This window comes from Centroberyx gerrardi, chromosome 5, assembly GCF_048128805.1.
Source record: "Centroberyx gerrardi isolate f3 chromosome 5, fCenGer3.hap1.cur.20231027, whole genome shotgun sequence".
Taxonomy (NCBI): domain Eukaryota; kingdom Metazoa; phylum Chordata; class Actinopteri; order Beryciformes; family Berycidae; genus Centroberyx; species Centroberyx gerrardi.
In genome coordinates this window covers 11,501,043-11,573,131 of record NC_136001.1, presented here as the reverse complement: position 1 = coordinate 11,573,131, position 72,089 = coordinate 11,501,043, and the positions used below count along the sequence as shown (strand labels likewise).

General features: G+C 41.5%; 2 protein-coding genes across 3 annotated transcripts in view; one reads left to right on the top strand and one right to left on the bottom strand.

Moving 5' to 3' along the window:
- The window catches only part of phc2b (polyhomeotic homolog 2b (Drosophila)), a 33,788-nt gene extending 23,584 nt beyond the window's left edge, over positions 1 to 10,204 (bottom strand). Inside the window, exon 1 of the mRNA XM_071903937.2 lies at positions 10,089 to 10,204. The gene's annotated coding sequence lies outside the window, so the exon portion shown is untranslated. The remainder of the gene's footprint in view (positions 1 to 10,088) is intronic.
- Positions 10,205 to 41,724: 31,520 nt separating this feature from the next.
- slc2a1b (solute carrier family 2 member 1b) lies at positions 41,725 to 63,453 on the top strand. 2 transcript variants are annotated; one of them, XR_013504855.1, is made up of 11 exons: positions 41,725 to 42,084; positions 52,544 to 52,639; positions 56,885 to 57,045; positions 57,381 to 57,621; positions 57,919 to 58,081; positions 58,565 to 58,752; positions 58,986 to 59,090; positions 59,380 to 59,481; positions 59,630 to 59,833; positions 60,190 to 61,886; positions 61,943 to 63,453. XR_013504855.1 is itself a non-coding variant. In XM_078283372.1 (10 exons), the coding sequence occupies exons 1-10, from the start codon at positions 42,070 to 42,072 to the stop codon at positions 60,388 to 60,390; spliced, it is 1,476 nt and encodes a 491-aa protein (XP_078139498.1). In that variant the 5' UTR covers positions 41,725 to 42,069; the 3' UTR covers positions 60,391 to 63,453. The 2 variants fall into 2 exon arrangements, 1 of the variants encoding a protein (XP_078139498.1); XM_078283372.1 differs by having other exon boundaries at positions 60,190 to 63,453.
- The last annotated feature ends 8,636 nt before the right edge of the window (positions 63,454 to 72,089 follow it).

The window sequence follows — 72,089 nt, the reverse complement described above, 5'->3', positions numbered from 1 at the left end:
CATTTTTGTCTGTGTGTATGCAAGCTCCTCCATTAGTCTAAGTTAGTTTGCCTAACTTTTCTGTAACCAAAATGCAATTTAGGCTCAACACTCAAAAACTCTTTTCACAAATTCACAGAATAATTCAAAGTCATTTGCATTTCTGAATGAGATTATGATCATGAGGAGTGGAATGTTAGATTTTTTTGTCATGAAGAAAAACATATTTTGGAATATCACTACAGCATATCTGACAATATCATTGATTGGACAGCCTCTGTTAACAATGTTACTTTGGGCACATAGACTTTTAGGCATGGCTGACAAATGTATTTAAACTCTCAACTAAAACTCTGAAGCATATGGTTTCAAGATGGACTGACAAGAATGATGTTCATCATGAAAAAGTTCAGCTAAGAAAAGAAAACCTGAGTAATGCCTTAATATTTCACACGGTTATTAAATGTTGATGGAATGTTAGTGGATTAGGCTAGTTGTATTCACATTGCCAATGAATCGACATATCAATAGTTTGAAATATAGGCTTAGGACCTGTCTGCATTGTCATTTGCATAATGCTGTGCTATGTTGCCATTTAGATTCTGTTGCCAAATTCAGTTGTTTCTTTGCTTCTCATCTTTATTTTTGTCATTTATTTGCTTTTGAGATAAGATATTTTTAGAAGCTCTGGGTTATTTTTCTCCTCTCTCAAACTAGTAATTTGTTTTTAAACAATTCCCTTCTGTGTTTTATCACTGTACAAATAAACTGAGCTAAACTGAAATTGAAGGAATTCAGCACAAATTTACTGAGGGGACCAAACAGTTTGAACACTGGAAAGACACGTCCCACTGCCCCGCTTATATCACACCTATGCTATTCCTAGATGGATATCGCTGATTTGGAGAAGTTTTATTTCTTCAGCCCTCTGCTCCTTCCTACAGCATTCTAACTGACAGACACCAATCTGTATTAGAAGGACATGAGCATCAGCTGGAAAATGAATGATTCTATTGAAGTCTGTTTTCACACTGAAATTCATACCAGAAATGTTAAATCTAATTTTAGGAGGCCGTTTAAATAAACTATCCCTGCAGTGTTCTAAGATTACAACCATAAAGTTAGTTTCTGAAACACTATCCAATGTGTGTGCAGTACTTCTGCAAAAACTAAAAGTGGAGGTGAGGCAGAGGTGGTGAGGCTGGTTTGAAAAGCACAAAAAATGCAATTTAGAAAGCTAATGAAATCCAGTGATTTTGGCGAAAAAGGCCAAGTAGCTGCCTAACATCAGTCTCTACCCTAAATTATCTTGAATCCTGGGCCGTTTCACTTAAACAAGCACACATTCATTTGGTGAAAGTTATAGGGAATAGGGAAGGGGGGGCAGAGGTTGTTTCAAATCTGTGGCCCAAAAATTTTTTAACCCCAGGCCAAAGACCGCCCCATCTTTTTCAATGTAGGCGTAATTACTGCTCAAACTCCACTGATATAGGGCTAGCCTACAAGCCTAATCTCCTTCTTAACAGCAGTTAGTTAAACTCTATGGTTCTGTGGCTCATACAAAAGTAGCATACTGGGTCACAACCAAAAGTATGTGACACAAGAATATCTAATCTACTCTAGACAGCCTTCCTCTTCTGAATTCATTTCTCCATGTCAGTCATCAGCATGAAGGTGAAGAGAGAGGATGATTTAAAAGCCATTTTAAAAGGGATGGTCCCCTGGTACCCCGATATCCATTAGCACAGGAGGAAAAGGTTCAGAGCTCACCAGGCAGATGAGATGGAGGGCCCCAGACAGCATGACAGGTGATGCTACGAAGCTGAGAGGATGGGAGGGGAGAAGGGAAGGAGGGGATCTATAGACAAGAGGTGGAGGTAGATGGGGAAAGATGAAGTGTTTGCTAAAAGGGTATAAAGAAAGTAAAGAAATTGTTTGATAAAGCCGAGGTCTAGCACAAGAAGAGGAGATTCAAAACTCATCAAGTACATGAGATGGTGGTAGTAGAGGTGGGGGTGGAAGTGTGTGCGAGTGTGTGTGTGTGTGTGTGTGTGCTGGGGGATTCAAACTGCATGACAGCTGATGCAACAGAGCCGAAAAGAGAGGCAGAAAAGGGGAGGATGGAATTTCTAGCCTCGGGGTTAGAGGTGTAGGTATTAAGTTATAGGGGGTGGAGGCTGGTAGGAAAAGAGAGCGAATGAATGCGGGCCAGAGGGGTGAAGGTTGAGTGACTGGGTTGTGGATTTTAAATGGGTTGGAGTGGGGAGAGGGTGTGATGGAAGTAATTAAATAAGGAGCAATGCCGCCGCCATGCCGCAATTCTTAAGCTATTTCCTCCCCCTCATCCCCCTATTCTTCTGGCTGGATTAAGGAGCACAGCACACTTCTGTTCTATAGTCCACTCATGCCACAAGACAGACTCATAAACAATCTGAAATCTTCATAAACCATATGCTATTCCTGAAAATGGCGAAAGCAGAGCAGCCCGACATGGAGTACACAACTTAAACAGTCAATGCCAAAAAACTTGGAACTTCCTGCAACCTGGAAAATTTGAATTTGACTTTAGAGCAAAATAACGTTATTATAGGTCAGCTAACTAAAATTAAAACTAAGACTAAAACTAAAACTGAAAAATATTTTAGTAAATTCTAAAAAAAATCTACTAAAAGAACTGAAACTGCAATGTCTGTAAGTAAAACTAAACATTGATGAAAAATTAAAGGAAAAACAAAGCTGAAAAACACTATAAAAACTAACTGAAACTCAACTGAAATGGACGTCAAATTTGGAAATAAAATAAAAACTAATTGTATAATACCCCAAAACAAAGGAACCATAAACTTCGCATTCAGCAGTGCCTGTCAAATTTCACAACGTCTAAATATGCCTCTTATAATTATGCCTGTTTGAGAAAAAGTAATGGCTGACATCCAGTCTGGTTAGAGCGGCTTTTTGGTTGTAAACAAAGCACCATCACTGCCAAAGCTTGCCTGCCTTTATGCCTTATGTAGTCATTTAAGCCTTACATCTGAGCCTCATTGCCTCCTCATGTATGAAGGGAGGGGAGGGAATCCCCTCTGGTAATGATGCCTTCTGCCCCTGTCTTACTGAGAGGAGTCACTCATCCATCAGAGCAGGGGTGCTACAGAGAACACCCCCCACTCCTATCCCGAATCCCACTTCCATATCTACAACTGGAAGCCATTCTGTATTGAGTTGGTTTGGGGAAAAGCTGGTGCCCCTGAAAAGTGGTAAAGCTACTGTGTTTGAGATCACAGCAAAGAAGTACCAGCAATCTGTAATACATTGCATAGAACTGGCCTACATAACATAACTGCCTAACAATTTTAAGTGCTTGGCAACCCACACCAGAGGACTGTATTGATCTACTCATACCGGCACTATGAGACCATAACAACCGACTGTCAGATTTGTGTCTAGAGGATTTGCATAGCCTGCAGGATGAGAGCTGTTAAGAGACTTTCAGACAGACTGGCTGTCTCTACACAGCTAAGAGCACCGCAAGGAGGATGCAGGAGCCTCCATCAGCATCCATCCTTTAGTCCACGTCTAGACAAATTATGATGACCCACATTAAAGATATACCACAAGAACACATTTGTCAACTGCACAAATCGATTGATGTGCGATAATGGCTTTAAAAAGCCAGGAGATGCAGAGAGAAATGCATGTGTGTGTTTGGGGGGTGGGGGTGCTCTGCTGCTGAGACAAAGCCCCCTAACCCTGGTGCTCCTACCTTCTCTGGCCCCCCCAACGCGATGCAGGGGTATGATGCCCCATCCCCCGGGAGTGTGCTGTCCTCCTGCAGGATGTTGCTCTTCTTTGTCTGTCTAACTGAGTGGCTGGCTGGTTGGCTGAGTGAGTGAATGAGTGAGCGTGTGCGAGTGTGTTTCTGTGGTGTATCCAAACCCCCAGCCCCTCTTGTCTACCCCCAACACACAGCTAGCTCGTCGTCCCAGCATCAACACCCCACTCCACCAACCAGGCCCCGGCCTGCCTCCTGATTATGTGGTATCCTAGCGACAGCCAACGGGGTGCCTATGGAATCCCCGTGCAGAGCAGCATGCTGATTGGACAACAGGATCCTCCCTAATGAAGATGATGGTAATGATTTTACTCTGTCTCTCCCCTCCCCCTCCACTGCTGCCAGAATACTGAAATTTGTAGGATGCATAGACCCTCCACCATAGAATGGAAGCTAGACTATAATCATCCTCAAATATTTTTTAAAACACAAATCCTAATTATTAGAGGTATTGCATAAAAAAGAAAATTCTGCGATGGTAAATTGCATTTTGAGTATAGTCCAAGTCTGAATAATTGAAAACTGAAGGCTCCATTTCAGTATATCATATTTGAACACTGGGCTACAGCACAGACCCATTTGAACCATTTAGGTGACCACTTTCACAAATAACCTGCAGCTTTAAGTGAGCCTATTTTGTATCATAACATTTAGCCGAGGACAAGATCAGTGACTTAAATCCAGAGTGGAGATCTAACCCGTCATCTTACTAGTAGGACAGTAATCATCATCAATTTTGAGATGACTGAGACTGGAATAAAAGGAGAAGGAGAATAAAAAAAAGAGAATTCTGGTCCTCCAAAGAAGCCCATTACCCACCAATTTCCTATCATGTGGGGTAATGGCAGACCAAATCTGTATCAGAGATTAGCCGTATCATGGTAAAGCCTCACCCTTAAAGCTCTAACACAACTAATTATATAAATCATAATCTGTGAGGGACATGGCAGTTAACTCACAGCGGGAAAATGAAAAACCACCTCATTACAGCAGTTCTGGATATGAAACGAAAAAGAATAGGGGTAGAAAATTACAATCCCCTCATAAATGTGAAATGGGATAGCTTCGCAGTTGAATTCAAACCTCTGCTTAATGACAACAGCTTTCATTTATGCGGAATAGGCTAGATAAAACCAGAGGATAATGGCATACTCATGGTCTGCCCCGCCACATTAACACGCCACCCAACTGTCTGGCTGTATGAAATGTAGCCATTTGAGTCGTTTGCTGGTGCAATGTGGTATTGATTGGGGCCAACCATGCGTGCACCTCATTGATTATGATCTTCTCATTAGCATATAGATTAGCTGGCGCTGGAGACAGATATGCAGGCCGCGAGTCGCACACTTGGCCAGGGGATCTGTGCAGCAGAAGGGGTCACAATAGGATGGAAAGAATAGGGACGGGGTGGCTCGTTTTGATACGAGCTACTTGATGATGCACCTCAAGATTTGACAGCCCCAGGCCCACAATGGCCATGAGATGCTAGGGTAAACAGAGAATGGTGACGGTGAGGGGCGGGAGTAAGGGGCGGGAGTAAGGGGCGGTCTAGCGGGGTCTTTAAGACAAACAAACCCCGCCCTCAGTTCAATGGGCATTCAAGCACATGATCAATTCCAAGAACGCTAACGCCTAATAAGGTCTTCTGGGGAGCCATCTAAAAGAAAATAAATGATCTAGGCACTATATAAGCCCTAGACACTGCTTTTGGATTCCTGCATCAAAGATACAGCCAGAAAATGGGCTGCAACCTAACCTTCAAAATATATCACCTCCATACTATTTTGATCCATCTAAAATCTTTGAAATGAAATGAAATAGCAAGGGAAATAGCAGAGGCCTAGCCTAGTTGATTTGTCTAATATCACGGTCCTTAATAACAGCAAAGAATTTCTTCCCTTAAGGGGCTAGCGAGATTAATTTGTTTTGTTTGTCTGTCTCTGTCTAGCGTCAATTATTTTTCAGTGAGGAGTGTCTGTTCATATCAGACAGGGGAGATATGCAAGCATCTGTCTCCGCCAGACTGTTATACATTTTGATGGACAGAAAGTTCAAGCTTGTTGAAGTTTTTGAAACATACAGATATGTGTCAGATTTGTCACCGTCTATTTATTGCAGGAGTATTCCTCAAGTTCATTTTTTGAAGAAGACGGTGAACCAGGCTAGTCCTTGGAGGAGGCTGATATTAATGCAGAATATGCAATCCCTCTGTGGTACAATTTCACTTGCACTAGGATTTCATTAGGATTACAAAAACAAGCATAAAACTGAGACACCCTTGCACAATGTTTTCGATGGGTTGACGATTCGCTTATGAGCATAAGATGAGCTAAAGTTAACTTTGGTCATTACGATTACATTGAGAGCTCCAATTCCAGATCTTACCCATGGACAACAATGCCCACCATCTAGCCTATTTTCTGCCCAATTTGTGATGGATGATAGGGGTTGCCCCTTAAATCTCAACAGTAAAAGTGAGCTTATCCAGTATCCACATCATGTGGCCTACAAAACAACATTTCCTTAGAGGGACTATTTGGTAAGTGTAGCTGGGGTCATCCCCTGAGACTGATGATGGTCGAAGGGTATTGTCCAAACATAGTGAGCAAGGCACTGCCTTTGTTAGAGTGTGTAAGACACAGATAACCCCTGATCCTGAGGCCAGATTGGTCGCCTAGCTGTAATTGAGCCATCTGACTCAGATGGACCTCTTCTTACACAGTTGAGTAGACCAGCACAAAGAGACCCTGGCTGCTTTCCAGGTAAGTGTGCTGAGCTTGTGTGCATGTCATTCCAGCACATGCAGCCACACACTGTGCAAATACAAAACACTCTCATTTGATTCTCCCCAGAGGACACTGGTCTTTTTCTGTTCAGCTTCATTTAGACATGCCCACGTCTGTTAGGTGCAAACCCCACCCCCGCAAGAATGCCACTGGGTGCTAAAATCCCTCTGATTCTAATAACTCCCAAAATAAACCTGGAGAGAAACAGACAGAAAACCAGAGAGACAGACAGAGAGGGGGCGACAGACAGACGGAATAATGAAAGATTCTTTCTCTGATCTATAAATATCTCCGTTAAATAGTTTTCGCAAAGCCTGCAGATTAGCAACATGCTTCAATCGAGACTGTTCTATCAAAGCAGTCTCTGAGGCATCACTCTCAGGCTTTTTCAAACCAAGAGGAAAAATAGGTCAGGTATGAGCCAAGATGGTGTGCAGCAGCACAGGGAATTGAAGCGCTTTCCTGCCTTCATCAGTGACACGCACGTTACATTTATGTCAATGCCAGCTGTGGACCAGCCAGCCTGTCTGGCCCTAAGGCAGGGCATCAAACGGTGTACTAGGCCAAAACATAACAGAGCAGCCCCTGGGTCATTGGAGACTCATTAATTGTCCAAGAGTTTGGGTGGAGCTTAATAGTGAGACCTACAAAGATACAATCCATACTCACTCTTATATGGGTTAGATGTACTCAAAAACTAATGTCACCCCCTCATTAGTCTATGAGGTAGAAAATGAGTGCCCTAATTTTTTTCTCTGAGGGCAACTTTTCTATCCATCTGCACATAGTTTTTAATTATTCGCTTAACAAAAATGTCACATCTTGATAGCGTATAATCATGTAAACTTCCAATCACTTCCATAGCTGCTTAAACTGTTACAACACATCAGTTCCAGTGCAAAGGTCAACTTTATCTTCAATAAGCCTCTTTTCCCTGGGATGCAGTGGAGGATCATCATTGGCTAAGGGTGACCTTTGACCTGACATGTTGTGAGATACTCGTGTGCTATTCTAGTGCGTTCATCCAAAGCCTATGGATGGTGCAAAGTTTAAGAAATATCTTTGACATTTGCCCATATTAATGAATGGCTTACCAATGTTTATTAAGCCTAAAGCAGTTATAACAGAGGTAACTTAAATTGCAAATTGCTCATTTTTCCCCAATCGAAACTCTGATGACAGCAAAATCATCATCAATTTTCCTGAGTTCAGCTGTTAATTGAAAAGCTTGTTTGTGTAATGGCACGGGAGCAAGGGAAAGAGGGAGGGACAAGGATAGAGAGGTTTTGAATTGAGCAACTGCGTCTATAAATAGTATGTCTACTGTTGTTCACCTCCACAGGACTATTTGAACTCTGAATCAAATGGTAGCCTCAAGATACTCACTAATCGTGTTCAATTTTAACAGCTTATGTACGTATCTGTAAATAAGTTTGCTTGGAGTTGGAGACAGGCACGAGGTGAGTTAGTTTGACATCAACCACAATTTAGGTTTTCTTACTGCCAGTTGAGGCTCAGCCAAATACTCTCAACCAAATGAAGACAACTTGCATCTCATAGCTTCACTTACGTCTCATTTTTAAGCAGCTAAAGCAGGGGCCACTTATGTGCACCAAGAAAGACAGAGAGAAGTGCGATGATTTTTCAGAACAAATATAGTGACCTGATTAGCTTCTCTACAAGATTGTCAGATATTTTAATTTCACTGAGCAGGACCACAATTTTAGGTCACATGCCACTTTCGTTTTTAAATGCCACTGACAATGTCATTTACATACTACAGTTAAGGCATTTAGCTGTTGTTCTTATTCAAAGCAAGTTAATGAATTAATGAGTGAGTAAACAGGTGTTCAGTGTTTTTTTTTGTGCCACAATCACAGAATAGGCTACATGGCTGTTGATGGACACACTAGCTGTTGCAGTGATCAAACCAGCCACCTTATAGTTATGGTAGTGCATCAGGTTGGTATCATCCCAATGAGAGCATCCCTAGGGATGACACCTATGCACAAGGAAAGGATCAGTCCAACTATTTACACCTGAGAAAAAGCATAAAACCTCTCTGATGATGATGATGATGATGATGATGATGATGATGATGATCCCTAATGGTTGGTTGTGGACAAGGTAAGGGAAAGTAGAGTATGGCCAAGGGCACATTAGGCAAAACATAAAGAGATTGGAAGTTCCATGAATGCAAAATGCTACATACCAGTGCACAAATGAACAAAGGTCCATGAATTAGCAAGGGATAAACACAAAAAGGGCTTATATAGGCTACATGCAGCTATGCTGGGCACATTCAGGCCATCTCACATCTCACAATGATCATATAGCCTACCTTAACTAAATAGCGAGGATTCTGTGTGCATCTCGCTCTCTCTAAATCTTGTAGCTTTTTCATAACACCCAATAAATAGCATAGAACAAGTCATTTCAATAACAGTTTACTGCATTAGACCAGGTTTCAGCTATATGAATGGCTGTGCAAAAAAGTATCTCTGGCTGATTCTCCCAGGGCTGTATGACCTCAGGTTCAGAGAGACTCATAATAACACCTTGCTGTCATATTAAGTGGATAAAACAAGCCTCCCCTGCAATTAACCTCAGAGGCCTTGAGGAAATTGTAGGAGCTTCTCTTTAGAGCCTGTTGCAGCGTTTTATTCTTGAAATAAGCAAATTACTGGGCATACTCCGACCCACTTGAGAGTTCAGGCTGACTACAGATAATAGGAGGGGGTGTGTACAGTCGCAGACTGACTGAACACAGACACACGCTTGAATGAACCTGAGGGGGGCTCATTATACCCAATTCTATTATTTTGGCCACATTTGGGTCACTGGAAGGCCATGGGCACATTGCTCCAGTACTATTAAAGTGTAGTAGACCATTAGTGCTTGTACTGTCCCCGGTACAGACGACCTGCACTTGTCAAAATAACTAGCCCCTCCTCCGTGCAAAAGGTCATGACCCAAGGGACAAAGTTGAAGTCTCGCACAGGACACTTCGTTAATCTCTTTCAAAGTGCTGAGGCAAAGCAAAACCTAAATCCCCAATAATTAAACGTTATTGCTGGTTGAGGCATGAACCAACGTTGTGCTCTTCGCGACAACTTTCATTCATATAGCCGATTTCCCCCCCATGACACATTATGCATTCCTTTACAAGCCGATCCACGCAACATAACGGCTAACGCTGTTTGGGTTGTATATTCGTCACTCTACTGGTAGTTTCTTGTACTATCTGAGACTCTGTTGACTACTGTTAGCCGTGAAGCTAACGTTAACGTTAGCAAGCAAGCAAGCAAGCTAGAATGTTGTCTGTCTGCGGTGCTGCTGCCCCGGTAACGTTAGTATGATATTAGTATCGAGTCACGCGTTCCAACACACGCACACGCACACACACACACACACACATACGCACACACACAGTCTCTGACCCTCATGTCACCCGTGGCATAGTGTACCCAGAAATAAATGTACTGTCGCCATACCTTTAGCGTGGGCCTTGTAGCTACTTCTCTTGCTGCCCACTCTCCCTCGCTGTTTTTCCTGATATTCTACACCATTTCTGGATGTTGGTTATATCCGACAGTCTCGGAACAGACCAGCGCCAGTAGAAGAGCAGGGGTGGGCGAGAGGAACTCTTTTCATTTGCATTCCAAACCTGGTCATGTGACGCGTATCCGACCAATGATCAGAGAGAATAACATTTGACCACACCCCCCCGGCCCTTCAACCACCCCCCGCCCCCTTGTCTCTTGTTCCATGCGCCTGTCAAGTCACTTCCACTGTCATGATCTCCATAGTAACAAAAGGGGATTTAACCCTTGCTCGCGTTTTATTTGCACTGCCTTTTACTGTATCGGCGAAGGGCTTACGCACTCTAAAACAGTGGTTTCCAAACTGCGGTCCAGGAACCCCCAGGCATCCTTAAGGTGGCTCCAGGGGGTCTCCAGCAAAATAATAACAATAATGTGATGCTTCATTGATCCACAGGGAAATTGCCTTTCACTGATCCCCTCCAGGAAGCTCAGAGCTCAGGATCAACTACAGCAGTGGTTCTCAAACTTTTTGGCTCGTGACTCCTTAAAACAAAGTGATGCCTACTTGTGACCCCCAATCACAGGCTGCACATGCAGAGTGGTGAACAGTTCACCCTAAAAATTGTTTTCCTTTTTCAGGATGTTTCATTTGATTATCAGAGGAGGCCTGGAGGCTGAAAACGAGTCAGTATTTTCACAAGAAAAAAGCAAAAATAACACATGATAATAAATTTGTATCATAGAAATATATTTGTTCCTATCCCATAACTCATTGTGCGTCCCCCTGGGGGGGTCCCAAGTTAACCCCCCGTCTGAGAAGCACAGCTCTACAGAACAGCACCCCTGCAGCTGGTGGGATTCATGTCTTGCTCAAGCACACTTCAGCAAAGTGGATGCTTGTCAACACAGGGGGCTTGAACCCTGGTCCTCCAGTTAAAGGGCAAGCTCCCTACTTACTGCTACCATACTGCTTCAAAATGAAGATTAGTTCAATTTCAATTTCATTTGCTAGCAGTTATCACAATGACAAGATGAATGACACTGGCCATAAAATAGAGGTTTCCCTCTACACAACTAATATCTTCTTAAATTGGCGGGATCCCTGGGATAAAACCTTTACGAAAAGGGGTCTGTGGTTTAAAGTCTATATGGGGGCCCTTGATATGAAAAAGTTTGGGAACCCCTAGTCTAAAATATTAGATATAGTAGAGATGCTCAGTGTGCTGAAATAGAGAATGTCAGTACACGTACCTCAAAAAGTGGAGAAAGACGGAGAAAAATAAATATTCTCATAGCCTAATATCGCATTCTACTAATCATAAATATCGGGTTAGATGTGCATTGATGCAAAGAAGAAAGTAGCCTTTGTCATCCACAGATTTCTGAGACAAATCATGCCTAGGTTTTGCAAAACTTAAAGTATGAGATATTCCCTGATTATTTCAGATTTCATTTCAGAATCATGTTCTCTAGTCTGTTTGAAGAGAAAAAAAATTATGCAAATGCAGGCCATTAAACACAAATCAGGGGTCACTTTCAGAGACTGTGTGTGTGTGTGTGTGTGTGTGTGTGTGTGTGTGTGTGTGTGTGTGCGCGTGCGCGCGCACGCTCATTTGTTTAAACTTCCACTTCATTTCTTTATCCTGCATATGGCACAAGGAAGATTAGCCGTAACCATCGGGGGGTCATGTATTATCCAACACATCTTTGAAGCCTCACTGGCCCCCTATTCACTTCCATCTATGTCACCATTTCCCGCTCATTAACCAAGAGATAATTCATGAATCTCTTTTCGTATGAACTCATCCCCTCCACACAATACAAGAGATATGGGTTTCTCTCTTGCTTTGTTGGCTGATTTTGTTGAAATTTGACTTATTCCAGTTAAGTATATTCTCAACATCTTGTGCAGCACTATCAGCTCTCAACACCCTTCAAAGTGTACAAGACAACAGTGTACAAGCTTTGAATTCTTAATGTGTATCCAGATGGAAATGACCCAGCATGGTAATAAAACGGACAGCAATGAATTGCTAATGTTTCAGGGAGCCGCTATTGTGTTGCCTGCAATATGAGGAGGACGTGTATTCATCCGCCTGCAAATACTGAATAATTTATCAGAATATGACTTATTTGGTTGGCCCTTGAGTTAATTATCTGGTCTTTCATAGCTCCCTCGGCGCCGCGCTCCCAGCATCAGCATGAACACAGCATCATTCCAGTAACTTGGCTAATCCCTAAAGACCTGTTATGGGCTAGCAGCCATGCAGGCAACATGATATTAATGCTCTATATCTGAAATCACCTCTCAGAGAGCGGTAACGCCAAGCTCAAACGCCGCTCTGTTGGGCTGGAACATACCTTCAAAGTCATGTTTACACAATATCATGAGCCAAATGTAATGGTGTGTGTATAATACATGAGAACCCTAATGGAATATTTATGAAGACTCCCATTCAGCTCGGTTGATCCACTGTTTTAACAAAATCAGGGTTGGGGGCGATCTGTTCACAAGTGTCCCTGTCTTCCTACAGCGCTTTCAAACACAACATTATGAGCTGAGAATGCAAATGCAAACCTGAAAATGAATCACCATGACAAAGAATTTTAATATGTCTGAAAACAATGAGAAACACACTCTTGAACTGTGATTATTGTGGTCGACTCTGGCACAATGTTGTCGAGCTCTTATAAAATTACACTATTTGTGGTCGGTGGTAGATGTTTTGCCCAGATGTTTTATCGAGAAATACTTCCTCTTAGTATTTATCATTTATTTAAACCAATACCACAGGGGAAGAAAACTGGGTTATTACTTATTATAGAATAGTTTGTTCCAGAGCAGCCAACCAGATGTTGTATAGTTCAATTTAATTAATCCTAATCTGGGGGAGAAAGCTTGAGGGAGTGATCTCTCTGAATGCACTATAACACGGCCACCTGCTGGCAGAAAATAGATAAACTGTATCAGATGAGGTGAATTAATGAGCAGGAGAGATAAGATTGAGGGAAAAAAACATAAAATCTTCAATGAGTGATGAAACTACAGGAAACATTCCTCGTCCTAACACAGCAATTGTTGATAATTTGTTATTTGGAGTTGACAAGTGTTGATTGGAGAGTTGTTTGTCTAGCCTGGTAAGACCATCCTGATCACGTGACCTCACATTCTGTTTCACTCCACGGATCAGTCTGGACTTCTAGCCGCCCATATCGATTTACTGAAATTACAATGTAACCAGGCCAATCAGGGTTACATCATAGTTGATGACGTAACCGGGCCAATCAGGGACTGCGTCGTAGTTGATGACGTGAAATACAGGCCACCGCTGGCAAAACAGTAATGGCGTCTCCCGAAGCAACGAGCGGTAACGTTAACGTTAGTAGAGTTAACACAGCCATAAGTGCAGTTATTGCAGAAATAGACTCAATAACAACAATTAAACAAGAACAAGAGTATGCACTAGCGGAGTTTCTCGGCGGAAAAGACGTTTTCGCCGTTCTTCCGACTGGATTTGAATTTGGATTCGCTGATTGGCTGAAGGAGTTTTTCTGTCAAGGCAAGTACTCCCGCCCACTGAAATCGATGTGGGCGGCTAGAAGTCCAGACTGATCCGTGGAGTGAAACAGAATGTGAGGTCACGTGATCAGGATGGTCTTACCAGGCTATTGTTTGTCCGCTCGTAGAGCAAAACTGTTATATTAACTGTGTGATGGTGTGGACTGATAGAGACACTGGCATAGTGTTGATTTTTACATTTTACAAAAACTTCAGAGTTAAATTAACTCTGAAGTTTTTGCTGTGTGGAAAACACAGAACTGACGGTTTTTCGAAAACAATGGCTGTAGTGACGATTCACACTAAATAATGAAGTAAATATCGGCCTTGGCCATGGTAATTTTTTGCTGTTTTTGGAACTCTAAAGAACCGGTCCCCACTGACTTCAGTTGTTTTGGAAAATGTTGCTACGAAGTTGTGCTGGCAACCTCCCTGTGTGTTAAATGGACTAACAAACTTCACCTGTGTTTCAACTGGTATGAGGATGAGTAGATAACGACAGAATTTTCAGTTTTGGGTGAGCTATTCCTTTAATGGAGAGCAGGGGCATGTTCAATTGCCCCAAAACGTAGCAAACAGGAAGTATAGCAAAACAGTGCAAACTTTGAACATGCCCCAGATTACCTAGTGGTTGTTGTTGCCATGAATGACGTAATGTCAACACTGAAACAACAGCTGTTTAGCAGGAATACATTACTAATGTGTTTAGTGAATTTAGGGGGTAAATGTTGTTTGGTTAAATCCACTGGACTGAAAAGTACCCTTTAAAGTCCCCATGAAATGAACTCCTATTACTAAACACAGTATATTTAATGGTGACCTAATGTTGTACCAAAACTCCAACCAATAAAACATCAGAGATTTTTGAACAGTCCCACCCCTCCTATCAAATAAAACTGCCTTTCTCTCCCTAACTGATATCCCATTGGTTTAGACTTTTGAATGATCCCTCCCTGCGTTATGTCCCGCCCCAACATCCTGTTTCAACAGGCAATACATACGTTAAAAACAGAAAAACAACTGTAGATCCAATACAGCTTTTAGCCTATATTTTCTCTACAACACTGTCTCTGTCCAGCTGCCACTTACAATTCTCTACAGGAATAAAACAATACAGGCAGAGCAGTATTTTATATTTTATTCATTATTTTAGACATATCATTGATATCATATGTTCTATTGAGGAAGGCAAAGGAGGGTGGGGTGCTCAGGTTCTTGGCTTGAAGTACTTCAGGAAAAGTCAAATGTTGGAGTCATTGTTGTAATGAGACTCCATCTTCTCCTGTTTCTTCTCCTTTTTCTTCTCCTTCCTCTGTTTTGGAGTCAGGAGCTTTACAAATCTTCTGAGCATGGAAGGCCTCCTGGGCTTTTTGTGCAGTTTTCCTCCAACCTCTTGCTCGTCTCGCTCTCCAGAGCCTCCCACCTCTGCCTCTCTGGTGTTACAGTTGAGGGCCTCTTTCTCCATGTAGCAGGCCTTGAGCTTCATGGCCTGCTCCTCCATTTCTTCAAAGAGAACCTCCTTCTCTGTCTTGAGCTTGATTGAAAGCTCCTGGATGCTCAAGGCCTTGTCTTTCTGGAGCATCTTCGGGTTCTCCATGTTTTGGAGGAGGCCCTCCTTCTCCTCCTTCTCTGCAAGGCAACAGTACTTCTACACGAGTAGGATATTTTGGTGTGTTTACTTCTTCGGTCCAGCAGGTGGAGCCAGAGAGTTGCCTTTACTTGATGCTGAGCTGCTCAACAAAACCACAGAGATCCATAGAGGAGCCATCTGCAGTCTCTGCCATTCACTGCGACTGCATGGGAGCAGCCATTGTAGAGAGAGGTAGTCAAATTTATTCTTCTTTGATGTTTAAAGGCAATTCTAAATAAGCTAGTCTAAAACACTTTCATTTGGAGTCCTTTTTCATTCTAAAAATGGAGTTGACTGATAAAGTAGTGAAAGTGGATGTCAAGTTAGTCTGTAACCTCGCCTCACCCTGCCTGAAGCAGCTGCTAACCCAAGCAGAATTTCATCAGTCTGGGTTTCAGTGGAGAGTTTTAGTGTCCCATGATGATTGAAATGCTGTTTCAGAGGCTTTTCCACTCTGCAAAGAATAACATTCTGGTGGAAACACTGAATCCTTGTCATTTTTAGCGTGACAATGATTAAAATGATGTCACAGCATATTGGCACAAAATATCGGCCATCGTCAACTTAAAACAAAAAATATTAATTAGTATTATTTGTGATAAGTATTTTAAGTATTGTTAATATGAATTGTGTGTGAAACACCAGTACACATTAGTCAAACCATCGTAAATATCCTTCAGTCATCATGGACAGATGTTTCAAAAGGATTTGAAACATCTGGACTATTTGAGTGTGTGCATTTACATTTTAAATTTTAGGTGTTTAGTTGATGCTCTTATCCAGAGTGCAGTAGAATAAGCTCCAATTCCAAGATCACCAACATTGCAAGCAGCATGTCAACCTGTATACTATTCTCTATCTGCTGCATCTAAACATTATATACATCCATACAGAGTCATTTTCAGTCAAGGTCATGATTTGCCTGAAGCAAAGAAATAACACCAGGTCCTATTTACTGTAAGTCACAGTACCATCTTCAGCCCAATTTAGTGTGGCATATTTGAAGAGGCCTGCATGTGAGTCAATTTACAACCTATAAGCAGCTGGGTGCAGCTTCACTGGGTTACTTTAGATGAAGTTTGAAGGAATTCGGCTGAAAACCCATGATGGGTCGGCGTTTTCCTAGGACAGATAATGACTTCATAGCATTATGAAATCAGGTGATGGGAGAAAAAGGGAGGAACTGCTGAGGGAGAGTAAACTGTGACAAGCTGGGATGCTAAAACATCTTTCATTTCTTCCTTCGGCTTTCTTTGCTCTTTCTTTGCACTTCTGTCTCCACAGTGTCAACAATAACCAATGTTATTGTTTTTAATATTTTCCATTATTTTGATAAGAGACAGCTAAGGATCAATGACCATTATTCCACAGACACGGATTTTCCCAACAGAGAATACCGCTCTTGTGAAAGGAGCTCATGGCACCGAGGTGAGTAACATTTTTCTTTTTTCTTTTTTTCCCCTGTTGTTTTTGGTAAGCATTAGTATGCTATTAGATACTCTATTAAAAAATAACCACAAGTTTTGAGCTCTGGTTATTCCCTCTGTGAAGAGCAAACAAAAATCCTTTGTTAGGCATTAACAAATTGTATACAGAAAAAGATATTTCCGGTTTGCTTTATTAAATAAGGTCAAACAGATTCACGCAGCAAAAATGGAGAGACTAATTCAGTGTTATTTTGGTGGTAAAAGCAGGACAAGAGAAACAATGCCCACAGTATGGGTCTTCGTGTCATGATTGGTAACGTGATGTTTGTGCCTGCGAAGATTAATTCTGCATAACAATTAAGAAAATGGGCATGATGCACATACAAAAAAGTGATATTTATTCATATATAGGCTATATGACTTCAGCATTCTTGAGTATTTCTATTTATCTACTCTTTATAATCAAGCTTACTTATAATTCAGTTACTGACATGTTTGACCCTCACCTCATGTCAATCACTCCCCCTCCTGGTGGTTAACTTGATTTGTGTGTCTGCTCATGCAGCAGTTTTGCATGAACATTCAGATAGCATGTAGAGGTCACCCTACAAGTTTACTTTGGCCATGTTTGTATATATTTGTATAGTGAGTTCTGCTGTGTATCTTTGGAACAATTATCCCCTCAGACATGAACGTTCAAGGCCAAGAGGCTACACCACCAGGTTGAAGAGCAAAGAGCAAATTTATATGCAGATTTGTTGTAGAGAAAAGTCTCCTTTTTGCTTTCTGACTAAGTATGGTAATAATGTGATACTTGAGAAATAATGTGTGTCTGGCTCAAAGACACTTCAGTAAGGTGTATGTTTGATGTTGTGCCTTGAACCTGTAATGAAGGACGGTCTCTCTGCTGCCCAGAATTATATAACTATAAAAATATTTCATTGTAAGGCTTCACTAGGATCTCCACAGGCAACACACACAATTGAGCGATATGGTGCTTAAGTTGTGTATGGTATTTGCAGGTGTATGGTTTACCGCTGCACCAAAGATTAGATCACCCACAGAGTGAGAAATCAAGTGACATCGAATTCATCAAATCCAACTAAATCAAACAGAGGTCCTATATAAAATGTGTGGTGAGACTGTGAACCGCCAGGCACTGGAGGGTGTGTTCTTCACCTTTATTTATGCAGAAAATGTTTGATGAGCATTCATTCTCCTTTTCAGCAATGCTCCTCTTCATGCCCAAACAATTTCACATACTTGTGGCAGTCACTGAGGGAGGAAGTCAGTTGTTCACAATGTCAAACAGTGACCTCCCCTTCACAAGCGTGTTCTTTAATCTTTTAAACCCTCTCCTCCTTGTATGTGTGCATGGGGGTGGTGTGTGTGTGTGTGTGTGTGTGTGTGTGTGTGTGTGTGTGTGGGGGGGGGTTAATCGTGGTGCATTAAATGAACCTTTCATTTCTGCTTCAAGTTCTTGCAAATAACTAAATCATTCACTGCTGTGTTGCAGCATAAATCTGATACTGGTCTGATGTTGTGAGTATTGTTGTGTTGTGTTATGTTATAATTCTCCACAAGGGGGTGCCAATATGTTACTGATCTATAAGGGACCATATCTCCATTCTTGGCACAAACGATACACTCACACAGACAAAATTATATAACAAAAAGTAAACACTTACAACCAAGGACAAACAACCATAAAAAAAAAAATCTATCTTACACTAACACTATTGACCCTAACATCTTGAGGCCCTAGTTTATTGCTTTTTAAGTAGTAGAGTATGATCTTGTGGCTAAACATACATAAGTCTTTGATAAGGGGCCCTGCAGTCCAGTGTGATCGCGTGAGCACACTTTACAAAATCCAGTAATCTTTTGGCACTCAACACAGAGATTAAAAGAATTACCTGAAAAACAAAGGTTAAGCCAGGTAGCTCGGCTTTAATAAAATCCAGAGAAAAATCTGAAAATGCATGTGAGAATTCCTTTGGAGATTGTCATCATTTCTTGGTAGTCAAAGGTGTTCAGAATAGCATCCAGTTAATTGTTCCCCTAAACAATGAAAATTCCTGAAGTCAAAAGCTGTGTGTGGTTGTTTCCTGGTTAGACGCTCTCTCTGGTCTGTCCTGTTGTGTTTGCTTTTATGCTTCAAAGAGCCTTTAGCCACCACCTTGATGCCTTTTGGAACTGTTTTCTGCATAAAAGAGCTTGGGAATGACGATAGAATGGCCTCTGGGATCAAAGTTTGCTTATTAGTTCAAGAAATTTTCAGTTTTCTCCTCATTGTTTTGCGTAGTTCTCCAATTTGTCTCACTGAATGTTTGTACAGCAGGGATGACTATTGTGAGGAAGGATATTTAGTCTAATTCAGCCCCCAGCAGACATCCCCACCCTGAGGCATAAGAGGACATCACAGGTGACAGACATCCTGTGCACTGACCTCTGCGTCAGATACTTAACCGCAATACACTTGCATCACTACTCCTAATATTTACACTAAGTCTTGCGTAGTGATTAGCAATGATAAGAATGCCAAACCCACATGACACAATAAGGCACAGGAGGATGTTCAGCTGCCCACAGGCTGATATATGTCAACTGAAACATCGCCTTTTGGCATTCACATAATTTCCTTGACATGTCAAAGACTCCTTTGTGGCATCCTTATAAGCTCTGAGAAGGATTTCCTCTATATCATGTCCTTTTCTCTTTCCTCATTCTTGTATTCGAGCAGCCTCACACCTTCTCCTTGTATTTTTTTCTTTATGAACATGTGCCTCTGAGTGCTGTTAGTGGAAAACCTCAGCACGAGTTGCTGAAGTCTGACTGGGTTTGTGAGCAGCAGCTTAAGCGAGTCTCCGCCTTCTAAGGAGCAGCTGAACGACCAAATACATTGCACACACTCATTACTTCAATTCCCTCACACCCAATCAAAATAATAGGATTTTTGCCATCGAAATTACAGTGTGCTGTGTGGTGTGCATTGCTGTGTGTATAATAAGAACAAGGGTCCTGTGTGTGGCAGCGTGGTTCAATGGCCTTGAATGGCCTATGCTGGTTCTGTACTGTGGCTGCCCGTGCCTCTGTTTGGCCTCGTTGGCACACCTTGCTCTCTTCGTTTTCCGGAAAAGACAAATATCAATGTCGTGCCAATTCCAACTGTAACAATAAATAATCTACAGTACATTGGAAAATAAATATATAGTCAACAAAGCTATATTGAACATTCTTTTTTTCCCCAAGTATCTTGGATTTACAAAAAGATATTAAACATATGCATGACAACACATTGTACAACAAAACAAAAAATCTAACAATTATGAATTGTCTATGTAAGTAATATATACTTGCAGTGCATAGTCATCCAGCTCCCCTTCTATATTGAACATATTGAAATATACAATTTACACAATCAGTGCTATGATATGTTCACCGTTGAGGGTTATATGTCTACACCACAAGTATTGACCAATATGATATACTTTTAGAATACTTTTTAGTGCCTCTACTCTCTACTATTTATTTTCCTGACATCCCATATGTTTTGATACCTAAATGCCCCTTGTTAAATACCAGCCATTCATTTTCACTCAATAACGTACAACTTCATTCCAATGACGCAAAGTCTTATTGAACCTGTCAATGTTTTTGTTCCTGTGAGCGGATGATTAACTATTCCCATATAATCCACAAGTAATTACCTCACAAGAGGCCTGAAAATAAGTCCTGTTGAAATCTCCTTGGAGGAATGTGACCATTGTATTATGTAAGTCTTGCCATTTAACAGCTATAGTAGGTAAACAACAAGCGATATTGAAGTAAATGTTGTTATACTAATAGTAGGGTGGTCATTTTCTCTCTTCCTCTCATTATGCAAAATAGCATGTTTCACTGCTAAGAAATGATTCATAACATAGTTATGGGAAGCTAAACAATGTAAATCAAAAGCATCCCAGTACCTTAAGGGTGTGTAGTCATAAATGCTGGTTGGAGAAAACTTGGCAAAGGTTGAGGCTTTTGGTGTGTCCATGTGGTTATTATGGGTTAGTTGGTTCTGGGTGGTAATAGCTGGCAGGAATTTAGGTTGTCAGTCAAGTTCATCAAGCTGCTTCTCATCTGTCTTATATGTCACAAAAAGTGTTAAATGTATTTTTAAATGAAAGATGAATTAAATAAAATGATGATATTGTGAGGATGAGTTGGTGAGGATGGTAGGAAACAACAGTTGTTTTTAGTTTAGGTTAGTCATGCATTTTAGAGTCCATGTAAACCAACCAGAGCAGAGAGCAAGACAACTGACTACTATAGTTGTATTGCATAAGCCAAGCTAGATGTATTAATAATAATAATAATAATAATAATAATAATAATAATAATAATAATGCACAGTGATTTAAAAATAAAACATAAAACAAAAAGAAAATAATCACTAAACAAAAGTTAACATGATTGAATATTTTGTCAGGGATTTATTAATTATATAGTATTATCATTAGAAAGTAATTGGTGCTCTCTTTCTGTGTGTGTGTGTGTGTGTGTGTGTGTGTGTATATTTGAGTATCAGGGGGTCATCTGAGGTGACACAAGAGGAAAGGTGGGCGGAGCCTAAGACCAGCTCCGCACTGCCGGGCATGATGTAGTGGTTTGACCTACTTCTGAACTCAATTTATTTCTTTTTTCTTCAAAAAATGACACACTTTGTCTCTCAGTTAAAGAGAAAAGCGTCTCACAGTGTTCACAGTGGCTCATACGGACCAGTGGTGGTTTTGTTTGTGTGCAGCATGCTTCCTAGCACGTACACATTTTCTTTTTACAGTCTGTCAGAGCGAGAGAAGTGTGTTGAGGCTGTGGACCGCAGTGGCTCGCGAACTGTGAAGACAAGTGGTACAAAAGGATAAAGAGTGACGCTGCCTGGTTACCGTCACTGACTCACACAGAAAGAATGAGAGAGCACTAAATGAGACGCTGCGCACGTCTGCAATGAACGGCCGAGAGAAGGGGGGGAAAAAAGAGAGATGGAGGTATCAGAGCAGGAAGGGAGGGAGGGGTTACAGAGAGATAGAGAGAGGGAGATGAAGAGGAGAGAGAGAGAGAGAGAGAGAGAGAGAGAGAGAGAGACAGGGAGGCAGGGATACAGGGAAAGAAAGACAGACAGACAAACAGAGAGAAATGAAGAGTAGAGAGAATAGAGAATAGAGTAGAGAATAGAGGATAGAGTGAGCGAAATAGAGGTAGAGGTAGAAAGAGGGGGACAGAGAGAGGGGAGAGAGAGAGAGAGAGAGAGAGAGGGAGGGAGGGGGGGCTCAGTTTGTGACTAGTCATCCTCACATGGCAGTGCGTTAGGCAGAACCAGCAAGATCTTGAATGCGCTGGCTGTTGCATCGCTCCTCACGCACTTGCAATGTTTTAATAATGCATCCTCTTCCTGAAAGAGATAGCCGGCCTCGTGTTTCCCCTGACAACCACAGCTACATGGCCCTGACTACCTGGCCTTGTGACAAAATGCAATCACAGGGTCGTTTAAATACAAAAATACATATGATTTTGATTTAAATAGTTGTTGGAAAGGATGACACATCCAGGGACAGAGCTCTAAACTGAGATTATTCCCGGACAAGCATTCAATTGAGAATCTGCTCACATCGCATGCAAGATAGTGCTTCCTCAAAAGTTTAAATTTATGTTTAGAAGAACTTTGGTCATACAATTCTATTCTCATACTTTTCTAATGGCTACAAGGGATATATCCTGGTTCCTACACATAGAGTAGTGGTGCTGATCTCTAATGGAGGTAGTGTGGATGGTTCTGGGACACCAGGGGCTCGTTCCATAAAGCGCGCTAAGAAAAGTGGGGATTAAAGTCCAAAACCTGACTTGAATGAACCTAACAAATCAGTCGGGGCTAAAGCGGTTCCATAAAGGTCAATTCAAGTTCACACAATCAGACTAATTCGAGACAGGTTCAAGTAGTCAAGATAATTGTGTGTGCACGCCATTCTTAAGCAGCCCGAGAGGTTGAACATGGATCAAATCGATACGCCATGGCAAAAAGCAATGGTAAAGAGAGAGCGGAGATGTTCACGGCCACCGAGCAGCGCTTATTAGTGGAAATGTATGAAGAAATGAAACATATACCGGTAATAACCAAAAAAGGTAATACAGCTGCCATAAACAAAACAAGAGAGAAAGCCTAGCAAGAAATTGCTGATTGATTGAATGCGTAAGTAGCAACTAAGTTAAAATGTAATAAAATATTTTGATACAACCAAATTAAATCTTGGGCACAATACATTCAAACAGTTAGTAAGAACAGAAAACTTGTAGGTTATTAAAATATCTTATACAAGAATACATAGATATTAAACCTCAAGGCTGCAAATGTATACATGTTCACTCGTTTAATATATATGTATATATTATGTATATTTGATGAATGATTTCAACAAATGAAACTTTTTTATTGGGGGGGGGCAGGGCACTTTTAAACAGCAACAACTTGAGTGGGGAGAAAAGAACGTGGCAGCAGGTGAAAACTAAATATAAAAATATTGTTCAGAATGGTAAGTATGCCTATAGGCTATATAAGCACTTAAGCATAATCAGCTTGATGCTAGAACTGTCCAATCTCATGATGTTTATTAATTGCAGCTGCAAAAAAGAAGAGTGATGTTGCTTGCACCGGGGGAGGGGCACCACCAACACACTTAACTCCTGCAGAGGAGCTGGCCTTGGAGCTGAACAGGGGGAGGCCAGTCATTGAGGGAATAGAGGGGGGAACAGAGGGGGGACAGAGGGGGGAACAGCGTCTGAATCCATGCCACCTAGTACTCATCAATGAAAGGACACGCCATGACTGATAAAGAATGACACATGGGTTGAGGTCCTTATTTATAGACCTTTACTGAATTGATTGAAAAACCACACCCACTAAACACATCTAAGTTTACTTTTTGACATTGTTTTAAATGTATTAACCAATACATTAACCAATACATTTTTAAACATGGTTTCCTATCGGGCAAATAGAGGATAGAGGCATATGGATTTAGATACTACATTTCTGGTCAATATAATTTTTTGCAATTGTACTGTTAACTATTTATGTAGCTATTGTCATTCTACTGGGATAATTTAGATTGAGACATATTTTATGTAGCATCAGCCTAAATGTTTGATATCACATACCATATAATTAAACACGTAGGTCTATATCTTATCATTTATCATTGTATAATTAATTTAATTTATTATTTATTATTTATTTAAGTTGATTTTCTATGAATTTTAATTTTTTGACTGATAGTGGTTAATAAAGTAAAATAATATGGCAGCACGCCAGAAAGTCAGTGGTAAAATCATGCCTTTCCCGTCGGGTCAGTGTTACAGGAACTCTGGTTAAGCAACAACTCAGGCTTAGCCTGACAGTTAGCCTGCCCCGGACCAGGTTAGTTTCCAAAGCATAAGTTGCCATAGTAACTGAGCTTGAACTATGTTGAATTTGCTTTATGGAACCGAATCTGAAACTAAAAATGAGTTGTGGGCTGAATTTACTTAATCATCAGCGATGGGAGGCACCCATCCACTCTCACCCACCTTTTTCCTCGAACTACCAAGCTTCACTTCTACATATTGTACATGTTGGTGCACAAGATAGTTACATCATATCCCGTGTATTAAAGCAAAAACCCACCCAAAAACATTTTATGAAGTTAATTCGTTAACCTAGGTTCGGGAGCAGGGCCACGCCTCAACCACACCTCTAATCACCTGCCCAGCCTACTTATACCTGATCAACCCATCCTGCCCTGTTTGTCTCAGATCTCTCGACCCACCCTCCCTTTCCCTTCCCTTCATCCATCCACCTTCCTACCTCGTCCCTACCCCATCCCTCCCTCCGCTCATCCCTACCCACATCCCTTCATCCTCTCTTCCCTCCTCCCCTCATCCCTTCTTACTCAATCCGGTGCATACCTCTCCCACGTGTCATTCTAGGTACAGTCTGGGGGCCTGTAATCAGCTCGGGTGGAAACACGCCTGAGACGGAGCCCCCACACTGAGTCTCCCTCCGCCCAGTCTTCAGTACGTCCCCCCAGACCAGCCCAACAGACGACATCCTCCTTCCACCTTCACCCCTCCCCTTTACATCCATTCACCTGTCCTCAACATCCAATACCTCCGAATTTCCATTAAACCTTTAAATGACATATTGTTGTGGCGTGGTCCCTGCTAGTGAAAACAGTATTAAAAAACAGCTATTGGCGATGCATTTTGTAGAGTAGTCTAGCTCGAATGTCAAGGAAGGTGGTAGGTGGGCAGACATCTTGATTTCACAGAGGTGAATATTTATTTACAGTGTACACGTGTAACTCAGGCAAAATAACAAAAAAACACAAGGAAAATAACTCAGAAAATGAACTCATAATAAATCAAACAAAAGGCACGTGTTTGTGGCAGCACGGCCTCATCTCTCCTGCCGAGGAGCAAAAACCCATCTGACTATATAGGGTGTTCAATTCACACCTAGACTGCTTCAGCCAGTACCATAACAACGAAGGTTAACCTACACAGTAACCTTAATACAAGGAAATCAAATAACATTCTTGGACTCATTTACAAGCTCATTTACATTACTAAATGGCTCTATAAAAGGTAAGTAATCCTAACACATTACTTTAGAATGCATCAAACAAACAAAAGAAACATTCCTACAAAAAAGAAAACCCTTCCACTTGGTTTGGCCCAGTGATGTCAGCATGACATCACCAATACCATAACCCTCCCCCTCCCAAACAGTAGTCCCGCATGGTGGGTCTGAACCAAGGAACAAACAATGGTAAGTATGCACAAAGGAACAACCGATTAAACAATGTTCCAACCTGCAACATAATAAAGGTAACTGAAACTAACTTATGGCTGTGTGTTTGCTTTAACCTACTCATGTGCTTTGATGTAAACTGTAACATAAACAAACCCGGGATAGTAAGTGATGCAATGTTACAATAGCAATGGTAAATTATAACCACATGCAGAAATAAGATGGTGTACTGTATAAGATGAACATGTAAGGGACAAGTGGTGAGTAAAGGAGAGTTCTCACCCACTTTGTCACACATTTCTGGGTCCATTTTGTAGTTTGTTGGTGAATTTTTCTTATTCCTGCGGATAACATAGACAAATATAGACGATGTGACGCCACTTGGAGATATTTCCAGCGCAGCTACAATGGAGTTTGATAGCAGAACGTTTTTCAGCTATCTAGAACATCAATGGTAAAACATCAGGTTTTGGTGTCAGTCCCTCAGAATCAAAGAGCAAGGGCTTCTTTGTAAGGCCACGTCCAACAATCATACAGGTAGAAATCCATAACGCAATGCAGCCGCAGCTTTCATATTTGTGGATCTGTCATCGGTAGCGTGTGAAATACAATGACCTTTCGACTGCTATTTTGTAATTTGAACAACCAGGCACCTTTTTCTTGACTGGAAAAACACAGAGAACCACCTTTGCTGGGGACAAAAGTCATTCTTGGAAATGTAGGAAATCGCTAACTGAAGTAGAAGTTGACAAGACGGGTTGAGGGAAAGGGAAAGTGGGTACATGGGAGCTCTGAAAGTCACTAGTTGGTAATAAACATACATTAGGGAGCATTGCAGTGTGCAGACTCCACTTTGTTTTTTGATGTACTCCAAAAAAGTAAACAACACTTCATCACAAAATAACTCTTGGAACACAGTGAACATCACAGACTGATGATATCTAACAGTCTAAGAGTATCCGAGGGTAGATTTAAATGGCTAATAAATTCTCTATAATCATCAGAAGGAGAAAACTGATCTTAGCCCAGTATTTGCATAATAAATATTAGCTTCAATAACAAGCTGTATTCACAAACTTGCGGGTCATGTAACAGGTCAGCAAAGCGGGTAGACAGCCCCTGATTGAAGAGAAGAGGGCTTCAAAAGAGGAGAGCAGGCTTGCATGTCCTCTCTTTGGCTGCACTCCCCTCTTCCCTCATTTGGCCGGGCCTCTGGACCACAGAGATGCTCCGGTGGATTTTAGCAAACAGTGCAGCAGCGCTCTAATGCCATGTGACAGTCTGTTTTCCTATTTTGCACGGTTTTGGAGGGAGCAGTGGGAGTGACATTTTTCTAATTGGACTTAATGATGGAGAGAGAGGGATTTCCAAGGCTTGCATCCGAGCAGTCGGGTTCTGTGTTTGAGCTCATAATGTGAATCACGGCTCCCTCTTGATGAAGGACATCTTCCACGTGTGTTAACTCTGTGATGATACATTACTCCTGCCAGTCGTCTATTAGCTTGGGAGAAGAATCATAATATTGGTCTAATATCACACTTTTCAGCTGCATTATTCCTGCGTACTGATCAGTCAGTCGTAAATATATCTGGGCTGCTACTGTGTAACACATCCCCCTCTCCTCTCCCTCTTTGGCATTTGAGCTCACTCTTTCCGGGTGTGTTTGACCCTTGCACTCCTTCCTCTTGAAGCATTTAAGCTTACACGTATAATATGTTTGAATAATTACCACTCCTACCCTACTTCACTTGCAAGTTTGTGTGTTTTGAGGGGGCGTGCTATTTGGGCAACACCTAAGAGATGCTTTCAGTATCTAAGGTATGCCCTTTTCTATGGGTTTGCACATAGGATCTCATCATACACCATGGAAACTAAGCATACTAACTGTGTGTAATGGTGCTGACCACATGCATTAAATTGACACTAGTGGGCACTCTATAGAATGCCTTTCCTTTACGGATACTTATAAATCAACATAAATGAATCCCGACTCCTTGGTCTACTGTAACAGTTCTTCACCCAGCCATCAGATACACAGTAGAATACAGAAACTGAAATGTCTTTTAACCAATAACTTTCAGCAAGATAAGTTAGGAGATGAGTCAAACAATGGCAAGGGGGTCATGGGAAAGTTTACCACTAAACATTTACATTAAAGTCTAATATTTCATACTGCCTTCCTTTGTTTCTGACCATTTAATTACTGTGGGATTAAACACATTTAGCTCTCCCCAAATCCCCCCTCTCTCCCCCCCCCCCCCCCCCCCCCCACCTCATGGGCATCTTAATCACGACGGACTTAGGGGCCCCATGGCACCAGGGGCGCAGCCTTCGTGGGCCCTGCAAAGAAAGGAAAGGAGTGTGTCAGCGATTTAGCAGGGAGCTACAGCCCTCTTTGGCCTCATGCCTGCTGCCTGGCCAACTGAGTTTCTGCTGCCAGCTTCAATGAATCAAGGCCTTGGTGGACCTAGGTGAGTTTGGGAAGATAGGTGAGGGGAGATAGAGAGGGTAAACGCAGGTATGTGGCTCCTGCGCTGGGATTCTGGCTGCTGCTAAACCAGCTGGCTCATTCTGGTTAACTCTGGGATGAATTCGGAGACCAGTACTGGGAAAACAGGAACACAGTGCCAGAAGCTGAAGCAATGCTGGAAGCCATTTGGTTGATGGGCTCATTTACATGGTCTGATTGGCATTAGGTTGGCATGGGCCAGTTTTTCGTCTTCAAAAGGACAATACTAGAAAATTCCATCGGCTCATGAGGAAAACACAAAGAACCCTCTGATTACCTGAGTCCAAATTGGCAAATTATTTGTTTAATTTTTAGGTTAAGAGAACATTTACACTTTCTGTGGCCCGCACAAAAGTAAAAGAAGAATGATGTAGGACCCTTCACACATTTTCAGACTCGGTGCTGAGGTTGCTAAGCTGCTATATGAGACAATTGGGATTTGTATGGGTCACTGAAAGCTTCATTTGGCAATGTTCTCCCCTCTGTGGTGACAGAGCTGGCAGATGTATTACTGTTGTGCAAGCTACACAGATCCAGCTAAGGCTGCTTCTTCCAGTCCAGTTTACGAGACACATGGACGAAGACTTACTGAGAATTTCTCTCAATGTTGCTCCTCAATGACTGCAATCGGTTGTGTAACTAAATAATGTGGGAAGTAATATTTGCATAGGTTGAATCATCCCTTTGCATGCAGCCAAGACTTTGACCTTGGACAGTCTTTCTGTTCAATTGAATGTGCTGTCTAGTAAATGTCCAGCCTTTCTACCGGTAATTTTCTACTTAGGAAGATACACACCTGAAAGAAAAGAACCAACACCTTGCACAACCTCATTCAAACCTGAATCTAGCTCCCTATTTACTGTAACGTTGCCCTTTTATCCCAGCATGACTGAAAAGGTGAGAGGGTGAAGGAATAAAAAGATTCAGCGCCAGTGAAAAGTATACTTAAGGACAGATATATGGGACAAAAAATCATTATATGACAAAATGTGAAAATGATACAATTGATCAGCTATGAGCTTTTGACTTTTTATCATGGTCTTTTGTACGCTAGTGTGCTTTATCTATCAATTTCACAATGTTTGGCTATTGTGGAAGTGAAATGAATTGAATTGAGAAACTTCTAGTGACCACAGTTGGACCAAGGTTGGTGTTACACGCCAACTGTCTTAAAGGCCACCACACACTTTGGCATACTACACTACACTGTTGTCTGTTGCCTGGGAGAATGTCCACATTATTTCTATTTGTCCTGTGCCGATGCATGCATGTTAATTTTTGCCACACCTTGTGTCACATAAAATCTCATAAAACCTGTTTCACAAGACATTTGCCCTTCCATACAAATAATCTGTGACGTTGACATTTAGGTATTTAGAAACTGGTAAGGTGGTAATTTCTACAAGTGTTAAACAAATAAATATTTTCACATGTGAACAAATAAATATTTTATACAATAGTCCTGCAGCATTTCCAGATCTTTTTTTTTTACTTCCACACAAGGTGAGTACACAGTCAGTCACAAAGGGCATACTGACAGTAAATTACAATAATCTAAATGATTATCTAAGCATATACTTAACAACATGATACAATATCATATTACATATTGCCAAGATAGGTCTGAAAAATAGCTTATATCATCCACTCTTTTAAATGATGTGCTAAAAATCGAAAATCAATATAACATCAATATATCATTGTCAAATTAATTGTGTTACTTTGGTATAATTACGGTAAACAAATGAGCCCACAGTCAAGATGACTGGTAGCCTCTATCTCACACCACTAGTATTGTCAGTGTTAGTGTTTCTAAAAATTCCGACCACATTTCCCATAAACCTTGTTCCTGCCTGTTGCAAAAAAGATCTTTGTCTTTCTTTGGTGAAAGGTTTTCTCTTTCACTTTACTGAAGAGGATAAACAGGTTGGAAGTGTTTTTTCCATCAACTTTTCACACATTCCGACGGCTTGCAAAAAAAACTCTGAAAGCTTTAGCTTCATTTGCGCTGGAAGAACAGCGCCCTCTCCCTGTTTTGTGCCATAAAGCGATCTATCAGATTTCCCGCAAAATCCGACCCGGTGGCACACAATGTAAGATGCAGCATGGCGTCCTGTCGATGGTCTTGTTTGTTTATAATTTGTTTGTAATTATAGTACCGTCTCAAAATGAATGTGGTAATGATTTATTGATGTTAAACTGCTAAAAGATTTCAAGATAAAATGAAAGTGTACTATTTCCTGTGCACTGTTTCCCCAAAGCATCCCAGTATATGATTGGTTAAAGAATCTGTCCGGAGAAATGTTCCTGGATATCAGTTGCTGTAATTCAGCTTAGGAAAAAAGCGCAGAGTGGATTGAGGAACATATTTACAAGGAAAACACATGGGCATTGTTTGAGTATTTGTTTACTCCAAAGTCTGCTAAGCTCTTATTTCACAAAGACAAAGAAGGCTTTTGTCTTCATACAAGACTGTAGAAGATTTTAAATAACTGTGTACGAGATCTGTCCACACTATCAGTTAATGATCCGTATCAGGTAGAATGGAAGAAGGAAGTTACATTGACAATACACTGTAGGGATGAGGAAATCTGTTTGTCATTTCACTTCAGTGCAAGAAATCTGCCATATTGCCTGGAAAGTTGCAAAATTACAAATTTAAATTATCCCCATAATTGTGTACACTGCAGTAATTAATTAAAAAGTAACAGCCCATGAGCTAATATTCCTATTGAACAGAATGCACAGGTTGTACATACATATACATGACTGCGATTCAGCCAACCAATGAAGCATGACAAACCACTGGGAAATCACATGACCATTCACTGGGTAAGTAACCAACGGCAAAGACTTGGCACTTGTTTTTGACAAAAGGAGAGAGAAGTAACCTTGCCAAGGAACAGGATCAGAACCTCTTATGTCATAAACCTTTGGCTTTGGCACAAATGATCAAAATCAAATCGTTTTTGTAGGTGATCTATGCTCTAACTGATCCCTCCTAAATGAGACCATTATCTCAATTACAGATGTGCTAAAGTGTTTTCCAATGTAAATGTTAATGGGAGTGTGAGAACTATAACGACTCTTTATGAACAATGTTGAACAAAAGGAGAATCTTGATATGCCGCCAAGAGTCATTTGCACAACTAATTACAATGTTGTCAATGAGTCTTCATCTAAAATAACCAACTGACAATAAGAAAGTTATATCAATAGTTTATAGGCTTTGTTTCTTCTCACACAAATATGTTGGGCGAATGCGAGTTTTCTGGAGAGTCTGAATTCCACCTCAGTTATGTAACATATTTAGTGTTAATCCTTTAACTTGAATTATGCCAGTAGCAAAATAAACAAGCAGACTTGACAAAAGCCTGCAGGTTGATCTCTCTCCATGAACTAATTTCCAGGTGTAGCAGAATAACCTCATTTGCACTTTGTTCCTTTGTTGGAAGAGTCATCATTTTAAAACAATATATTCAATTTTACCCTGCATTAAGTTCAAGATGGCTGGGAAAGGATTCTTGGAAGAGGGCCACAGTTATAAGCAGTTGAGAGGGATTCAGATCTACTTGGCCGTGGCTTTAGAGGTCACAACAGAGGTCCAATTGTATGGCGCTCCTGGGAAGAGTAGGGGATTAAATCAAAGAGAGCTTTTTTGGAGGATCCTTTCTTATTATTTGTATGCTAAAAGCTGTGAAAGTATGCAAACATTGTCAGCATGAGGCAAGGGCAGAGGTCACCGGGTAAAGGGTGAGCAGTAATCACTGGTTATGCTGACCAGTCAAATGTAGTGAAGCTCAGAAATGTAAAGAAGCTCTTCTACTCATTCAGCTCATTGTTGCCTCTGTGCATGTTGCAATGCAAAGCTCTGTAGTGTTCAAATGGAAAGGGAAATAAGAATAAGCTTAAAAAAAAAAGATGATAGATGATTAAACTATTTAATGCTTCTGCAACTAAACACTAACCATTTAAGACTGGACTGCCCTGGAGTGCTGTGAGAAATAGCACCACAAACAGGAGGTGGCCTCCATCTGGATTTTGCAACACCTGTGGAACATTCCTTGCAAAGAAATGTCAGTCATGCAACTTGCAAAATGAGAGGTCAGACTTTTTTTTTTTTATGTTGCCCTGAAAATATCCTTGTTATGACCTTTTTGTTCAGTCCTAGAGGACCCAGAACTGTCGTCCTGCAATAGAGCCTGCAATGGAATGTATTGTGTCGAGGTAATTTCAGGAGACAGTCCTAAACTCCAATTTATAATCTTGTTGACTGTAGATATAGCCTATTGTGTTGCCAAAGAGGTACGTGCAATACACCCAATAAGTTAATCTCTTCAACAATGACAGATACTGGATGTTTCAACAGGAATGAGTGAGTCTGTGCTCACATTCAATACAGGCTATCGGTGCCCACTGCTAGGCATGGCACAAAAGATTAGCCAAACATTTGTCCGAATTTTAGATGTCGGTGTGACCCTGAAGAGGCTCCGGTTTCAGAGCCCAGGGGCGTCTGGATGAAGTCCCATGGCGGACTATTATACTGAGGCACACCATCATCATGGGCAAGGACCACCTGTTGCTCTTCACTGAATGAAAAAGATGGTGGAGCCAGGTTGTGTCTGTCTGGATGACCTGGCAACTCTGAGCTATGAGGGTGACCCACATTGACATTGTCTCAAGTGACAAAGGCCTGAAACAGCTATATCCAGTGACCAGAGTGACCAGACAGAAATATGTAGTGAGAACTGGGGACTGTCAGTGTTGCAATGAAATGAGTGAAACTCACAAAAGTAGTGGGCCAAATGGTTGTAGTTCTCTTTTGGCTCATTTCTTTTTTTCCCAGAGTGTGTTTCTCTCATGTTATTGTATCCATGGTTTTGGTACCAAGGCACCAGGGACTAATTATTACCCTCTAAACTCCCTTTCAAAGCCAGACATCACTCACTATTTTAACAGCCAGCACTGGGCATGCCTTGGCATGAGTTCCAGTTGGCAAATTACAGTTCAAGTGAAACGATGAATGACAGGTCAGCTTATGGCCTTGGCCTACCAGACACGTTAGTAGTGAGCCAAGGGATAACTTTCAACAAGGTAGCCAAGTCCATAACTCTTCAGCCAGTGACAGAAAGCAAGGTCTAAAGGAAGGTCAGTGGTCCATTACACGGCTTCTGTGTTTATTACAATCTGAGGTGTATGTGGTCTCCATACTGGGTGAAAGCCAACATCTCTGACTACCAAAAAAAGTTAAATGAAATCATACTCAATGCTTTGTGGCATAAGAAATATTAGTTATCAAACTCTGTCAAAGTCTATATTTGGAGACATCTTTTTTAGTGATTTAAATTGGTCTGGCCAGATCTCAAGGACAGCCTGGGGTCTAACCTCATATGTAGACACCTAGGGCAGCGAGAAGAACAACAGGCACCAGCGATGTATTATGGCCCCATGATGAAAGAAGGCCTTTGATGCATTTGTGTTTTACAGGGCCACAGCCCAGGATATGAAGGACAAGAAACAAATCTTTTTTTTTTAATAGGCCCGGCTACGTCCAGGCTCTTGGGAGTGTCCGTATTGCGTCTGCAAGCTCAGTTTGCGGAAAAGCTCCAGCAAAGATGCAAAGTGTGCCGAACAGGTGGATGCCGTAAGCCGCTTCCTATTGTCGCATTTCCGCTCATACACTGAGTCCCTAATCTTTGTACATTATCAATACCAGGTCAGCGTGGCGTGGTCAACTGAGCTCTGTTACTAATTTAAGAACTGTTAGTATGCTGAGCCAAAAGTAGATAATTAAGAGGCTAAAGAGTAATGCAAAAGAGCTATTCGGAGCAAAAAAAATTGGAAAACAGAAAAAAAGGCAGAAGTTTTTTTTTTTTTGCCTTTTTTTCCGTTTTCCAATTTTTTTTTTGCTCCGAATCAAATGTTGTATGGTCACGATTCATCTCGTAGTTGGTTGGCTTGGTTCCAGGCTTAAAACTCTTTATATAAGGATTTTCTGAAACGTCAATGGAGGAATAAATGGGAAATTCATTTCCTGGAACCGGAGCCGTTCAAAAGTGGGCGGTCACTGTTGAGCTCTACAGGAGTAAATAACTTGTCTGCTTTTGTGCCAATGGCGGTGAGAGGCCATGATCTGCACATTTGGAGCAGTAGTGACTTGTTTAATAGGCAACAGGCCAACATTGCAACAGTCACTCAAAGGTCAAAAACAACGGCTATTCCATACTCACAGCATTCTGATGGTTTCTGTTGGGCATTATAATAGACCTGCCTGCCTGCATTATTCAATTTTTGTAGTTTATATTTCAATTATGTAACCCAGGTCCTGGTTTTAACACTTCCACCACCCTCATCTCAACAGAGCCCTGCCTCCCAACACACATACCAGTAGAGAATGAAATGAAAGGGCAAGTCCTCTGGGGCTCTCGACATGCATGTCTGGCCTTTGCGTTGTGACAGTTTAAAGGTGTGACTCCTGTTTGAGCGCTGATCGTTCCTCATGATGTGCAAAACCCAGGCAAAGCTTTATTTAGAGCATAAGGCTTAGCTGCCTGCAATGTTGGTGATCTTCAAATTTAAATGTATTCTAATGTTGCACTCATTTTAAGTCTCTGGATGACAGCCTAAAATGTAAATGTAAAATGTAAATAAGGACTATTTCATGTGTCATTTCATAAATTCAAGGCATTCACTGTGCTATTCATTTTAATCTTCATAAAAAAAACTGTCAAGATAAGAATGTGCAATTTTCCCTGCACCTATTAGTTGATGTGTACACTACCAGTCAAAAAGTTGGACACACCTGAGTGAATGTACTGTTTTTCATTATCTTAAATCCATTTTGATCTAAAGGCTTATGCTTAAATGCTTGAAATTAGTTTTTTAGACAAATATAAATATAGTGAAGTTGATGCCTATGTATGAGAGAGGAGAGACATCCAGATAGTCATGGGAGACATGAATGCCAAGGTGGGGAGGGACAACGAGAACTGGAAGGGTACCATGGGGACAGAAGGGCTTGGGGAAATGAACGAGAATGGAACTCTCTTTGCGGACTTCTGCGCCTTCAATGAACTGGTAATTGGAGGGAGCTTATTCCCACACAAGCCCACACACAAAGCCACATGGATCTCTCCCGATCTAAACACAGAGAACCAGATTGACTATATAACCATAGCAAGAAAATGGAGGAAGCTACTCCTCGACGTGAGGGTAAAGAGGGGAGCAGACATCGACTCCGACCACCACCTGCTGATGGGAGAGTTTAGACTAAAGCTAGCTGCTAAGACGAGGGCACGTAGTAGGGCACAGAGAAGGTTCGACATCAGAAAGCTAAGGGATCCACAGGTCAAGCAGGATGAAGGGCTCACACTGAAAAACAGATTTCTTGTATTAGCAGGAGCAGGAGAGGTTGAGGAAGAATGGGGGAACTGCAAGAAGGCCTTCACAGAAACATGCAAACATGTTTTGGGGTATACTAAAAGGGAAAGAAAAGACTGGATCTCGGATGACACCTGGCAATCCATAGAGGAAAGAAGGGACCTCAAGCACAAGTACAACAGGGAGTCCAACACTGCAAAGAAAGAACAACTGAGGCAAGAATACCAGCAAAAGAGCAGGATGGTGAAGAAGAAGACAAGAAGGGATAAGAGAAGACATGTTAACGAGCTAGCATGTGAGGCAGAAGTGGCGGTTAGAGAGCGGAACATGAAAGAACTTTACAAGATCACGAGACGACTGGCGGGGAAGAACAGGACCACCAGCCGACCAGTGAAAGACAAACAGGGCAAACTCCTCACCAAGGAAGTCCAACAGCTGGACCGCTGGAGGGAACACTTCGAAGAACTCCTGAACAGACATCCCCCAGAAATAACACCAGAGATCAGCATGGAATCAACTGAAACCCTAAAGGTCAACTGTGGGAGGATCTCAAAGGACGAAATCACAAGAGCCATCAAAAAGCTGAAGGTGGGCAAAGCACCGGGAGCTGACAACATTCCCCCTGACATTCTGAAAGCTGACACAAAAGCAACCACTGAGGTTCTCTACCACCTCCTTAACAAGATCTGGGACACGGAAGTAATCCCGACAGAATGGAAGACAGGCTTTATGGTCACCATTCCTAAAAGAGGAAACCTCAGTGAGTGCAACAACTGGAGAGGCATAATGCTACTGTCCATCCCCAGCAAAGTTTTCTGTAGAATCATTTTAGACAGGATACAATCGGCCCTAGACAAGCAGTTAAGGAAAGAGCAAGCTGGATTCAGGAAGGATAAATCATGCACAGACCATATTGCCACACTTAGAATCATTGTGGAACAGTGTATAGAAAGGCAAGCCCCCCTTTATGTTAATTTTGTGGACTTTGAAAAAGCCTTTGACAGCCTGGACAGGGAAACGTTGTGGAAACTCCTAGGTCACTATGGTCTACCCTCTAAAATCATAAATTTAATAAAGAACATGTACCAAGATTTCAATGGCCATGTCATCTGCAGGGGCAAGCTGTCAGACACCTTTGTCATCACAACAGGAGTACGGCAAGGTTGTCTCCTTTCTCCTTTGATTTTCCTGGTCACCATTGACTGGATCATGAGGAGAACAACCGAAAACCAACGGACAGGAATCCAGTGGACCTTGTTCACCCAGCTCGAGGACTTGGATTTTGCAGACGACCTAGCACTAGTCTCCGAAAACCACACACATATGCAGCAGAAGACAGATAGACTACAGGATAGCAGTGAGCAGCTTGGACTTAAGATCAATACGGGAAAAACTAAGACCATGAGAATAAACCCGGAAATACTCGATCCCATCACACTCAGGGGGGAGGCCATAGAGGACGTGGAGCATTTCACCTACTTAGGGAGCAACATTAGCAGGGATGGAGGAGCAGACAAGGACATAGAGCTACGCATTGGTAAAGCACAGCAGGCATTCAAGATACTACGGCCAATCTGGTTATCAAACCAGCTCTCCAACAACACCAAGCTACGTATCTTCAATACCAACGTGAAGACTGTCCTGCTCTATGGTTCTGAGTCGTGGAAAACCACAAAGGCACTCACAAGCAAGATACAGGTGTTTGTCAACAAATGCCTACGCTACATCCTAAAACTATGGTGGCCCATCAAAATAACAAATGAGGAACTGTGGAGGAATACCAACCAGGAAGACATAGCTACCACAATCAAAAGAAGAAAGTGGAAATGGATAGGCCACACCCTTAGGAAGGACACAAATAACATCACAAGACAAGCCCTGGACTACAATCAACAGGGAAAGAGGAAACAGGGTAGGCCGAGAAACACCTGGAGACATTCCACGCTTCAAGACTTGGAGGAAATCAAAGTAAGCTGGCAGGAAGCAAAAGCCCGGGCCCAGAAGAGAGTGAGATGGCGAGCTCTGGTGGACGCCTATGCCCCTAAATGGGGTAAAGAGGTTTAAGTCAAAGTAAGTCAAAATATAAGATAGTGAGCTCAGTCACTGTGTCACTTCTCTGCTGTTCAGCGCCAAGGATTGTTGCCAATTATGCTTAGTGCACAATAACATTCATTTGAGCATCCGCCCAAATAAAAGGTATGTACTAGAACTCCACATGATGGATGACTCAAGGTTACGTGATCAAGATGCTCACAGCTGATCTTACTGAATGGCAAAGGGCTTGTGTAACTCATTGTGGTTAAGCAGAGGTTTCACTGAATGAGGAAACTCAAAGACCAGCAGAGAATGAAATGAAAGGGCAAGTCCTCTGGGACTCTCGACATGCATGTCTGGCCTTTGTGTTGTGACAGTTTAAAGGTGTGACTCCTGTTTGATGATGCATGATGTGCAAAACCCAGGCAAAGCTTTATTTAGAGCATAAGGCTTAGCTGCCTGCAATGTTGGTGATCTTCAAATTTAAATTTATTCTACTGTTGCACTCATTTTAAGTCTCTGGATGACAGCCTAAAATGTAAATATAAAATGTAAATAAGGACTATTTAATGTGTCATTTCATAAATTCAAGGCATTCACTGTGCTATTCATTTTAATCTTCATAAAAAAACTGTCAAGATAAGAATGTGTAATTTTCCCTGCACCTATTAGTTGATGTGTACACTACCAGTCAAAAAGTTGGACACACCTGAGTGAATGTACTGTTTTTCATTATCTTAAATCCATTTTGATCTAAAGGCTTATGCTTAAATGCTTGAAATTAGATTTTTAGACAAATATAAATATAGTGAAGTTGATGCCTATGTATGAATTTATTTCCAAAGCCTTTGCCTTTCCCTCAAGGCAAAGGACAGCTACTTTAAAGAATCTAAAATATAAAATAGTGAGCTCAGTCACTGTGTCACTTCTCTGCTGCACAGCGCCAAGGATTGTTGCCAATTATGCTTAGTGCACAATAACATTCATCTGAGCATCCGCCCAAATAAAAGGTATGTACTAGAACTCTACATGATGGATGACTCAAGGTTACGTGATCAAGATGCTCACAGCTGATCATTACTGAATGGCAAAGGGCTTGTGTAACACATTGTGGTTAAGCAGAGGTTTCACTGAAAGAGGAAACTGAAAGAACCCAATGAGTTCAACTCTGTCAAGAGATTTCTGAGAAGAGCGTTACCACGACAAAGGCTGTTGATGGAAACTGACTCTTGAGAGTTGTGTAGTCGGGGAGCCTACGTGTACGAGCCCATGTACCGAGTGCAGGACTCACAGGGCCTCATTGTGAATACGAGCATTTGAGCTGGCCTTTGGCTCTGCTGCCAATTAGCCCAGTGTTTCTGTAGAGCTGTCAGGTGTCTGGGAGGTCAACATAGACCAGCCAGCAGCGAAGTCAGCTTCATAAAGTCTGCAGTTTTAGTTCAGCCCAGCAAGTTCAATACATAGCAAAGACCATTACATTTCATTTCCAGACTTCTGAAATGAAATACACAATAAATAGAAACAAAACTATGACACCGTGATTAAATCTGTCACTGCTCCTCCCTTTAAAATGCTTTTTGGCTGCATGCCTGATTGCTTGTGTATCAAAGAGGATTCTTTTCTGACTGGGGAAAAACTTTCTCCAGGCAACAACTCAGGATCATTATGCATTACGAAATATAAGTTTCTACCAAATCATTCGTTTCAGCTATGCTTTTATACAGTAAAGGCCTGAACTAAACATCAGATAACAGGACAAAACTTGGACCTCTCGTGACTGGCATCCTGAGCGTTTGATTCAGCGCACAATACCAACCGTTAGAACATCCACCCAAGTCTTTGTTCCACTAAAATGTCTGTTATTGTTTTCATTAGGTTTCAAAGGATTTTCAGGCTAAAACCAAAGAAAAGCATACTGTTCCATAATGTGTCAGTCTTTCCCGGTGTCCCCTCACTGTTATTGTGTGAATGCAGGCTTTCTTCCTCCTCTACCATATTGATTATTTTCCTTCCATGCCTCCCCGCCACCTGCAACAAAAGGTATGCGCATCGTGTGCAATGTAATGAAGTCAGCCTTCCTCCTCCTCTCATCCCGTGTCTTGGATATTGTGATCCTGGAGAGGGAGAGGATATACGGGGAGGAACACACTTTATTGTTTCAGCGTTCTTTTACTTCTGCATTAGTTCATCGATCTGTCCTGCATGCTGGGTAAACTCCATATGGTAGAACTGCTTATAGCATTATTCTTCATCTGTAATGACATGTGCAAGAAGTGTACATGCCCTAAAAGGAAAGTAAAAAAGCAATTTAACTGCTGTAGCATTAAGTCTTCCCTGAGGATGAAATAGTAGATTATTGCAATAAATGTATGATTGATATAGAATGGAAATGATGGGAGCAGTCCCTGGAAATATTGTTGTGACTAAGTGATAGTTTAGTTTTAGTGCAAACTGAAACTTGTAATACAATGTTGTTTCTGACCAACTCTCGATTTTAGGCATTTTGTGTGTTTGTCTGTTCAGTCTGTTTGGCAGACACACTGGACTGGACACTGGACACACTGGACAGACTCAGTATTCGCCTGTTATTGTTTTCCCAAGGTTTCAAAGGCAATAGATGAAATGAGAAGGGAACAAATCTCTACAAATTTTCCCCCTTTCCCCCCCTTTTCCCTGTTGCTTTCATGCGCTGTACAAACACATGCATTTCCCTTTTGGTGCCCACGATTATTTTCCTAATTGTTTTACACGCACCCAGACCGGACACCTCCCCACTATCCCAAACAAAAGGTAGTGCACAGTTTTCATTTAAATATTTGTTTTTACACGCCTTGCATAACAAACAGCCCAGATCACAGTGGAGGGGTTGAATGGAGGGCAGCCATGTCGAATCACCAAGTTTGTAAGAGATCATTGGATCACAGATGTGGATGGTTTGAATAACTTATTGTTAGAAGGCTGAGAATCAAAGGTAACTGAACAGATGTTTACATTTGAGAGCAACATGGTAATAAAAAAAATATCACATTCAATACAAAAATGTATTATATCAATTCACTATATTCCAAATGTCTTTAAGTGGAATGATTAGAAGTGTTCTTGATGATGAAAAATATTCTTAGAAAGTGTTCTTGAAAAGAATCCCAGGTATAAACTCTTAAGTTATTGCGCAAAAGGTAAATAACTAGAATGGTGGATGAATTATTTTTCATTCCCACTCTAGTAAATGTAACAGACATTGTAAGCAGTTTCCACTTTGCACATTTCTATGAGAGGCTGTTTGGACTTGGACAAACTTTACTGTGGACACACACATATGAGATGTTCACACAGACACACACAGACAGACACACAGACAAACAGACACACAGGCAAACACGCGCACGCACGCACACACACACACACACACACACACACACACACACACACACAATAATCACATAAATATATGAACCACTTGTACATATAAATGTACTTTATATGTGCCATGTAATATAGCATGCATAGTGCATATATTAAGTGTTTCATATGTCTGTCTGTGTGTGAACACTTCATGTAGCCTATCTGCACTGCCAAAAATGTCCATTTTAACAAGCCATGCTATCTCAAATTCATTGTTAAAATTTTATTTTCCTTAAAAACAAGTGCAAATTTCTGCCGATGGGATGAGACAGTTCCACTTGTTTCCAATGCAGCTATTTCAGGAAGTGCCAGCATCTTGAAATAAGGCAGATCACTAAGTGATAAGAAAATTATGCTTACTTCAAGAAAATACTTGAAAAAAGTTGCTTTGCATTGGAGACAAGTAAAATTATCTCAAACCATTTGCAGATTCTTCACTTGTTTTAATTAAAAAAAAAAATAAAATAAAATACGATTTTTAGATTCAGTTCTAGATAAAAACGACCTGTTGAGATGGATATTTTTTGCAGTGTGTGCCTGCGTGCGGGCAGCCAAGTTTGCATTAAGTCCTGCACTGCCGCTCTCCTATGTGCGTGGTGCCAAGCTTTAAGTAAGCGTGGTTTTGGTGCAGAGATGCAGCGCTTTCATTGGCTGAACGGAGGGACGGGCCTCTCTGCGCAGGCACACCCCACTAAAATTGCGTCAGCTGAACGAAATATATTAACCTTACCCGGCTTTATGTCCCCAAAGAGCCATTTCTAGACAGGCACGCGGGCCGTACTACTTCAGCAACTCAACATCTTCATCTGGGAAGACTTTTAAATAGCTATGAAGCTGTGAATAAACCTGTTTGAGCTCCGAAAACAATACCGCGCGGGAGAGAGTCAACCTCAACTAAAAGCTGCGGAAAAAGAAGAAGAAGAAGAAGAAGAAGAACAACAAGAAGAATAGCTTGTGAAGCCCTTGAAAACGCGACTGCATCAGTGAAGTTTGAAGTCATTTTCAGCGGGGAACTACAAAATGAGTGACTTCTGAGCGGCTAAAAAGAAAAGGGGAGATCCCAAGGAAGTTCTTCCACCGCCTTCAACTTTGACAACAAAAAAAAAAGACGAGGACAAAGAAAGAATAAAGAAAGAATATCGCTCCATAGACTTACGACGCCGCCATGGACTCAGGAAAGGTAATAATTTCAGAGTCATATATAAACAAAGAGTGCTTCAGTCCTGTCAAACCAGTTGGGTTGCCGTCACAGCGCTGTCAGTGTGTGAGTCAAGCAGCGAACGAGTTCAGCGGGTTCATTAAAGAAATATTTTTAGCCTTGAGGCATTTGCACGTGCTCTGACGAAAAATCACTATACAACTGCTGTAATATTTATATAATATTTCTATGGATACTTATAGTGTGTCTGTGGTGCTCAACAGTGAGTTTGTGGTACTTTGTGATAGTATTTTACCTCGTACGGCATCGCTATAATATTTCTGTATAATATTTCTGTATTATTACTATAGGGACTTAAAGTGTGTAGGCTATGTGGTGCTCAACAGTGAGTTTATAGTGAGCTTATGGCATCTCCTATGGTATCACTATAATATTCCTATAATATTCATAGTCTCCATCTAAAATGCATCATATAGTTCTCTTATGTCATGGTAGGCGGGTATATGCAATGGCGTGTGTATTGTGGGGGTGGGGGGTGTGATGCCAGTAATATGTCACACACTACCCACAGCCAAGTCTTATGCTGCTCTGTTCCTGGGGTACGTGTCTTACGTGCCCCAAGTCCAGGTCTGAGATGAGCTATTTATATCTGAGACACTGTTATAATAAGGTCCTCCACACTAATAAATTCGTTAGTATTAAGTTTCTGTTATGACCTTACAAAATAGAACCACAGTAATCCTGTAATAAACTTAATATGGATAATATACAGACATCGCAACAAAACTGTGAGTCCCAATAATTCAGTGATACCATAGAAGAGGAAAAATACCATTGAGTGCAATAAGGTCTCTATAAACTCACTGTTGAGTATCACAGACTCACTGTAAGTCCCTATAGGAAAATAATAGTGATTTTTCCATATATTCTCACATAATACCATTAATACGCTGATCTAACACTAATTCCTAATCCAGCATCATTCCAAACTTGCCATTCTTGATCCAGACAATAGCTAACGTCATCTACTGTGGATATAATGATCAAAAGCCAAGAGTATCAGGCTTCACACATTGTATCTTTTTATACAATGTGACCTAGTAAAAAAGCATGATGCTCATTGTTCAGAGAGTAAACGTGACTTATCTGGTGTCTGATATGGCTGACTCCATCCTGGTGCTGGCTTGTGGTTGCCCTTTACATACACAGACATACAGTAGAGTGAAGCATGTAGGCCTAAAATGTCACTCTTCTTCCCCCTCTAACTCTCTCTTTGATGTAATAGAGCAGTTGATGTAACAGCAGTTTGACATGGTGGTCAGACCCATGTTCCCTTTGTTGTTGTTTTGTTCTCTCCATCCATCCCCCTTACATGCTATTTTTCCACCATGCATGCTGTGCTGTCATGGCCCCTCAGCTGGCAGGATTGGTTGTGGACGTGATGGGAAAGGGTTTCTCTGTTCCCAGTTCCCACTGTGACACCGACACTGCAGATTTCCAGAGAGAGTGAGAGACCGCCAAGGGAACACGCAGTAGCCCAAGAGCCAGGGGGGTCAGAGCCTTGACCCTTTCCTTCCCTGGCCGTTTGCATCATCCCCCTCTGTGTTTTGTTGCTTCCAGCAGCGTTGAGCTGTTTGTGTGTGTCTGGGCTTATTGCAGTAGCTGAGCGCAGTCTACTTAGACATGGGCTAATTAACATCTCGTGGTCAGGATTTTCATACCTGGCTTGTGTTTAGTGATGCCTAGGTATGTGCGCGGAAGTCAAGAAAGTGGAAACTTCAGCAAGTAGTTCACACCAGAGTTTGAGTGGTAGAATACGCAAAATACACGAAAAACCCTGGCTCAGTGCGTCAAAACAAATTTTCACTGGTTTGATTTTAAGCAAAGTAACTTACTGTAGATTCAGAGGTGTGTTTACGCGAGGTGCTCATGTTTAATTTGTAATGCCCGTCTGAAAACTTGCCAGAGCGATCACTGTTTCAGTAAGGCGTTGTCCTGTTGGTCTCAGGCAATAGACACACTCTGCATCTGCTCAGGTAGAAGTAGAGATTCAGGCACCTTTTCTTCTTAACAGCGCTGCAAATTTAAAATTTGTAATTCTCATTCCTCCAGTTCAGTTATGTTCCAATAATAATGTAGTTATTTTACCTTAATCACACCGCTTCTCCATCAGTATGATGATATAATGTCTATCCTCACATCGTTAGCCCTCTTAAAGAGCTTCATTCTGAACAACAGAAGGCTTTGTTTGGGACTGAAAACTCACCTCAGTCGTCTTATTTTCCTGCATAAGGAATAAAAAATGGTAATTGGGGTCGAGCATACAGTTGACCTGATCCGTGGTGAGGGAAACAGCCCCTAGCCGCTTGATTCCTGACAGACTTGACAGCTCAGGCATTTTGATTGGGGTCCAGAGCCGACAACCAGCTCCTGCCTGTCTTGTACAGGCTTAATTCGTCTCCATCCACTGCCTTCCCCAAGACAGTCCAGTAGGTTTATTTTTCTCTGCTTGACTACCCCTCTTCAGTATGTCCTTCAGTGTAACTGTCAGCCGTGGTCTAATGATGCCTAATGAGACTTTGCTTCAAAAGTTTGGGATTAAGAGAGATCTAGGAGGGCTTTAATTGAAATGGGCAAGAAACCAAGAGCCAGGGCTTAATTCACTTTCTTGAGAAACTGGATGGCATTGTGCGCATTGTACTGACCAACGTTACTAATCGCTATTCACGTGGAGGTAAAGGTTGGATAAAACTTTCCGACATGCAGGGCCTAGCACTGTCCTCCAGGTTTTTTTGACTTCATGTTTCAATTGAGATTATCTAGGTTTAACGAATCAGAACTGACGTGGAATATTATGTTTACGTCAGACCTCGGTTTAACCACCTCTGGCTGTCCTCTATCCTTTTCATGGACATCTCTGTGAAGTCAAATGAACTGTTGATTTGTTCTTCGGTAGTATATTACATAATGTGATGGTGTGTGCCAGACTTGGGCCAAATACAAACACTACTTTGTAGTTTGTTTTAGGCTGCTTAGGTGCCAGAAAGTACCAGAAAGTTTAGACAATCGCAGGATGGCATTTTAAAGTTTGTTTTCAGTGCTTTTCTGTGTTTGACAATTTACCTGACACAATCTTGTTCAATGATGGTGTCAATCGTCTAGGTTGCACCTCTCCTTTACAATATTCCTGGTGGTGTCTGCACACACTCAGCATAGTTGGAGATATCAGCGCTTGTTTTCCTCCCTCCCAGAAGAAGCCATTTGCTGTCATTCATTCTTGTACAGTATAAAAAACAACTTAAACAGACTTGAAAATTGCCCCAGCTAGATAATTCATCACAGTAAACACAAAGCCTTAATTTGGTTTTATTAAAGTTTCTGTTTCATTATTTCATTGTGCCCAAGTTGAGTGGTTTTATATCAGTGCGCGCATTATGTTGCGCCCTGATTACTGTCAGTCACACCCAGAGGAAGAAATAGTATTATAATAAATGAGTAAATCATTTACTAAATACGTCTCCACCAGGAAATAATCCCTCAAAAACATGTCACCTTACAAACTTTAATCTCACATCCACATCTTCTTATTTGGGGGCGTCTTGTGCGTTAAAAGTGTTAAAAAATTTAATTACATGCAGCATGCATTGCAAAATGATTAGGGACAGTAAACTAGTAAATGGGCTGTAACACTAAATGACACTGGTAATCTCCTTCAATCTGAATTATTTTAATGCAGTAAATTACACTCATCTCCAGTACCCCAAACAGGTTAAAACAACTGCTATGACTTATTTGTGTGTACTATTTTACCCAGGTCTGGTGCGTTCTCAGCTGTAGAACTACATAGGGCAGGATGAGGAGGGAGATTGGATTCCCCAGAGCTGTGTAACCTGAGACGAGAGAGGTGACGTTTGCGGGGACGTGATGCCGGCTGCGTAGGCCATCACTAAGACCCTGGTACTCACAGGGCTGGGAGGAAGCGATCCGACCTGAACTACGGAGCTTTATTGGCTTCTTCTTTTTAAACAATGCACCACCTCCGGACCTGGTGATTTTACTTTACTCAAAGGAAATCCTCTGTTCGTCTGGCTTTGGTGATTCACAGTTATAGTCACAGATAACAAGGGCGTGTCAGGAGTGGCCGTGTGTCACACATTATAATAATAATAATAATAAAAATAATAATAACTTTATTTATATAGCACCTTTAAAAACAGAGTTTACAAAGTGCTTTGACAGACAAAATAAAAGCAGAATACTCCAATTATTAATTTAAAAGGCAATAAAATGATAATAAACAGGGATCGTTGGATGAAAACCAAAATAAACAGTAAAATAGAATAAAAGTAAGATAGAATTAAGACAGAGTTAAGATAAAAGATGTAAAAAGACAATAGAAAGATGTTAAAAAGCCGATAAAAAGACGATAAAGAGACAATAAAAAAAAAAGAGGATAAAAAAGACGACATCACATAAAAGCAAGTCTATAAAAATGGGTTTTAAGTGATGTTTAGCTGTATGTATTATGTGATGTTTATCAGTAAAATAGGATAGAAATCCGGGTAGCTAAGGTGACAAAAAAACAAGAGGAGCAACAGTGTGAATGTGCGTATTACTGACACTCCCTGATGAAGGCATGTGATCAAATTTATAAATGTTAAACAGAGCAATGCCTCACCAAATAGCACCTCCCAATGTTTCATTTCATGTGTATCCCAGTAGATCTCTTCTCTTTTTTCCTTCTCAGCCGCTGCTATTTTTACTACTTTACAGAAGAAAATGGCATGTCACTCCTCACGTGGGAATTCGGTCAAATATGTTAGGGATTGCGTGGCTGATACACCTCAGCTGTCATGTCTCTTACATGGAATTGGGTTGCTTAGGCTTACCGTAAGATGAATTCAGCATTACAGATGTTCTCCATTACCAGCCTGTGGTCAGTAGTGGCCAGATGACTAACCATGTTTGAAGGGACTAATGATGAAATAGCACCTCATAGCGTCTGTGTGACTACTCGCATCTGACCCGTGGTGTTGAGGTTGCGATGAAGATACTCTACCTCAGCCACTCCGCCACAGCCACTTATAATCAGGTGCTGCTTGGTCACAGGAATACAAAATAGTCCATATAAAGAAATTATCCAACTGCACACTGTGAGGCTTTGCTGACAATATAACCACATCTTTATTTTTGGAATAGGCTTATAAAAGGAGCAAACAACGCGTTCCGCTTGCTTCCTCTGGTTCGCTTACTGATTGCACCAATACATCACAGGTGTTTAAACTCGGTAATGTAATTTGCATCTGTAAAACTACACAGATTACATGAAGTCATGAAGTCATGTAATTGTTGTTCGCTCCTTTTATAAGCGTATTTGCAAGTGCTACAAGACAGAAATAAAGATGTGATTATATTGTCAGCAAAGCCTCACAGTGTGCGGTTGGATAATTTCTTTTTATATACTCTTCCTCATATTTACAGTATGTGGAAGTGTCTGTTTCAGCACAGTGGCATTCCTCTCTCCTTTGTTGTGACCCAACCCTTTCCCTTGTTCTTCAAAGAATAGGTTTGACCCCACCGTCAGCTGAGTTTATACGTCACATCTTAAGTTGCTGCTTCCTGGTAGGGTTCTGTGTGTCCTAGTAGTTGTCATTTACCCTCCGAGGAGTCGCAGGTAATAACTCGGTGGTGGTGTGTGTACACTCCGGGTTAGCGAGAGAGGACTCAGGATTACTTTATATGTTTGCTCAAGCTCAGGCTCATCTCATAGATCAACTTCATGTGAAGAGGTTTCACCACCGTTTGGATGTTGGATGAAGCACAGCTCAAACATAAACACTGAAACGAAGGTCCAAATATTTAGGTGGTTATGGTCGTGTTAAACCCTAATTTGGAGAAAAACTGTTCTTAAAATTCAACCTCATTATCCTTTATTGTCATTAATCCAATAAAAATGCCTAGGCCTAATCTATGTGATCGGAAAAGTTAATTAGATGGTAGCGCGGGTGTGCTGCTCTGTAAATTTGCACAGGCCTTAATTTTATAGCATAATGACTTTAACCAAAACATGTATCTGAATAAAATATCCATATCAGTCATGCTGCCTGTTGTCAGTGTTTACCATGGGCCTCAATAAGAGCCGAGAGACTGTGGTACCTGTTGATTTAAGCTACAGCCAACAGCATTAGTATTTAAGCCTTATCACAGTGACTAGGCTAAAATTCAGCCGCTGCCTACGTAACATGTTTCACTGTTCACAGGCAGAGAGGAAACATTTGCATGGGCCTTTAGCTTTTCTCAGAATCTAGAGAGGAAACATTTTAATAAACTAAAGTCATGAGATGACAAAAAGGATGTCACACTGAAGAGACCCACACCGGGTGCTGATGCAATATGTCAGAAGCTTTAATGAACTGCTGAGGTCAAGTGAAAAGACACTTTTGTCCTTGCTGACCCCGTATTTTCTATATTTATTTATTTAGGAAAATGCTCCAGTGGTGCCATTGAGCATTGATTCAGTCTAGGAGTAGAACAAGTGGGTTTTCATGAGAAGAGTGGGAAATTACTATCAACTGCTAACCAAATGCTGCTAAGTTCTGGCCTTGGCAGCGTTTGTCTACTCTACCAGCCTCCTCTATTTTACATTTTTAGTTGGATGGTAAAATAGTGCAGTAAAATGTGAACAGTAGTCATGTAGGCCCATATAGACTCAATTCTCAAGTCACTGTTGTCACTTCCTTGTTATGGACAATTTTATCAATCCTAGGCCTAGTGAATGTCTCATGCCTGAGCTTTTAATGTATACAAAAGGCTGTGAGTCATTGTTAACTACATGAAATTGACAACCAGTTCTCCAAATCTGGCTCATTCTGTGATTCAACGTTCTACTGAATTTATTATTATTTGTTACATAGCCAGATAATGAATTTTCCTGTTGCAAACACTACATGTTATTCAGAAATATGCCTCTTACTGCTGGGAATTGTAAGCTAATGCAAGTTGGTAAGTAATATTTGAAGTAAAGTCTAGATGGTGAAATCTTGGCCATCTTTTAGTTGTCTTCAGTTGTCAAAATAGTTCAGTGTAACTTTTTAATTATGCTATTGCTCATTTCATTGTAGTTTCTTTCCACTCTACAGAGCATGCTCAGTAGTCAGTTAGTAGTCAGAGCGAGGCGTTCAGAGTACTCAGTTATCATCACAGTAAGGCCTCCATCACATTCTCATCAACGCATACTTCTGTAATCAGATCAAGAATTAGATTTGTACGTAGACTAATGTGTTTAAATATGATCAGCGTGACGCCAGGCCCTTGTGAGTGGCTAACCAGCCATCGTCTGTGAGTAAACAGATAAAAAAACTCCATTTAGTAGTGTAAACACAACTGGCAGCTGCAGCTGAGTAAAACGACACCAAGGACAGAGCCAAGGCACAACAGGACCCATTACATTTGGTGGCTTTGGGGCTATGATCATGAAATAGTTTATTTGGGTGTGACTTCATTGTTTCCCCAGTGAGGAAGACGTATAGTATGCCACAGCTGCTGCTATTCACAATGTTTTCCGCATACTGGGAGCAGCACTAAACTCACCCACTTTCTTACTTTGAAAGATAAGAGAGGAAGAGGGTAGGTTTGGCATTTATGTCTGTGTGGGTGGGGGCAAAACTGTTTCTGTCTCCGTTTGTGACACTGTGTTTCGGTTGGAGTCGGTTTGTGTTGTGAACTGAATAAATCTAAAATGTAGGCTACAATTAAAGTAATACACATTCATTAACGATAGAACATTTATTTCCTTACATCTTAAATGAAGGCAACAACTCGCTGAATTAAGTAAATTCACTTAACTGACTCCCAGCCTTTGTGATGGCAACATGTTGGTCTTTTAACTCCTTGGTCTGTTTGTATACATTGAGGCCAGAGTGAGGGCGGTCTCCTGGTATGTAGGTTAAAGGTAAAGATGTCACAGAGGAGTGTTTCATGCCCCTTTAACACACACTGCCTTCCCCAGTCTGACAGCCCTTAGCTGCTGGACTCAAGCATCCATATTTAGGGTGTATTTGCAAGTCGTTTCAGCTGTTTGCCTTAAAGGGCGCCAGACTCTACCAGACTCCATCAGACTCCACCAGACTCTAGTAACTACCTTTCAAACTTTGCTCAGAGATGATACGTAGTGTTTCTTTGGAAGAACTAAATGGTAGCAGAGAGTTCACTGGAACCCAGCGCTGCTTCTTGTTAATTTGGCGTCCCAGAGGAAGCAGTGACTTCTGAGAATGACATCAGCTCTGGTAGGTCTATGCAAAGGCAACTTGGTTCCTTTAAGAGCCCAACCCACAATATTGAAAAGTGTGTCTGAGTGTGTGTGTGTGCGTGTGTGTGTGTGTGTGTGTGTGTGCTTGTGTTTATATCCTGTGGCTAAGCAGCCCCTGTCATGGACTTGGTGACCCTGGAGGACTCACAACGAACTCCTTATTGGCTCAGATGTAACTCTAGGCGGGCCCTTGAGTCTCTCGGCCCGGCCCATTTTTTAGGTCTCCACAAATGAGCATGGCACTGGCTGAACATGCTGGAGTGATTGCCTCCAAACACACAGGGACACACAGGGCTTTTTTTTTCTTCAACTCCCCTCCCCCTCCACCACGAGGGGAGGAATTCTAGCATTCACAAAAATGTTATAGCCTTGTGTTGCCTTGGCTACCTTTCTCACCAAGAAAACCACTATTTAAAAGTAGCCTGGAGCATGGACAACCTTTTCAAATAGTTTCTAAGCATAGTCCGTGTATTGAAACCTGATGTTGGTGTTCGCTCTATTGTTATCTTCCTTTTTGGTAGCTCAGATAAAGCTGTCCTCTCAAGGACACTCTATTTTACTGAGATACAGAGGCAGGAATCACTATTTAGTCCTTGTAAAATGAGTGCATGCATAGATAGAAATACTAGTGCCAGTGTCACAACTGCAGACTCACTTGGAAAGCTGCATTTTGATGTGAAGTCCAGAGAGAGAGAGAGAGAGAGAGAGAGAGAGTTACAACAAGCAGGGATGAGTTCAGTGTCTTCAAAGAGACTTCACCAGGATGGATGTGTAGGGCTCAAACCCGTGATCACATAACTGAAGGGTCACAGGTTTGATCCCTGCAACAGCAGCAGTGTGTCCTGTCAAAGACACTGAAGTTCTACCTGCTCACTTAGTTAAAGTGAAATGGATTTAGAGGTGACTAGTCTATTTTGATTCTGTTTTTAATGGGTTAAACTACCAACATAGTTTTACCATCTTCTTTGTTACCAAAATATGAGGAAGTGGTCTGGCGTGAATCATTGTGGCTAATCACAACACGCTGATCATCAAAACGCAATGCCTGGTGATGACAGACGACAGATACAGTATATAGATGACTGTCAGACAGGAAAAGTCCTGTAACCAATGCCTCTGCTGTCCGCTCTGTATCCAAATCAAAAACAATCTAAATTTGAATTTCTTGATTGATTTCTACTTTCTACTCATCCTTTTTGTTTGATTTGCTTGTTTCTTCATTGCACTTTGTAAAGTTAGTTTTGTATGAAGTTTGTTACAAATCAAACAACAACATGGTGGTAGTAGTAATAGTAGAAGTAATAACAAAAAAAGGGAAGTTGTTGCCATGTGGTTGAAGCTGCTGTTTGCCTGTCTGGAGAGGGGGAAATGGACAGAGACAACACTCAGTCATAGTCTGCTCTGGTTTGTTAGCTTCGTGGTATGAGGAAAATCTCTGCCAATCTCCGGGCTCTACTGAGATCAGGCATCCAATGACTTCTGTAATAACAGGAACATGGACAATAACATGGGTTAGGGCTAGGCTTAACCCGGCCCCCTCCCATGAGAGCTGGCTGTTGGATGCGGGTCCTAATGCACCACAGCTTACTGCCCCCTACTACTGGCTTGAGAGTTTGAGGATGCCTTCCTCCAGCTCCTCTCTGTTTGTCTTGGGACCGCCCCCTTTGGATGTTGTGTGGCATCCATTATGGGCGGTCCAATTTCACCATGTTGCATAACATAGCCCACTAGACCTGATCTCAAGCATTTACTGAGTATCGTTACTCAACAATGCATTCATTATACTCTTTATGTACAAGCCCTGGGGATCTGTAAAATTTGACTCTGGACAGCCTGAACATTTTGTTAAGTCAGTTATTTCCAGAGCTGCTGAAGCTCTACAAGTGTGAAATGCACAGAAGTTACTTAATGTCAGTGATAGAGCAGGATAGTTAATGCTTTGTTCAAATAAATAAAAAGAATAATTGGCAGTCTATCACATTTTCTGTTTGTGAATCGATAAGTAGTCAGGAGACACTTGTTATTGTCCAACCAGAAAGGTGATACAACTGTCAACATATTGTTTTGTGCTCCCAGCTCCTATTTATTTATTTGTCTAAATGGTGAAGTGGTGAATAGTACTTGCCCTAACTCTAATCTCTTTCCTGATCTTTTCTTCCTCTTTCCTTGTAGCAAGTGACGTTCCAGCTGATGCTGGCTGTGGGAACAGCTGTGATTGGTTCTCTCCAGTTTGGCTACAACACAGGTGTCATCAATGCCCCTCAAAAGGTGAGTTGTGTGTGTCATGCAGACCTGGGTTAAATAGTATTTCCAAATACTTTAAATGGTTTGCTATCAAGCCTACCAAGGTGACAAATATCTGGGGTTTGCCGCATATGATGAGTGCAGATCAGTGAGTACAGTTAGTGCCAGAAAGTTTAGACCATCACTAGAAAGTATTTGAAAGACAGTTTAGTACACTTTTCTGTGACTGATAACTTGAGATAATCTGAATTGTCCTCTTTCTTTAAGCTTCAACCATCTGGTACTACAAAAAGTTTAAAACAAACAGTGAGAATTATTTGCAAATATGATTTGATCTTGGTGTGGTGGAAATGGAAAAAGAGAGATGTAATGGGACAGGGTTATATGCAGTAGTGGAGAGAGTCTAGTCTAGGCAAGCCCAGGTACATATATATATATATATATATAGGCCCCACTACACGGTGTACTGAACTCAACCGGCTACGCTATGCTATCAATTTCCCTGTCAACCTGCTGGTCCTAGTGCTGGTTGAGATGTTCGCTGCCTGGAGGATGGGAGAACAAGACAGAAAGCACGGGCTAATAATAGTTGCTTTTAGGCTCCAAGGACATCTCCATTTTTAAGACTCCCAGTGATCCCTGCGTAAAAGAGTGTTTCCATGCCCAAAAATGGCCCCTGACTTGGTAGACTGCCGACCAGGAACAGGCTGGGTAAAGCTAAACAAGGAAACAAAACAGCAGTTTACTGTATATATGTGAAGTGAGATGGAAGGAAGATCATTGTTTCTGTATTGCACGTGAGTTTTCTGACTAAAGAGGAGATCAAATGAGGATGAAGGAAGTTCCCTATTCCCGTAAGAACCCAAGGTAATATGAAGATAGCTTTTCATTCCCCTCAGGACTAAAGCTACAATAGGATTTATTGACAGAAAGCAGCACAAAAGAACTTTCATATCCCGGGGATATGGTCTATAGTGCATCACGTGTCAATAACTAATGCCCGCCCCGTCTACTAAAAGGGTTAAGCCAAGCCATACACATATTAACCTTTGTCTGAACACACCCTGCGGCTAGCCAGACCTCTCCACAGGTCACAGGTGTGTTGCCAGGCGGTCCAGAGCTCTTCCTGCCCATTTCATTTACCTTTGACATATGAGGGCTCGTCTCTCTGTGCCGGTGACTGACTGCCTCTGTCACACTGATCTACAGTTGCAGCTGTCTGCTGTGCTCTCTCTCTGTCAGGCCAGCCTCTTTGTCCTCCATCACAGACAGAGACTTTAATCTGGACGTCTCGTTCTCTATCATCATACTGTCAGAGCCATCACAGACTTTGATGATATAATACAGCCGCTCATTGTTTCCACTGAGAGTAAAAACAAGTTTTCCATTAGTTAAGTAGACTGACCAGGTGAATCTAGGTGAATGATATGATCCCATTCCTGATATTTTGTAAACTGGTTGTAGATTATAAACACTGCAGCACTCATATAAATGTTCTTAGGTGCTGAAAAATAATATAGGTTTAATGGTAACATATAGGAAATATGGTAATATAGGTGTAATAGGTTTTTCCTGGCTTCCACCATGAAAACTCCACGTGTTCAGCTTCATGGAGCTCAGCTGGGGAGCCACAAAGTGCCTTCAGGCTGGGTGAGGGGCTGCAGTTTGAGAGAGAGAGGGTAAATATGTTGGTTTGTTAACATTCACACACTGGGCTAGTATAAACCTGCCATATCGGCTCTTTATCCCCCTCCCAACTCCCTGCCTAGGCTCTCTCTCTCTCTCTCTCTCTCTCTCTCTCTCTTTCTCTCTCTCTCTCTCTCTCTCACACACACACACAAACACAGTTGTAAGAAGTGTCACATGCCCACGGTTCAATCAATGCAACAGCTGTTTCGGAGGAAGAATGGGAGAGTACAGAGAAACAGTTCACAGTGGTGTTGCTCAACACAGGCTCCTAATCCTTTCCTAGTTGATGACCCCTTAATAGGCTATACTATTACTAATACAACTTTTATATAGCAACAACACCTCTGATTATCGCCGACTCCTCTCCCCCTCTGCATCAGTGTGCGATAAAGGCCGGAGTGATGCTGGCGCTGCCTGTGATGCAAGCCATGCACCGACGAGAGAGTCTGATTAGATATGCTCCGTCAAGGGCCTTGCTCCAGCTCGCTGTCCTATACTCCTGTTTTAACTGTCTGCCAGCTCCACACTGCAAAAAATATCCATTTTACAAAAGTAATTGAATGTAAAGAGTGATAATCTTAACAATAATCAACAATAATCTAACAATTAAAGGATATAATCTTGATACCAGTGGAGTCATCTGAATTTTCTCTGGTAAAACTGCCCTGAAAACAAGATAGATTACTTTATTCCTTTATTTTTTCACTTGTTTTAAGAAAAGTAAGTGTTGCAGATTATTTCACTTGTTAAAATGGATGTTTGTCCCTGTGCATGCTGAGTACTCTGCGCACCTCGGCAACCCAGCCACCAGCCAGCTCAGTCAACACATGCAGTCGGCCTGATAGCATGAATGGACGGTTTGTTTCATTGTGTGGCCAGAGCCAGCTGGTGGTTTGGACTGCACAGCCTACTGAGACTGCGGAGAGAACATGAAATGATTATGCAACTTATCAGGAGCAGCCGTGCCATTCAATTCTCTCTCTACCAGCTAGAATATACTTAGTTAGGGTTATTCTTGCAGTATAAGGGCCCTTTTTTCACTATGGGTTATAGTCAGGGTTATGTCATCAATAGCCTCTTGTATATGGTTGTGCTAAAAATGGATGTACTTTGGTGAGCCAGTGCTTATGATTTGCCCATGTGCAAACCCAGAGTCCTCAGTGGCACTTACTTTGGGCTTTTGTGGTGCTCACACCCGTAGATCCTTCTGACATCCTAGACTTCTTCAAACTAAAAGACATTTTTTTAGAGGATGGGTGAGATTTGATGATAAACATCTCCTGTTTAGCTGTGCATAAAACATCCAGATCCCATGTTGGTGCCTCTGCCTCTCCTGCTGACATACATTTTAGTGTGGATGGCATAAAGGGCAAGGGTACAGTGTATGATTACAAACTTGTGATATCATGAGGGGGGTAAGGTCTTGTGAGTGTAAGTTGATAGTGGGCACAACCCGAGTCTTGCGTTAAGAGCCTCAGTGGGTCATGTGGTACGTATCCCTTAGCCATAGGAAAGCCCTTGACATACGATAGCCGTAACATACACAAGTGGTTAATGAGGTTAATGAGGCCACTGTGGGGCAAGGACAAACATGACTTGTCATCGGCTTTCATACATACTTAATCCCACATGCCACCATTGAGCTCGAGGACATATAAGAGCTTCTATATTAGGTTAATTGCTAAGTGTTGCATAACAAATATTGTTAGATACAGGGGTGATGTTATATTATCACCAAGGCACATGACAGGAGCTAGCCTTGATAGGGTAGTGGTGGTGGTGGTGGTGGTGGGGGGGGGGGGGTGCGTACGTGCGTGTGTTTGTTGGCAGAGGGGGTGGTGGGGGGGGTCAGTAGAATACCTGTGAAGTCACATAGTTGTGGGAGGATGTAGAGAGGGTGGTGACCGTTCTGAATCATCTGAGACGTGTCACTGTGCCATTAAGCAGACTCAGAGCGGGGGTGGGGGGTATTGAAATTACTCACCAGTCACCACAGACACGAACATACACACCACACACACGCAGATGCAGACTTTGCCACTTAACACCTGTCACTAGGTCGTCTGGGCGTGTGTTTGTCAACATAGTCATCAACCATGGGAGAGCAGACACTTGAAACCGGGCTAGTTAACTTCCTGGTTGCCTCAGTAATTGATATAATTATACAGTACTGCCATCCACTGGCCAAACAGTGACAGTTCAGCTGCCTCTATGTGCTGAACTGAACAGCTTATGTAACTATAACAACAACAACGACAACAGTACTATTACTACTACTAGCATAAATAATAACAATGTGATAGTCATAATCATAATGTGGTTCTTGATTAATTAATCCCTGGACATTCTCATCAGCTAATGTCTTTATTGCAGGGGGCTGAGATTGCTGTGCTGCCTTTACATTGTTGTAAATGTGACTGTGTTACAATGTGACATGATACAATATGATCCTATTATTGTCCTGTGGGAAATCCAGTTTGCAAGGCCAGCTCAGAAAATATTTCAAGATTCTTACTTACAAATTATTTATAAATATTTAAAAAAATGTATTTGTATTTGTTTATTTTCTCCCTGTGACAGACCATTGAGGCCTTCATCAATGAGACTTGGTTTGAGCGCTACCAGGAGCCCATCGCCAAGACCTCGCTCACGACTCTCTGGTCCATCGCTGTTGCCATCTTCTCCGTCGGTGGGATCTTCGGCTCCTTCTCTGTCGGACTCTTTGTCAACCGCTTTGGAAGGTAAAGCGTAAACACACACTAATGTCTAACACTGTGGAAATCCTTGCCGCTATTATTTTTGCACATTCCTTGGGCTTTTTTAAAATAGAATCAGACCACATTTGATTAATTTTCTCAATAAAATGCAGAGAGAGAGAGAAGTCAAAAATTAGAGCTGTGCTTGTAAGAATACAACATTTTGAAGCAGTTTGTTATATTTTGATGCCAAAAATTTGTATTGTTCCTTGATAACTTGGGAAACATGTAGATCTTTTATTTTCGGGTTTAGATGTTTTTATTGTGTGACCTGTCTGAATTTAACCCTAAAGCCTGTGACTGTTCTGTGTTGCCTGCAGGAAGAACTCTATGCTGATGGCCAATATTCTGGCCTTCATCGCTGCCGCTCTGATGGGCTTGTCCAAGATTGGCAGCTCCTGGGAAATGCTGATCATCGGCCGCTTTGTGGTGGGCCTCTACTCGGGCCTCTCCACAGGCTTTGTGCCCATGTATGTGGGTGAGGTTGCCCCCACAGCCCTGCGAGGAGCCCTGGGCACCCTGCACCAGCTGGGCATCGTCATTGGCATCCTCATGGCACAGGTTGGTGGATAACAAATGAAACGGCGGTGAGGCCATTGCTTAAAAACTGTTGGCCTACTTAAACTGTAAAGAGATGGCAAGTAGTTGTTGTGTTAGACCTTCATAATACTGTAAGTTGGGATAGTAAATTAAATCTTTCACATTATCATGCGATGTAATGATATCACTTTGAAGCTTTTTCTACAAAGTCATGTATTATAGTCCTACTGGGGCCATGCATGCTGAAAATGTATATGTGATATAAGCTATAAACTGTGCTGGTGGTTCATGTGTGTTGTGCGTCTGGGTTGATTTCAGGTGTTTGGTATCGAGTCTATCATGGGCAACGCCACCTTGTGGCCGTTCCTCTTGGGCTTCACCTTCATCCCCGCTCTGCTGCAGTGTATCCTGCTGCCTTTCTGCCCCGAGAGCCCCCGCTTCCTGCTCATCAACAAGAACGAGGAGAACAAGGCCAAGACAGGTGAGTCCACACACACAGACATACACACACACAAATAATTAATGAAAGGTCATGAAGTTGTCAATTGAAGAGGGGGAAGCTGTTGTAGCTGATTTGAAAATCTAACATTGCTTTTTACAGAAAGTCTAGAAAAAGTCATGGAGTAACATTTTGAAAACTTAACAACTGTCAACTGACTGTGGCTTAGCCTTTCTGGTGACAAGAGTGTTTGCACATGTAAGAATTAGAAAACGCTGAACAAAGAGGAAAACAAAATGACAAACTGTGCAGGTGAAATAAACACAAAATCCAAGGGGCTTATAAAAACATCTCACCTCCAAAGAAACAAACAAAAAAGAAACAAGATGACAAAGAAAAATGCAACTGAACTGGGCAACAGAAACTAAATGTCAACAAAACCCAGCGAGCAGAACAGCTTATAAGATAGGAATCCCCCCTTCAGACTGTAGTAGTATTGATCCCCCGTCGCTCTGCCCCTCCCAGTGCTGAAGAAGCTGCGAGGGACCACAGATGTGAGCGCCGACATGCAGGAGATGAAGGAGGAGAGCCGGCAGATGATGAGGGAGAAGAAGGTGACCATCCTGGAGCTGTTCCGCTCGCCCCTCTACCGCCAGCCCATGATCATTGCCATCATCCTGCAGCTCTCCCAGCAGCTGTCTGGCATCAACGCTGTGAGTTTCCAGGCCCACACATTACGCCATTGTTCACCCTGAGAACCGCCATTAAGATGCTGAAGACAGTCACAGGAGCCAAATAGAGACATCACATTTGCATACTATGGCTCTTCCTTACTTCCTAAATACACAGACGTTCTCTTACAAAGCAGCTATCCTGGACACATTTAAGTTGCTGAACTATGTGTAACACTCTGCCATGTTCAAACTTTGTTGTTGCCATGCTTTAGGTATTCTACTACTCCACCAGTATCTTTGAGAAGGCCGGAGTGGCGCAGCCTGTGTATGCCACCATTGGAGCCGGTGTGGTTAACACAGCTTTCACCGTGGTCTCGGTGAGTACAGTTTAAACTTTTTAACTTTTGATGTGGAATCATCATTACAGATAAAAGGGAGACTAGGGCGCCTCAAGCTGTGGAGAGACTTTTACTCAGAAATTAAGTTAATATTTAATGTGGTAATCTGAGAGATTCTCAGTTTTTGAATTTGGAGACATCTTTGGTTCTAAGTGCTCAAACCAATCAATCAAACCACAGCAGTACTTTGTTTATTGTTTAGTATCTATGGTTTATTATTTTATTGTACATAGACCTTATCCCTCATCTTGTTTGTCTTTTCCCATAGCTGTTTGTCGTGGAGCGAGCTGGACGCAGGTCTCTGCACCTGGTGGGACTGCTGGGAATGGCCGGCTCTGCCGTCCTGATGACCATCGCCCTGGCTCTGCTAGTAGGTTTCTCATAATCAAGCACATGTTTTAAGTTTTAAGTTGTCCTAGCTATCTACCAGCCTTATTCAATTAATGGTGATTATGCTAAAGATTATGAAGTTGTTGTCATAGCGTAAGTAACCTAATTCTTGGTGTCTTTTCTCTTAGGACAAGCTGAAGTGGATGTCATATGTGAGCATCATGGCCATCTTTGCCTTCGTGGCGTTCTTTGAGATTGGACCGGGTCCCATCCCCTGGTTCATCGTGGCAGAGCTGTTCTCCCAGGGACCCAGGCCTTCAGCCTTCGCAGTCGCAGGCTTCTCCAACTGGACTGCCAACTTCATAGTGGGCATGTGCTTCCAGTATGTAGCGGTGAGTAGATAAACGACCAGGGAACACATCTGGGTCCAATAATAGTTGTAACAATTGTTAGTCCTTGTTTTAACTGCTTGTAGAACCAGATAGCTGAGTTTTTATTAGATAGTTATTATCAGCAAATACTGTTTGACCCAGGTCTGCCTGGGATGCACTGTGTTCTTGATGTTTAAAATGAATGTGAGAAAGACAGCTTGTAGCTTGTAGTAGTGTGCATACAAGAACAGCATTTACTTGTTACATAGAACCAGTTATGACATGGACTTACCTAACAGGCCAGTTTTACTACTTTACTAATTTTACAACCTTAATAATTTTATTGACACTGTCTCTCTCCTTGCCTCTGTCCACAGGACTTGTGCGGCCCCTACGTCTTTGTCATCTTCACTGTGTTTCTGCTCTTGTTCTTCGTCTTCACCTACTTCAAAGTGCCGGAGACCAGGGGCCGGACGTTTGACGAGATATCCGCCGGTTTCCGCCAGTCGGCCGCCACCGGGGGAGAAAAGCACTCGCCGGAAGAGCTCAACAGCCTGGGAGCTGATTCTCAGCTCTGAGTGACTGGCTTTTATTTTTCAACACCTTCTGTAATCTGCACATGCCCTGACAAGAACTCCTGTACCCCATAAACTCTCTCTCAGACCAAGGGGGAACTAGAGGGGTCTGCTGACTAGAAGTAGACGTATACACTGGTAGAGTAATTTTCACACTGTCAGCACATTTCGGGCGTCACAGAGCAGCCCTGCATGATTCCCTGACTTGACGTCTTCTGCTGCCCCTCTCATGTCACACAAGTAAACGTAAACTTGATGGGCACTAGGACCTGTGGCGGGTGTGGAGAGGGGAGTTGAGGATAGATTGGGATGCTTTTTAATATTTTAAAGAAGGAAGAGGGGTGTCGGTGTCAATCAACCAGCCTTTTTTTTTTAAACTAAATTCTTTGCATGGAGCACACTGCTACTTGCTATGTTACTTTTCTTCTCTCTGTTGCCTGTTACAGTGCAGTCAGTTTGTTGTAGTCTTGCTAAAGAGCCCTGAAGCTAGAGATGAATTTCACTGTGCAAAATAGCTTTTTTAATAGATCAGATCAGTCATACTGTACTGCTGTAGCGCTGCAGATTCTGCAGAGCTAGCCTTTGATGATGAAATCTTCCTTGTTTTTCTCCAGCAGAGGGGGCACTTCCCTCAAAAAAATCCCTGTGCTCCAGTCATGAGGAACCGTTATGTCTTAATGGAGTTTATGGGCTGTGATATGTTGGTGTATTGCTGTGAGGATCTGTTTGTTTCCTTAATGATATTATTGGAACAATCAAGACCCTCAAAGCACTGCACGTCATGTAAATATATATATATTTTTTTACTTCTTTGCTCCTGTCAGATTTTAATCTTTAAAGAAAAAAAAAAAGATATTTCTTACTGAAAAAAAAAAAAAATCACATGATAAAGTGTAGTTTTTTATGAGATGTATTTTTGGGCATGAAGACAGAGCAGTTACAGTGTGTCCACATAATATATCCAGAAAACTCATTCATGCGTTTTTATTCCATTCCCTTGTAGCCATACGCTTGATGAATTTTATTTGGCAATGGAATTATGGGACTGTGCAAGATCAATATCTGCTCAGATCAGTCTCAGAGCACTGAACATGGCGGGGAAGTTGATTAATCGAATCACTTATCCTCTTACCATCGTATGAGATAACTATGCACTCAGTCAGAATCAGCAGCCAATCTGACTGCAGGCTCATGTCAACACAAAACCAAACCGACTCACGAAACCAGTACATTTTTGAGGTGAAACAAGTTGCCTGTCCAAAATAATCAACCCTCCTGTAAAGCAATATCTTCCTTTTAGCCTTATCATGTTGCAGCCGGTTTCAGGTTAGATTTACCCTGGTCTAGACTGAAAGCTACTTTCAATGGAGGATCGTTGCTGAAGTGTTTTTTGAGTTACCTGCGGAGCGGTCAAAGTCTGGTGAATTGGCCTGAAGGCTGTCTGGATCTTTTCACACAAATGTGAGCTGCAAGCTGCTCTTGTGTGACATCCATGATTTGTTTGAAAGGTGCTATATAAATAAAGTTTGATTGATTGATTGATTGATCCATAGAGCAGAAAGCATATTTTCAAAAAAAACAAAACAACAGGGACCAAAATGAATGTGGTTTTCAGCCTTTTGCCAGGTTTTCATTATCCTGAAAGTGCTTTTTATCTGTCAGGGTCGAGCTCCCAGTGTTCCTCGCACTCTACAATGTCCATTATGTGTTTTCAGAAGTGGACACTTGTCGTTCTGGTGTAAAGTTTGATTTGTGCTTTGTGCACTCAATTATTCGTCATTGACTAGCTCACTCTTTTGGTCATGCATTGTACTGCGTAGCTGGTGAAACCTCTATAGTTTGTTTGGCTCTGCCTAATGACACTTCCTGTTACCTGCACAAGTTACTGTCTACGACTGCTGTCTCACCTGGAGAGCTTTTCTTTTCTTTAAATGTGTTGTTTGAGGAAAATTATCTTTTTAGCAGCACTTTATTATTCACAATGATAGTTGTTTTGTCACTGAAAACCTTGAGCGCGTTTCAGTAGCTTTTGACACACAGTTACTGACGAGAGACTGAAGTACTGCTGATGGATTACTTGATGTTAAAATTTTTGAAATGGAATTATATGATTTGTTCATATCTATTGAGATGTTGTATAAAAGCATATTACAAGGCAGAAGTTTTCTTTGGTCTAATACATGCAGGCCAGTCCTAAGTGTATATGGTAATATTCATGGTCTAATGGGGACATTGATCCAAACCCAACCCAGTAGTCAACATCCATTGTAATCATTCCATGATTAGTTATTAGTTATTGTATATAGTAGTATATAATATGGTAACAATCCATTCTTTGTTACAAGAACAGCTGACTTTGTGTGGCCTTCTTATATCTTCACCAGCAAGATCATGTAATGGCACCGACGATTGCCATGACAGTGGACAAAAAAAGATGCACTTACAGTACTGACTGACATCTATTGCAAATAACAAAACTGTATTTTCTGTACATAGTTTCACAATGCATTTTGGGCATTTAATTTTAAACACATGTATCCTATTAGGATGATGAAGCATCCTGCAACCTCTGAAATCCACTCATTGCAGCACAGATTGGTGGTCTAAAAAAAAGCCACATGATGTAAATACTACTCACATACTACAGCCCCACCCACACCCACCCCAAATATATAAGAATATTTAACTTTTAGATAGATAAATTAATGATTAGCACCAAGCGCTGTACATCTCTACATGCATCTAGCATCCACACTTGCCTTCTATTCCCTCAGATTTGATACCTGAAGATAAGTTGTGAGAAAGAACTAACAATTTTAATTCAGATTTTATATCAACCAAGGAAGGATTGCGTTACAGTAAATAGATGCATTCACTAGTGTTCATTCATTTTAGTGCACAGTATATATTAAAATGTTTGTAATAAAGCACCTGTGTGTATGGTGTTGGAATGTGAACCTCTACCAGAGGGATGCAAAATGTGCTGGATGTCCTGGACGGTTCTTCCCTCTTATGTAAGATATATGTGGTTGGATGGCTGAATAAAACAAATCATGCACACGGGAATGCTTTGTACAGATCTTTTTTATTTTTTCTGCCTGTCTGTTTCTATTGTTGGAACTAACAATAAGAGACTTTTATTGCACATATTGCTGAGCATAGGAGTAGAGTTTTTGAGAGAAAAAAAAATCATGAAAAAAGAAAATGTTTTGATTTCTATTGATTTCTTAGTGCCTGCAAGCAGTTACCAGGGAAACAAAAACTGTGTGTGTGTGTGTGTGTGTGTGTGTGTGTGTATGTGTGTGTGCATGTTTCACTGTGTGAGAGGCCAGATGTGATCCTCTGGCTTCAAAGCAGGCTTTGAAGATGGCAAAGTCAAAAAGATAATCTGATCCCAGAATGACTGGATCTACTATTTCTCCTCTTCCTTAACAGTTCTCCCTTAGAGTTCACCCAAATCCACTCTGTCTCTCTTATCTCAGTTGCAAATGAAACCCTTCGCCTTTCCCTTTAACCTATAACACAACAGACGTGTTATAGGAAGACTGGGTTAATGTACCAGCTTTCCCTTTGACAGGCAAAATGTTAAGTCTGAAGGTGATGCACTGCATTTGTATACAGTGGTGGGAAAAAGTGCTCAAAGCCTTTACTTAGGTAAAAGTAGCAATATCCCTAACGGAAAAATACTTCATTAAAAGTTCTACATTCAGAAGTTTACTTAAGTGAAAGTATAGAAGTATTAGCAGTAAAATGTACTTCAGTATCAAAAGTAAAAGTATTCATTCTGAACAACGGTCCGTTTCAGAGTGTTAAATTATTGATTCATTAAGAAGCTTATTGTATGTTTTGCATGTAAAACCTTATTCTGCAAAGTAACTAGTGGCTACAGCCATCAGATAAATGTAGTGGAGTAAAAAGTATAATATTTCCCACTGAAATGTAGTGGAGTAAAAGTATAAAGTCTCACAAAATGGAAATACTCAAGTAAAGTGCCAGTACCTAAAAACTGTCTAAAGTACAGTACTTGAGTAAATGTACTTTCCACCTCTGTATAGAGTAGATGCCCTTGGCTTATTCTCTCCTGTGTGAGTTCAAGTCAATGAGTTGATATTGACCTCCAAGTGAATGAGAGCAGGTCTATCATGTTAGAGACACGCTTTACTCCACCTGTGTCCTCCTGCTCACCTAAAGGGCAAGGAGATAAGAGTGTCACCTCACTTGTGCTTTATTCACCGATGCTAGTAGGAATGCCACAGCACGCTTTTCCATCTGTTAAATCTCAGCCTAATAATCTCTCATGTTGCACTCATCTGATTGGCTCCAGAACCGTAGCCACAGACCCGCGGGCAATACAGTGAAATATTCATCCTAATCATCTGTGACCTTTTAAAATTTTAACTGTTTGCAAATACCTCTTTTGAAGCAGAACGCAAACAACGAAAACACATTTTGAGCCGGCCCTGGTGTGTTCCTGTGAATTTTAAACCGTTCTCAAGGTCGCTGAGAGCAATATAGCATCTAATGAGATACAGGAGGGGCCCGGGCAAACACAGGCATTTGAATGTGTTTGATCATGCTGTGGCACACGAGTGTTTGTAGCTTTAGACAGACAGTGAGACCGCCAGAAGCTCCAGGGTAGAGCAAAGCAGAGCAGCCTTCACCACCGGGACCCTGGGCTCGGCTTCCATCTCTCACTCACCCGCTATACAAACAAAAAGATGGAAGGGATCAAGCGGTTCAAAGGCACGTTTGGCATTAAATTCAGCTGTGATGTTGCTACACGTCCTGCCATTATTGATTCGAGCGAGGAGAAAGGAGGGAGGGGCTAGAAATCCTCAGGAGGGAAGAGATATGCAGTACACAAGGTTAGCTGACCCCTATTAAAAAGCATGTTGTTGCGATTTCCATGGATTACCTCTGTGTTTTGTACATGCATAATTGTTGTGACCACTGGTGCCTCTGTGTTTGATTGTCTTCTTTGTTCCCTAATCCCATGCTTATGTGCTATTAAGCATATTCACACTGTGGGTTTATGACTAGAAAATTATGTGTAGGATTTACTTCTATAGTATGTGTGTTGTGACAAATTCAAGATTCATTACCATACCAACTTAATTGTTAGGAATTTGTCTCAGTGTGCTCATAACAGGACAGCATTAACAACAAGGACTTCAAGCATAATATAACATAAAAGACACATGATAAGATACATGACAAAAACACATGACACCCTCCCAACCCACCCCATAAATAGAAAAGTGCATAAATCTGTTAAAAAAAAAAAAAAAAGTACAAGAATAAAGTCCAAGTAGCAGATCACCTTAGAGGTATAGAGATTCATGCGTCATTACTGTCATATACAATGAATTTACAAAATATTAGGGTCACATTTTTTTCATGAAGTACACTGATGAGGAGAATCCAGGTAAAAGTCATAATCTCTTATTCATTTCCCTTATTAAATCTATATCAATCACAAAGGAGGAGATGTAGATAAAGAGATGCAGATGAGTTAGAGAAGGATTTTTAAGCTTTGAGACAACTGCGATGTGGATTGTGCAAAAAAAAACAAAACTGCTACTCAACATGAGTATGCTAACATTTACATTCAGTGTATGCTCCATGCATAAACCCACACAGAGATGACGAATTACGGAACAAGCTTTCCCGCTGCTTATGAATAGATTAGACGAGGCATTCAAGGTGATAAACACATATTTCACGAGTAAAACCCCACACCTCCACGGATGAGGGGGAATACGGTTTTCCTGATCATAAGAATGAGATAGAGGATGGAATTGATACATGAATATTGATGTGGTAAGATGTACGTGAGGAAATGACCTGTGGTTGACTGAAGTCGATCTAGCATTGGAGTATTAGGGGGCAGAATCAATTGAGGGAAGCCATACAGCAAAGACTCAGGGTGTGTGTGTGTGTGTGTGTGTGTGTGTGTGTGTGTGTGTGTAGGATCATCCCAGCCACTGCCGATTTGCCTGTGAGCGAGAAACTTGACCCTCATTTGCTCCGGGGAAACTGCTCTGCGGCCAACATGAGGAGTCTGCGGTTGTACGGGAGAATAAATATGAAACAAGTTGATGCTGAAATGAGAATGCTTACACAGCAAACCTTCCCTGGAGAAATAAAGGTTAGGGTTATAAAGGAGAGGTTGAGGGAGAGAGAAATGGCATACATACATCTGCTCTGGTTGTCTGGAGCTAACTTCAAATGCTTAAATAAGTTCCAGAGAACTTAAGTAGATGTATTAAAGAGGGCAACTGAGTGTAACTGATGGCGACTGCAGGGAACCACACCATACTAGACTGCTTCTGCGCAATCAGCATTCTCTGTAAATGGTACCAATCTCTGGAATAAACTACCAAATGAAGTAAAACTGATTAAGGATACAAAAATGTTTTCACTCAAAAGTCAAGAGCTGGCTGAAATCTAATCAGGCTTGTACTCACTTTTTTTTATATTATCATAGCTAATTTTAAGATCATTACGGCGTAAAACACCCAATTAATTCGATTATAAATGCATTTCTAAATCTGTTGTTTGTTGTGTCACGTGATATTATATGTATATACATTATGTGATATTATACAATTGTGATGATGTATAATGTAGGCTATTTTCAAAATTTCTGTACTCTTTATTAGCCTATACAAGACATTTTAGATAGTTGTAGTCTATTTAAAAGCCCAACTAGGGACTAGGGTTGGAAATTAGCAGTAGCTACAAACTCCATGTGCACACATCTTTTATATTTCAATTGTGAAGCGTAATTATGTTAACTGCACTGTCCCTATCAAAGAAACTACTAAAAAATAAATAAATAAATAAACGGGTAGAAAATAGGGAGAGAATGGGGTGCAAGAACTAAAACAAAGGATTTTTAACAATAATCAGTCCACCAGCAACAGAAAGTGATGTGTGATTGATGGGCAGGTGTGGTGGGACAGAGATGTGATGTGATATTTGTGCATCAAAGTGAGTAAAGATTTTCAATTGACAATTCTCCACAATTCTCTTAAATATAATTTTCCATCTAAGAGACATCTCATACTGATCGCAGAAAGAGGATAATTCCTGTGTTTCCAGGGCTTCATGCTGTGTTACCATATTTGCTGCAGCATCATGTCTCTCACAGTGATTACTTTACTTTGCACTGAAACTTGACTTTGCTGAATATAGAGGTCCCCAGCAAAATACAGCAATTGCTGCCAAGTCATTTTCTTATTCTGGCTCCAACTTTAACAAATAATTAGTGTTCTTAAACCTTTCAATAGCCTGCCTTTCCATTAAGGACATCTTGGCACAGCAACATTAGGCCATAGACAGACATAATGATAACCCTCATCCATACCAATTATGTTGCAGCCAGGGGCAATTCACATGCTCAGAATCTTGACCTATTCACGATGGAAAGGATTTCCGAATTGCATTAAGGGACACCTTTAAGCTGTGATGCTTTGCTGGCTCTTCACTGCATTGTCTACCGCTCTGCAAACATGACCTACTCTTGTCTTGCTTTCTCAGCAAACCCTCATACCGTAAAGAGTTGAAGGGGATATTGCACACAGCCTTTTATAGTCACTGCACTCTGCTCCCTAGATTCTGTTGAAATTGACCCCAACCTCTAACAGCATCCCCAATGTATTTTCTCTCCAGGCAAGGAAAGTATAATACTAATACAAGCTGCAAAGACACACATGGATGGATTAATTCATCTAAGAAAAACCATTCAGCTACCGCTCAAGTTTTATTTGAGGGGGTTCAGGTGTATTAAAAAAGTTGCTACACAGCAATTGATTAATGATAACACACACTATATAATAACCAAGCAAACAAAAAACAATTAAGGTACAAACATGCAGCATGAAATGGAGATGTGAGCTCAAACGACTACATCAATATTTCATTTATATATAGTACAAAAGCAAGAACAAACAGACAAACAAATATACACTGAATATACTAAATATTAGGGTGACTTCCTCTTTTCATGAAGTGCATTAATGAGGTGAATCCAGGTAAAAGCCATTATCCTTAATTTATTTCCTGTATTAAATCTACCACAAAGGATCTTCAATCACAAAGGAGGAGATGTAGATAAAGAGGAGCAGACGAGTTACAAAAGGATTTTTAAGCTTTGAGACAGTTGAGATGTGGATTGTGCAAAAGAGGCTGCAACTCAACATCAGGAAGACGTCCCTAATATTTTGTACATTCAATGTAAGTAATCCTATTGCCTTCTATTAAGAGCCGCGGGGCGGAGCCCTCCTGTTGTTATTGTTATTGTTGCTCCTGTGGCGTGTTCATTAGCCCGGCGCCCCTGGTGATCATGCCATCTCCCAGTTTCCTTCCCTGCTCTCCCTGCTCTCCTTCCCTCCCTTCCTCCCTCCCTCCCTCCCTCCCTCCAGGCTCTATCTGCTCTCTGGCACACTGCCACCATCACCATGACCTGGGGAGTTTTTAAACTGATATATGATTCCAGGATGATTTGAGGATAGTCAATCATATGGGGTCTGTAGATGGCCCGGGTGAAGCTGGTGTAGCCACAGAATATATGTGGAAATGGTTTAGATACTTAGATACTGAAGTCAAATTCCCTGTATGTGTTGCATACTTGGCCAATAAAGCCTGATTCTGATACTGTAGATGAGATAATAGAAAGTGTGGAGATGGTAGGGTAAGGTAAAAAAAAAAAAAAATTAGAAAGTACAGTTCTTTTAGTATGTAAAATGGCAGTAATATTGGTCAGAAATTAAAAAATGACCAAGTCAACAAGAGCAATGTGTTCAATCCAGCCAGAACCTGGCTGGTCATGATGAGGAAGACACCGCTCCTCATGTAGGAGCAGGAGCAAGGAATATTTTTGAACAAACATGGGCCACTGTTCATATTATTTACGCAACAAAAAGCTAAAAGGTGCTATTTTTCCCATTCCCTCCTATTACACTGGCTTGGAAGCTACTCCTAACGAAGATGTCTGCTTTTCTGATGGGATGAGATACTGAGCTGTTACAGAGCAGTAGTGCAATATATTCCTATTGGTGTGGCATACTGGGGAGATGGGGCAATATGTTGCAAGGATATTGCGTGAGTAGACACAGATGGACGGTAATAGCCTAAACGTTGGAGAAACTAGTTTGTGAGCTAAAGATTGTCGATTTGAATTGCAGTCTGGCCGGGTGGGAAAAGTACAGCGCATGAAAAAAGGCTTTCAGCAGCTTCCATCACAGTGCCCTTGAGCAAGTCACTTAACCCACAATTGCTCCAGTGGAGCTGTTCAGCAGCCAGCAGCAGAAACTACTGTGACGCTCCCAGGTATGAATGTGTGCACCTTTGTGCAAGTATTAAATCTGAACAAAGAAATCCCTTTCTGACTGACTGAATACTACTGTGCCACTGTGTTCTTTTCAACAGGACTAAAAAAAAAAAAGGAAAAAGGAAAGGCATGTTAATAAAAGAATTGTACTGGACAAAAAAGTACATGCACCATGACTTTACATCAAACAGACAGCTCTGGGTACAAATGCCAGCTGGAGTTAATGTCCTGCTGTTTTATAATTGAAAAATGTACTACATTTTTGAGTCATCATTCCTAGCAAACTGTGCACAGTGAGTCCACACATAGTGTTTAATTGTTTCAACCCAGATAACAGCATGTTATATAGGAGCCAATGCATCAGGCAGGGTGGAGGCTAAGATCGAGAGCATTGTATACTTTGCCTGGGTTTGTATCTTTCATAAACAGCTTGCATTTATCAATTGCATAGTCTTCTCCTGATAGCAGTCACTGTGTGTAATCGAGGCTCTGTTATGCAAATCAGGTATAGATCCCTGATCCCTCAGGGTCAAAGCCATGCTCCAGTGGCTTCAGCCAACATGCAGCTACTTTTTGGAGTTCCCTCTTTCCTCTGACAAGGACTTGCTGATGCCAGACTGTCTGGCTCCAGACTATAACAACAACAACAACAACAACAACAACAAAAAGACAGAAAATAAAAAAGTACTCAGTCTTTGTGTTTGGGCTGTTTAATTTAGTTGAAATATTGAAAAAGTAATGCGCAGGAGAGTTAGGGGAGATCCCAGTGGGCTTGTGGGTGAACTTCCCCTAAAGGAAGAAGACAAATTAATTAAACAGCAATATTTAAAACATGGAGATATGGAAGGAAACTTAACTCGGATGCTGTCTGAGAGGCATGAAAGACGAGACGGCTCTCTGATGGGCATGGACATCTGATTTTATATGTTCATGCCAGAGGCAAATCTGGCAAGGAAAAGTTCACCGTAAAGAGAGAGAGAGAGAGAGAGAGAGAGATGCCCCTAAAACGTGGCGCAATTCATTTTGAAGCCTGAGCTATTTTTTCTGACATTGTACATCAACTGTGACAAACTGTGACAGCTTGAGACATTCAGGAGTGACACAGTCTGAGCAACGTGACAACGAAATGAACCTTGAGATAAATGGGGAGAGGGAGAGAGAGAGAGAGAGAGAGAGAGAGAGAGAGAGAGAGAGAGAGAGAGAGAGAGAGAGAGAGTGAACAAGACAGTGAAGCGTCAGGAGCAAACAGTCAAACAGCGGTAGGGCATCGGTGGATGAACTACGAGGAGGTGAAGCGGACATAAAAGGGTGCGGAGGGGGGTGGGAAACACAGTCAAGGCTATATGGAGGGAAATTATGATGCATTGAAAGCAAAGCAGGAGGTGCAAACTGTCCCATTTGCCTTGTGCTTTGGTTTGAGTCATGGGCTACAAAAAGAAACATTAGGGAAAAGTTGTGGTTAAAGATGAGGACGATTAGGATGTTTCCAAAACTGTCAAAACCTCATTCTGGGGTCAGGCTGCATACTGAATGCCTAACAGGAACAGGTGGGATTCCCCGTGTGCCATCACTATTATGCAGATTAGCTCATGTTCAATCAGGCACAATGTTTCTCGGGTTGCAATTGCTGAGAGACAGACACAATATGGAGATCAGTCTTATTCTACTGTTACTATTTGCATGTGAATTAGCCAAAATTCCTGAGTTACATACACTTTATTACATATCTATCTATCTATCTATCTATCTATCTATCTATCTATCTATCTATCTGTCTATCTATCTATCTATCTGTCTGTCTGCCTATCTATCTATCTATCTATCTATCTATCTATCTATCTATCTGTCTGTCTATCTATCCATCCATCTCATCTCTCTATCTCACCTGTTACTCAACTTGAGAAAACGTGGCCTGTGGTGAGTCTTAATTAGACTTGGCTCCTCAGGACTCTGGAGAATGCCAATGAAGGGAGAAGCTAATCCTCATTAGCATTCCTAATACTGAGCTGGTGGAGATACAGTAGACGAGACGCTTTGTGTCCGTGAGGTGCAAAGCGCATTTGACATTTTGAAGGAGGCTGACGGGGGGAAGAAACAGAGTTACAAGAGTACAAGTGTTCCCTCAAGCATATCCAATTTCTCCTCAGTATCTAAGGTCAGACAATTTTAGAGCCTCGTATTTACACAAAGGATGGCTGGACCCGTGTTTAACATTACCTCTCAGCAAAGTTGTGTTGTCCTGAGTGTGTGTGTGTGTATGTTTGTTTGTTTGTCTGCATATGTACTTGTGTATGTGTGAGTGGAGCTACAGTACTGTATATGTGTATGCAGTATGCATCTGCCGGTCGTACATGATGTATATGCAATA

Coding starts and splice junctions, on each gene's coding strand:
- slc2a1b (XM_078283372.1), top strand. Junction 52,640..56,884: donor TCATCAATGCCCCTCAAAAG/GTGAGTTGTGTG, acceptor TCCCTGTGACAG/ACCATTGAGGCCTTCATCAA. Junction 59,482..59,629: donor CCATCGCCCTGGCTCTGCTA/GTAGGTTTCTCA, acceptor CTTTTCTCTTAG/GACAAGCTGAAGTGGATGTC.